The sequence below is a fragment of the Pyrus communis genome, chromosome 2 (genome assembly GCF_963583255.1).
Source record: "Pyrus communis chromosome 2, drPyrComm1.1, whole genome shotgun sequence".
In the NCBI taxonomy this organism is placed as follows: domain Eukaryota; kingdom Viridiplantae; phylum Streptophyta; class Magnoliopsida; order Rosales; family Rosaceae; genus Pyrus; species Pyrus communis.
This window is the reverse complement of record NC_084804.1, coordinates 16,406,129-16,475,190: the sequence shown is the minus strand read 5'-3', so window position 1 is coordinate 16,475,190 and position 69,062 is coordinate 16,406,129. Positions and strand designations below refer to the sequence as shown.

The 69,062-nt window shown below is 37.5% G+C and overlaps 10 protein-coding genes across 11 annotated transcripts; 3 read left to right on the top strand and 7 right to left on the bottom strand.

Moving 5' to 3' along the window:
• Positions 1–16,270: 16,270 nt before the first annotated feature.
• Positions 16,271–17,877, bottom strand: LOC137725233 (acetylserotonin O-methyltransferase-like). Of its 2 annotated transcripts, none has more exons than XM_068463859.1 (2): positions 17,007–17,877; positions 16,271–16,795 (listed from the first exon to the last, which is right to left on the bottom strand). In XM_068463859.1, the coding sequence occupies exons 1-2, from the start codon at positions 17,772–17,774 to the stop codon at positions 16,688–16,690; spliced, it is 876 nt and encodes a 291-aa protein (XP_068319960.1). In that variant the 5' UTR covers positions 17,775–17,877; the 3' UTR covers positions 16,271–16,687. The 2 variants fall into 2 exon arrangements, with proteins under 2 accessions (XP_068319960.1, XP_068319959.1); XM_068463858.1 differs by having other exon boundaries at positions 16,271–16,775; positions 17,007–17,876.
• Positions 17,878–19,159: 1,282 nt separating this feature from the next.
• Positions 19,160–20,711, bottom strand: LOC137727081 (acetylserotonin O-methyltransferase-like). Its single transcript, XM_068466020.1, has 2 exons — positions 19,944–20,711; positions 19,160–19,664 (listed from the first exon to the last, which is right to left on the bottom strand). The coding sequence occupies exons 1-2, from the start codon at positions 20,709–20,711 to the stop codon at positions 19,359–19,361; spliced, it is 1,074 nt and encodes a 357-aa protein (XP_068322121.1). The 3' UTR covers positions 19,160–19,358.
• Positions 20,712–26,517: 5,806 nt separating this feature from the next.
• On the bottom strand, positions 26,518–33,686 carry LOC137725517 (transcriptional elongation regulator MINIYO-like). Its single transcript, XM_068464231.1, has 10 exons — positions 33,394–33,686; positions 32,353–33,217; positions 31,964–32,058; positions 31,565–31,749; positions 31,244–31,349; positions 30,811–31,071; positions 30,023–30,211; positions 27,587–29,884; positions 27,192–27,401; positions 26,518–26,880 (listed from the first exon to the last, which is right to left on the bottom strand). The coding sequence occupies exons 1-10, from the start codon at positions 33,616–33,618 to the stop codon at positions 26,689–26,691; spliced, it is 4,626 nt and encodes a 1,541-aa protein (XP_068320332.1). The 5' UTR covers positions 33,619–33,686; the 3' UTR covers positions 26,518–26,688.
• Positions 33,687–36,307: 2,621 nt separating this feature from the next.
• LOC137726046 (F-box protein SKIP23) lies at positions 36,308–39,049 on the top strand. Its single transcript, XM_068464905.1, has 2 exons — positions 36,308–37,631; positions 38,568–39,049. The coding sequence occupies exons 1-2, from the start codon at positions 36,429–36,431 to the stop codon at positions 38,598–38,600; spliced, it is 1,236 nt and encodes a 411-aa protein (XP_068321006.1). The 5' UTR covers positions 36,308–36,428; the 3' UTR covers positions 38,601–39,049.
• A 298-nt stretch (positions 39,050–39,347) lies between these two features.
• On the bottom strand, positions 39,348–42,925 carry LOC137725544 (rop guanine nucleotide exchange factor 1-like). The gene is made up of 5 exons (XM_068464270.1): positions 42,391–42,925; positions 41,583–41,699; positions 40,941–41,467; positions 40,388–40,738; positions 39,348–40,081 (listed from the first exon to the last, which is right to left on the bottom strand). The coding sequence occupies exons 1-5, from the start codon at positions 42,662–42,664 to the stop codon at positions 39,659–39,661; spliced, it is 1,692 nt and encodes a 563-aa protein (XP_068320371.1). The 5' UTR covers positions 42,665–42,925; the 3' UTR covers positions 39,348–39,658.
• A 5,641-nt stretch (positions 42,926–48,566) lies between these two features.
• Positions 48,567–51,313, top strand: LOC137725905 (uncharacterized). The gene is made up of 3 exons (XM_068464744.1): positions 48,567–49,250; positions 50,344–50,463; positions 51,015–51,313. Exons 1-3 carry the CDS (start codon positions 48,693–48,695, stop codon positions 51,024–51,026), a joined length of 690 nt encoding a protein of 229 aa, XP_068320845.1. The 5' UTR covers positions 48,567–48,692; the 3' UTR covers positions 51,027–51,313.
• Positions 51,314–52,404: 1,091 nt separating this feature from the next.
• On the top strand, positions 52,405–55,042 carry LOC137727120 (PTI1-like tyrosine-protein kinase 1). Its single transcript, XM_068466055.1, has 6 exons — positions 52,405–52,749; positions 52,820–52,929; positions 53,250–54,057; positions 54,193–54,426; positions 54,504–54,653; positions 54,900–55,042. Exons 1-6 carry the CDS (start codon positions 52,540–52,542, stop codon positions 54,999–55,001), a joined length of 1,614 nt encoding a protein of 537 aa, XP_068322156.1. The 5' UTR covers positions 52,405–52,539; the 3' UTR covers positions 55,002–55,042.
• Positions 55,043–55,416: 374 nt separating this feature from the next.
• On the bottom strand, positions 55,417–57,131 carry LOC137724410 (GDSL esterase/lipase At5g55050-like). The gene is made up of 5 exons (XM_068463153.1): positions 56,888–57,131; positions 56,582–56,721; positions 56,203–56,481; positions 55,871–56,120; positions 55,417–55,637 (listed from the first exon to the last, which is right to left on the bottom strand). Exons 1-5 carry the CDS (start codon positions 57,129–57,131, stop codon positions 55,417–55,419), a joined length of 1,134 nt encoding a protein of 377 aa, XP_068319254.1.
• A 1,720-nt stretch (positions 57,132–58,851) lies between these two features.
• On the bottom strand, positions 58,852–60,515 carry LOC137724426 (GDSL esterase/lipase At5g55050-like). The gene is made up of 5 exons (XM_068463168.1): positions 60,272–60,515; positions 59,992–60,128; positions 59,624–59,902; positions 59,287–59,536; positions 58,852–59,072 (listed from the first exon to the last, which is right to left on the bottom strand). Exons 1-5 carry the CDS (start codon positions 60,513–60,515, stop codon positions 58,852–58,854), a joined length of 1,131 nt encoding a protein of 376 aa, XP_068319269.1.
• A 687-nt stretch (positions 60,516–61,202) lies between these two features.
• On the bottom strand, positions 61,203–65,310 carry LOC137725679 (L-ascorbate oxidase homolog). Its single transcript, XM_068464449.1, has 8 exons — positions 65,078–65,310; positions 64,844–64,953; positions 63,453–63,723; positions 63,215–63,317; positions 62,751–63,093; positions 62,035–62,400; positions 61,813–61,891; positions 61,203–61,542 (listed from the first exon to the last, which is right to left on the bottom strand). The coding sequence occupies exons 1-8, from the start codon at positions 65,204–65,206 to the stop codon at positions 61,333–61,335; spliced, it is 1,611 nt and encodes a 536-aa protein (XP_068320550.1). The 5' UTR covers positions 65,207–65,310; the 3' UTR covers positions 61,203–61,332.
• Between the last annotated feature and the right edge of the window lie 3,752 nt (positions 65,311–69,062).

Below are 69,062 nucleotides of genomic sequence, written 5' to 3'. Positions count from 1 at the left end.
TTGAGAGATATATGCGGTTTGACATGTAGGTGTAGATTTTTTGTCCCCCAGTGTCTATCTTTGCTTTCTCTTTTTGAGAAGAACTTCACAAGAACCTCTCTTGATTGATTTTCTTCAAGTACTACTACCTCTATCTTTTTTGTTCCGTGTAATTTTCAAACCTAGACCTCATGCCATCACAATCACATGAATCATTCCACATGATTCATTTACTAGAACACTAGGATTTTCTTTGTGTATGAAACAAACAGAGAAAACATTGTAGGTTGAAAAAATATGAATGCAAAGACCTAGAATATTACTTTGTATTGATTGAATTGAATACCCATTACTTTGTATTTTTTTCTTTTGAAATGATTAGTTTCAAATGCAAGAAAGGGATTAGTTTTTAATGTTACATTTTTATGGTTCAAAAAGTGTATAGATGTCACAGTTGATCACTTGTCGTCGGAGTGTGACCAATGCGCCTCCTGCATTATCAGTATCTACTGCTCCAGCCGTGCGTGCTCCATTGATTTGGGAGCCTACACCCTTTACTGAGGCTGCCCCTATGACGTCCCAGGTACCCGTATCATTGACGTCATCAGTGTCGGTTCAACCACTCAGTGCACGGCAGCCTCACCGGCATCGCCACGAGCCGAAGCCTTATGATCACACTTCCTCAACATCCAGAGTCAAGGTTGGGGCCTCCCTGCTAGGTAATTTTTTTTTTCTAATTCTCACTACGTTATATTTTTATTTTTTTCATTTTAAAACTATTATTTTTATGATTGTGAAAATTTGCTAGATTATGAAAATGTGTTGCTGGTTGTGAATTACTGTTATTTTACTGTTTTAAGGTTTTGGGAAATGATATACGGGAAGTTTTGCCGAATTTTTTGTAGAAATTTAAGCTTAGGGTTTTCACCATTTAAGTTTTTATGGGCAGCTAAAAAAAACACCAGAGGGCCTAATCGAATGCTGAAGCTGGCATATAGCGTACTTATGTCCGCCTCCTTGATCAAGATTGCATATGACTCGCGACATCGTGGAACGGCTACCTCACAGCAGCATAGCAGCATTGCTACTAGCTATGGTTATGTTATTCGGCATTGTTGTCCTATGCAATTGTAGTTTTTTTCTTTTTTGCTCAAACATCTTGTACTTACATTTTCATATATTTTATAATGAAATACTTTTTCATGGTTTATTAATTATTGTTTAGAATTTAATTAAAATATTTATTAAAAATTAAATAAAAAATATTTTTGCCAAAAAAAAAAAAAAAAAAACAAGGGTTTGCGCGATGAAGAAGGAACATGCGTTGCGCAAAGTGTGTTTGCACGACGAGGTTCCTACGTTGTGCAAAACTACTTTGTGCGACACATATTCCTTCTTCATCGTGCAAAGTAGTTGTGCACGATGCAAGTCCGTACATCATGTGCGACATATGTTACTTCTTTGTTGCGCAAACCCTGTTTTCACTACCTTGGCACAACGGTTGGTGTGCGACGAAGGTTTCGTTGGGCTAATTTTTGCGTGACTTTTTTGACTTTGAGCGACGAAGGACCTGCACCGCGCAAACTGTTTTTTTTTTTTTTTACTAGTGTATGATCAAATTCAACTGTAAAAAAAAAAGATCTAACTGTCCAAATTTAAATCCAACAGCTAAAGTAATTAAAAAAATTCTTTTATGTGTTTCATAGTCCTTCATAGTGTTCCCAAGTTTCATAGTGTCAGTTTAGTGATTTTCAACATTTATCGGAATCTAAATATTTTTAGGTTAAAATGTTCGAAAAATTAAATTAGGCTAGTCTACGTAATTTTGATGGATTGGTGACTCAAGGTAAGGCTGGAGGGGGTTTTGTAGTGAGAAATGACCAAGGTTTGACGGTTGGTGCTGGGGCCGGCAATTTGGATGGGGCCACGATTTCGATTGCAGAGGCATTGACTCAAGGAGGGCTTTCTTTTAGCTAGAAAGAAGGATATCAAGAAGGTGGAGGTTGAAGGTGACTCCTTACTGATTATCAAACTAGTTACTAGGGTTTGGAAACCACCTTGGCATCTCTATTCTACTATCGGAGACATTAAATGGATGGCTGCTAGTTTCTAGTCTATTCGTTGGAGGCATGTTTTTAGGGAAGCTAATTTTGTGGCTGATAAGCTGGCTGATGTGGGGGCTTCGGTTTCAGATCCCCACTTTTGGGATCATTGTCTTCCCCCTTCAGCGTTACAAGCTTTTAACTTTGACTGTAATGGTTCTAGTTGTTCCAGAGGATTCTCTTTTTAATATATTCATTTTCTTATCAAAAAAATAGTCTACATAATTTTTTTAAGTAAATTTAAGAAAATAATATCCTTAATTCATTCTTTAATAATTTCGGGTTAAAATTTTAACTTAGAATGATTGGAGGAGAAAAACTATTTATGGGTTAAATATTTTAGGTTTTAAACTAGAAGTTGGGGATGGTCCCACGTGGTAACGTCAAAAGTCGAATAATTAGAAGGGCTAGTTTGTTGTCTAGGATCATCTCGAAACTAAGAAAACAATATATATATATATATATATATATATGTATGTATGTATGTATGTATATGTATGTATGTATGTATGTATGTATGTATATGTATGTATGTATATATATATGTATGTATGTACATGTATTGAGACAGATATTTTGGGAGTTTAATTCATAAAAAAAATAGTAAAAAATGGAAATAGCCTTGTCTATAATTAATATGTAAATAAGTGTCCATACTACAAGGAAGAAAAGTTATGAGTAAATAATGTATTTTATCCAGCTTGATGGTGAGGTACTCTGTGTATTTATTCTATCATTTACTCTCATTTCTCTTTCATATTTTTCTCTAAAATAAAATAGATTTTTAGTGACAAAATAATTATCTAGAAATAGTCACTAAAGATATGAACAATCTCTTCAGTGATGAAAAATTGTTTGAAGGTTGTCACCAAAAAGCTTTAGCAACCATTTTATATTTTCTCTGTTGTAAGTTTTATTTTCTAGATTTTAAGAAACACATGCATAGCATGTGTACAATTGATAATGTTTATCAAAGAAACAAGAAATTCAAGAAAAATAACCCAGCAGTGGGTAGTGATGGCCAACAAAACTGGAATTATAGTAAATATTTAAGAGCATAAGAGCAAGTTTAGCGGTATAGATAGCCCGGTGGACAGGGAACCAAAGCAACCCAATAGCCTCCCAAACTTGCTCTAACCCATGTGGGCAATTGGGCTAAGGGGGAGCCCGTGAGAGAGGGCAAGCGCGAGTCCAAGGCCCAAGTGCCTGAGGGTTCTGTGATACAAGATTGACGTCAGGATGGCGTTAGCCACGTTATTAAAAAATTTGCGTTAAGCGCTGATAGGAGCATATTTAGGCGACTTACTTTGCTTGTTTTCGTGCATCTATGTTGTTAATTCATAATTGTTTTAGTAGTTTAAGCCATTTTCGTGTGTTTTTAGGTTCATATGGCTAAGGAAGCAAAAAGATGCATTTTGGAGCATTTTGGAGCAAAATTGGGCTTGGAATGGATAGCATATGCTTGGAGCCAAAGTGTTGGACGAATTTGAAAGCCTTGTATGCACTTTGGACATAAAACAAAGGGCCTAGCCCAATCAAACAATCCTTTGAGCCATGCAAAACCTCTAGCCCAATCAACAACCCTTAGCCACATGCATTCACATGCATCACAACCCCAAAACCATCAAGAAACACCATTCACACACACATGCACTTACTCTTTCATCATTGCACCACCATTCACACACACATGCACTTACTCCTTCATCATTACACCACCTTCTCCATCTTTATTCCACATGCATTCATCATAATTCACCCTAGCTACCACCATTCACACACACATGCACTTATTCTTTCATCATTGCACCACCATTCACACACACATGCACTTACTCTTTCATCATTGCACCACCAATTCAACACATGCATTCACACACCAACAACCTAGCTCTTTTTCCATCATTATTTCATCCACATGCACTCTCAATCATAACAACCACATTCACTCTTAAACAATCACCCACATATTCTCCCATTCCCCCTATAAAAACCCATGCATTCATACACAAAAATCACATCTCATTTTCATACACAACACACCACAAACACATCCAATCTTCCCTTATAATCCAAACACCACTCCTCATCCATTTCCATAATTCCCCAATCCATTCAACACACCAACAACATCCCTTAGACCTTGTGCTACGACGAAGAGGAAGATAAGAGGGCCTAAACGTTCATACAATTCAAGTTTGAGTTGTTGGAATGTTTAGGTGTTTCTTTGATTCTCTTTGTTTTGTACCATGAGGAACTTCCTCTTTCGACATCAGTTTTGCTTCAAGGGTTCTTTCTTCTTAATCCTATGTTCACTCATGTTATATATTTTTATGTCAAACCTTTTGTAAACATGAAGTGTAACTAATCTCTCTCTAGGGATTCGATGTAGCCTTGCAAGAGTGCCATGTAGTTAATTCAGAATTCTCATTTAATCTATCTATTTCCTGTTTCATTCTCCGATTTAATTGTGACTTAGTGTGTTGATTTTAGTGCTTGATCATCATTTGAATTAACCACAGGTTGTTTAGCCAAGATTAAAGCACACATCATGCATAATCTTGGTGGATATGTGAATGAATGAAGGGAATGTTTTGCAAACATCCTGCCCAGTGTTCCCTTTGGTTTTGTGAAAGTTTCTTATGCACTACATATTCTTGATTAGGAACCAAAGTTGCACATCACAATTAGGTTCATGATTAGGAACATTTGATCAAGTCCACACATCATATGGCTGATCATATCTAAGTGAAACAAACCCAAGAAATAAGTAGAGGGATGAGTATAATCTGACTTAACAAGCATGGACTTGGCTTAGCAATGGTGAAATCGAATCTCTAGCTACATCTCTATTTGTGCTATCTCATTTCATTAGTTGTTGATTCATTTATTTGTGTCTACTTCATTTTCTTGTGCTTTCAAGTTACAACAACAAATCTGCCTAAATTGATTAGTTTTATTTCTCTTATAGAGTTTTTGCAAAACAAGTAGTTGTTTAGGTCCAATTAGTCCCTGTGGATTCGACACCCTTATTTGTGCCATTATACTAAAAATATTCTAGCATGAAGAAGGAAAACTTCAACACCATTTCATCAATTTCATATTTACATTCTGTCTTAGTGTTTTAACGTTTAGTTTCACATTCTTTGAGTCTAGTTTAGTGTTTTATATTGTTTTTACGTTTTTGAGTCAGTTTCCAAGTGATTAACAATCCCTCCTAATCCCCGGTCCAGAACGATCCCTACTTATACTTATACTACAATTGATAAAAAGAGGGTTTAATTTGTGTGCGTATAAATAACCGCATCAAGCGCGTGCATAGCACGCACACGTGGGGGCGCATCACCGACAAGATTTCAGTCAATGGGGCTTGCTGTTTGAACTCTGAAATGTTACCGTTACTGGTGCCATGCGGCACCCTTTCGGCTGTTGGATTTCAACGGCTATTTTTTCTAGACCGTTGGATTTCCAACGATAAAAAAAAAATTTCAAACCTCCCTCAACGGCTAAATGACGTGGCACAATCTCAGCCGCTCGATTCCAGATCAACGTCCACATTTTTTCGACTTTAAAAATTAAAAAAAAAAATCTAATATGTTACCGTTATGATACATGGCACAATCTGGAGGGTTGGATTTCAAATTTTCTTTAATCCAATGGCTAAATTAATTAAGTTAATAAAAAAATTAATAAATGTTAAAAATTAATAAAAAAAATCAAAAAGAAAATTGATTTTTTTTTTCTACAAATACCTTATCATTTTCTTCCACCTTATACCACAATTTCATATTTTCTCAAATACTTTCAACCACATTCCAATGTTTCTCAAAAAGTTTCTATATACTTTTGTTTCCAAAAAAATGGCTAATGATATAGGTATGAATTGGATGCTTACTGAAGATGTTACGTTATATTCTAACTGGGTTGAAGTTACTCATGATCCAATTAAGGGTAATGAGATGCAGTTGCGAGAAATGTAGAGCAATATTCATTCCCTTTTTCTTGAGAAAATTGGTGGCAGAAGAATGGAACAATCGCTCTCAAGTAGTTGGGGGATACTTAGTCAATCATTCACTCATTGGAGAAACATCTTGGCACAAGCTAGTACTAATATTCGAAGTGGGGAAAATTACGCGGACCAGGTAACAATATATTATTTGTTTGTTTGTACTATACCCAAATTTACATTAGCTACTTTGATTATAATTTTTTCTTCTCATGCATTTTGTAGACACTTCAAGCACAAGCTTGGTATAATGCCAAAAATAAAAACAAATCATTCAACCGGTGGGAATGTTGGAATATTGTCAAAGATTGTCCCAAAATCAGAGTTGTGCCTGTTGGTCCAGAAGTTGTCATGAACAGCACCCCTCTACACTCTACGCCAGATCACGACTCACATGTTCATGAAAGCGACACAGCACAAGTGCCAGAAGTGACCCCTGAACAAGTGGAGATGGTCGACCCGTTATCCACTTAGGCCTCAAGATAAGAAGGCTTCAAAAGAGAAAAGGGAGTGTTTCCAAGAATGATTATGCAAAATATATGGAAGAACTTGCTCGCTAAGGTGAATTGACTTTGGCGTTGGAAATGGCTAAATTTGAGGCTGATAAAGCTAGAGATAAGGCAAAACCTACAGCTGCTGAGAGATTATTTCAAGCTAATGAGAGAGAAAGAGAGCTACTTAGGCAAGAAAGTGAAGAGCTTAAAGAACAAAGAAGGGCTCAAAAACATCGTCACATTATGAAGGAGCCTGTAGATGCGATGGTCCTAGCACCACAAATTGGTTAGGTGATGATTTTCCATTCACGATGGACTAGAGAATTTGTTTTATAATTGGAACCCATAATTTTCCAATCACTTTGAGTTGTTATTTCCTATTTATTTAATTTGGTACTTTATGTAATTTCGTATTTATTGAATTGAGTATTTTATGTAATTTCGTATTTATTTAATTTAGTACTTTATTTAAACTAAGAGTATCTTTATTTAATTTGGTACTTTATTTAAACTAAGAGAATCTTTATTCAAAGAACATAAACACACCAAATTAAAAATAAAAAAAATAAAAAAATAAAAAAAATAAAAAATAAAAAAACACTAAATGAACTTGAAAAACACACCAAATAAAATTACATAAACACACTAAATGAACTTAAAAAACACACCAAACAAATTAAGAGCATTCTTCTTCCACCACAAACTTGTTTTTAAGTTTTTTGAGCTTGTTTCAATCCACACAAGTGCTCTATCAAGTAAATTTGCATGGATTTGTGATAGTATGAGGATTGGAGTAAAGTATATCGTTCAATGAGCCTTTCATTGTAACGTCCATCCCTTTCTAATGGCTCGTGTTGCACTGGTTCTTCAGTGACTTCATGAGACCATCTCCAATGGTTAGGCTAAAAGCCAAATATTTTAGCCCGAAAAATTTAGCTTTTAATATTTGGCTTTTAGCCCAGAAACAACTTTTCTACTCCAACCGTTCTGACCTAAAATTTTAGCCCGGGATTATTAAAGAATGAACTTAGGCTATTTTTTTCCTTAAATTAATTTTTTTTTAAATAAATATGTAGACTGTCGTAAATTAATTTTATGAACATTTGAATCTAAAAAAATTTTAATTCCGATAAATATTGAAAAATCACTAAATTTCCCACAAAGCAAGTCTTCAACTTTTACCAATCTTTCAACCCTGGGCTAACTTTCAATTCACCAACCTTTCAACACCAAATTTTCAATTCATCAACCGTTCAACACCAAACTTTCAACTTTCATCAACTGTTCAACACCAAACTTTCAACTTTCACTAACCATTCAACACCAAACTTTCAGAAATCATCCTTTATATAAACATATGTCCAATATTTGTTGATCACACAACCTTTCAACCTTCAATCATCCTCTATATTCACCAATATTTCAACTTTCAAAGAGTTTTTGTTTCCTAAAAATCCTCAATATCTCATCAATGGGTGATAGAAGAAGGAGTAGTATGGCAATGCAGATGGCACAATACCAAGCAAGGATGGAGATTGAGGATGCAGAATTGTTCAACGCCGAAGTTGAACTTATCAACTCGTTTATACAATCTGAGCACCATGGCAAATCTAGCCATCGTGGTTCTTTCACGGGGCGTTCATATGTGCAGCGTGATAGAGAAGAGTGTTATGAACACCACCACCATCCCGCCTGCTACCATTGTAGTTTTCTTGAAACTTTGCAATGATTTTATCCCACAAAACCTTCTTATTTTGATTAGTGCCAACTACACCATCTTTGCTAATAGAAACCCATGCCAAGCATAGAGCAACATCTTCCTCACAAGTCCAATTACGACCTCTAATATGCTATCTTGCCATGTTGAACAATTTGGAAATGGAAAGAAATGGCAGAAAGATAAATTGGAAGAATTGTAAGAGAAATTGAGTTTTGTGTGGATGTTTGAACAAATACATAGGTATTTATAGAGTTTTTGGGTGAATTTTGAGTTAAATTATTTTTTTAAATTATTTTAACCGTTAGATTTAAATTTGGGCCGTTAGATCTTTTTTTTTTTACCGTTAGATTTGATTATATTTGATCTCAGCCGTTGGATTCAATGTATTTTAAAATAACATATTTTAAAAAATCAAATTTGAATCTAGACCGTTGGATCAACCAACAGTCCTTGAAAAGCAGCCATTGGATTGAAAATGTAGCCGTTGGACATAATTGAACAATGGGGATTGGGCAAGGCCATTGAGATCATTTTGAGCTCCTGGAACACCAAAAAAAGCATGTCAAATCCATGTATCAAATGATACCACCGCCTACAAAATTATACTTTTTGCTCATTTTCTATCCCCATAAGCTCATTGCCGTGCACTTGGACAGTTTTTCTAGGTCCAGTGCATACTGTCAATGCTTCCAATCATGCTAGGAAAACCTCGCATCTCATCCTTCTTCAGAAGCCTTTGCAAGTCCATTGTCGTAGGTCTCATGAGGTATTCTTTGGTGTAGGTAGATTCGATTGCGGAGCAAAACCTCATCAGGGACTCAAGAATGGTTGATTTCCCCATCCTCGCTATCTCATCCACTTAGTCTGCAGATGCTCCATATGCATGCATCCACAAGGCATTAGTAAATTTTTGCTCATAAACCAATGACACCAAAAGCATCCTTCTTTTGCACAAAGTAAGAATCATGGTTGCAAACAGCAATCATGATTTTGTTGAACAAATGTCGTTACATTCTAAAACGACGTCTAAAGTACGTATCAGGGAATGCACTGTTACAAACAAAATAATCGTCCAAGAGATCTTACCTCATCGTTGCCTGCTTTTATCAATGTTTATGGAACAGCTGGGCCTGGAGATCTCAGCCATAGCTTGGATGACTCGATGGGAATGTCAGACACTTTGGCTTCTTGCTTCGTCATCTCTCATTCTACGCTCCTCATCATCTTCCTCTTCCATCTCATTTTCACCCTCCTGGAGATTGAAATTTTCTTCCCCTTACTTAAACAATTATTTCTCTTACTCATCGATTTCCCACAACATCCTTGAAGAAGACATTGTAAGAAGAAAGCAAAAAGTATGAATAAGGATAGAGATTTTGAGAGATTTTGATTTTGGTGTGTGATTTCTCAAGATGGATGATGGGTTATATGGAGAAAAAAGAAAGGATCAGGTTAGAGATAATGTCACATGGCACACCGTGATTTGTTAAAAATTCTTATTGAAATCTATCCTTAAAGATTCTAAATAGATTGTGACATGTGGTGCGATGAGATTGATTAAAAATCTTATCAGAAATCTATCCTCAATGATTCTAAAAAGGTAACAACACGTGGTGTGACAGAATTGAATAAAAATCTTATCGAAATCTATCACCAAAAATTGTACTTTCAAATAATGACAAGTGGCGTGACGAGACCGGTTAAAAATCCTATTCGAAATTACAAATAAAATTATTTTTTATTATTTTATAAAATAAAAATACTAATATTTAATTGCCTATTGTCATGGCTATTCAGTTTAGGAGTGGAAATAGAAAAGGCAATTACTATTCATTAAAGGCAGTTACTATTCAATGGAGGGTATTCAATTGCCAATTGCCCTGGGGGGCCTTCCCACACTGGAAGTGCTCTAATGGGCAAGAAAAATGGATATAGGGTTCCTCCATATATCCGGAATTGAAATATGACCTCTAATTATGACATCGAATTCCTTCAAAATGAGGAATTGGATTCCTTATTTTGTATAGGTCTCACCATTCATTTTACTCTCTAAGTTTAGTAAACGAAGGCATATCCTATCATCGGAATCCAATTTTGTATTTTAATTTCGATTACGGATTCGTAAACACACCATAAGAGTTGTTTTCCGAATCTGAAAAAGGATCCTTAATTTCAACTAAGAGGGTGCTTGATTTCAACAAAAATTTAAAAAGTGAATCATTGCCTTAATCTAACTAGAGAAACGACAGTTGATGGAGAAAAGCACACTTATACTTGTGAGATAAAGAGTTGATTTGCTTGACATCTACTAATAAAATTTAAGTCTCATCATGGTCCACCACAAACGTCATCAATGTTGTACAAACTTAATTAATCACCTATTATTAGATGTTGAATTTTATCACAAAAGATCTCAATGATATTAAGTTCATGGAACAGATATAATGTTGTTCTATTATCGCGCTCAAATACTGATTCATTTTCTTTTCTCTTTAGTTGTTCATCAGGGTCCCGATTCTTTCAATAGTCTCATAGTTGTATATGTGGTTTTGTAAAATTTCTTCTAAAACTTTTCCCTTTATTTGTCAGCATCATTGCCTGCAATTAAATTCCATATTAGCATGGCACTATTTTGCCCAAAAACATGCATGCCCATTGAGATAGAAAGGCTCATAACAGCCACAACAAGTTTCACAAATTTTTATTGCCAACCATCCGAAGACTACAAGGCAGACTACAGAAAGCAAGACAAAAGGACCACAAAGTAAATTTAAAATTACAATGAAACACTTATTTGAGACACTAATTCACATTATTAACTTTGTGCTTGTTAAATTCAATAAAGTAAATGCTGGAGGAACAACAATTTTTATAATCACGTTAGTTTTGTTGATTTCATATGTTGAACACTCGTGAAAAAAAAATCCATTACTTCCATTAGGACTGTAGCAAAGATTCAACTACCCAATTTTCAATATGTATTACGGGAGACTCTGTCTATTATTGATGTATCTTATTTACGGGAATCAACTAAGAGGGTGCTTGATTTGAACTAAAATTTAAAAAGTGAACCATACCTTAATCTAACAAGAGTTGACGAAGAAAAAGACACTTATAAAATTTAAGTATCAGCATGGTCCACCACCAACATCATCAATATTGTCTCAACTTAATTAACCACTTATTACTAGGTGTTGAGTTTTATTACAAAAGACCCCAGTGATATGAAGTCATGCAAAAGATATAATGTTAATTCTATTATCATGCTTAAATACTGATTGGTTTTCTTTTCTCTTTAGTTGTTCGCTAGGGTTCCGATTCTGTCAAGAAAACTAATCCTTCACAGATATTGCATATGCCACCTATTTTAACGTAAAACACTTTCTTGCTAATGACCAGTCTTCTGTGGCTGCTTTAAGCAGAAGAAAACCTTAAACTTTTCTTCTTTTAATGGTACTAACCCTCTTAAACGATGACAAAAGTTCAAAGTCACCTCTGAAAGTCCAAAGTCATGTTATGTTTGCAAAGAGATTGGTCAACTAAGGAAAGATTGCAATGGTTTTAAAAACTGGCTCGTTAAGAAAGGTGAAATCAATGTTTTTGTTTGTTTTGAGTCCAATTTCATTTGTGTTCCTCCTTTTAATTGGTGGTTTGATACTGGTTTCTCAATTCACATCACAAACACCTTGCAGAGATTCACAAAACTAAGGGAGAAAATAAAGATGTCTACAATGTTTTCATTGGGAATGGAAGCAAAGTGGTTGAGTCCATTGGCAGTGTGCAACTTAAGCTTTCATCTGGTTTTATTTTTTCATTAAGTCCAGTTCTTTATATCTCTTCCATGAGAAGTAATTTAATTTCAATTTAAAGTTAGTCCAGTCTGGTTATACCTTTGTTGGGAACAATGAAGGGGTACACTTTTTCATTCAAATAATTTACACATTGTACTTGGCATTGCTTTACTTCAATCTGATATGTGGCAATTACAATGTGATTATGTTCTCGATTGCTTCACCGTCTGTCATGTTGGTTCCAAAAGAATCTTTCATAATGACAAACTTTGGCATAAGAGACTAGGCCACATTTCAAAAGAAAGATTAATTACACTAACCAAGCAAAATCTCACCCCCAATCTTGATTTTAAAAGTCTTCCAGATTGCACCGATTGCTATAAAGGAAAACTAACTAATACAAGAATAATGCGATCAATAAGAAGTAAAATTCTTTTGGAGATCATACACATTGATGTGTGTAGTCCTTTTCCAAATAAAACCATCTGTGGCAACTCTATTTTGTAACATTCATTGATGATTTCTCACAGTATTGTTATGTGTTCTTGGTTTCAGAAAAATCATACGTGCTTGACTGTTTTAAAATATATAAAACTGAGGTGGAAAGAAAACTTGAAAAATATATTAAAATAGTGAGATTGGATAGGGGTGGTGAGTATTTTGGCAGGATCACAGAAACTAGTCAACATAAAGGTGCTTTTGCAACATATCTTGAAGCATATGGCATTGTAGCTCAATATACAACTCCGGGACTCAACACCAAAACAGAGTTGCAGAAAGAAAGAATAGGACCTTAAGGGACAATGATCCAATCCATATTTTCAAGGTCTCTATTACCACTTTTTAAAACAGCCAATTACACAGTGAATAGGGTTCCCAGCAACTCATTTCAAGTAATACCTTTTGAAGGTTGGACAAGTAGGAAGCCTGGCTTCAATCATATTCACATTTTGGGCTGCCAAGCAGAGGCTCGTTTTTATAACCCTCATGAGAAAAAGCTGGATCCAAGAACTATACAAGTTGTAGATTCATTGGATATTCTGAGAAATCAAAGGGTTTTAAGTTCTACTGCCTTAATTCCCATACCAAACTACAAGAGACCAACAATGTTGAATTCCTTGAGATTGGAAGAGGAATTGGTGCAGCATTGAAGTTCTGAGTTTGAAGAAGAAAGCAACAATAAAGTACAGCATCCAAGTATCGAGTTTGAAGAAATAAGATGTGGTGAGAATGATTTGATTGCAGCATAAGACTTTTCAATTACCCTCCCTCTCATATTGGCCCCTGATAATGCAACTCTACCAAATGTGGATATGACAACGAATTTGGAAGAACATATCCCTACAAACATTAATGATCACAACCTTGCAGCACAAGTCATTGAAGATCACACAACTATGCAACCTGTAGAACCAACATAAGTGACATTAAGGCATTCGACTAGGCAAAAGAAACATGTGTTATTACCTGATTTTGTGTATTTGCAAGAAGTGGAGTATAACATTGGAGATGAAGATGATCCATTGTCATTCAAACAAGCTTTCAACAGCTATCAAGCTAATCTTTGGCCTGCTGCCATGACAGAAGAACTTGAAGCAACAGAAAAAAAATCATGTTTGGACACTGATTCCTCTTCCACCAAATGCAAAACCCATAGGCTGCAAATGGGTGTTCAAAACCAAAAGAAATGCACTAGAAGATGTTGAAAGAGACAAAGTCAGGCTTGTGGCTAAAGGATTCATGCAACAAGAAGGCATTGATTACAATGAGACAATCTCTCCTGTCTCATCCAAGGCCTCCATGAGAGTAATAATGGCCTAGACAACTTAGAACTGCTTCAAATGGATGTTAAGTCAGTCTTTCTTATGGTGATTTACATGAAGATATAGTCATGAATCAACCACCTAGTTTTACTGCGGGAGGAAAATGATCCATGGTTTGCAGGCTCAACAGATTGACCTATGGTTTAAAACAATCCTATTGGCAGTGGTACATTAAATTTGATCAAGTTGTAACTACTTTTGGCTTTGAAGAAACAAGATAGATGACTGCATCTATCTTAAGGTCAATGTTTCAAGTTTATCTTTCTAGTACTATATGTGGATGAAATCTTACTTGCAAACTCAGATTTTTCATTACTGCACTCAACTAAGGGCATGCTTACTGAGAGTTTTGATATGAAGGATCTTGGTAAAGCTCATTTTGTACTAGGTATTGAGATTAAGAGGGACATATCAAAGAGAATGCTAGTGTTTTTCCAAAAGACCTATATTGATAGAGTAATGAAGAGGTTCAATATAGACAAGGGGTGCAGGTGGAGCGCTTCGCATTGCAAAAACAGACTAGCTTCCCATTGCAAAAACAGACAAGTTCAGCACTGACCAATGCCCAAAAAATTGATTTGGAGAGGACATGGATGAAAGACAAGCCTTATGCATCACTTGTTGGCAGTTTTATGTATGCTCAAGTCTGCACTAGGCCTGACCTAGCATTTGCTGTGAGTATGTTGGGTCATTTCTAATCCAGTGTTCTTCATTGGACTGCTGCAAAAAAGGTACTTTAAGTATCTTAAAAGGACTAAAGACCTTGTTCTAGTGTTATACACAAGTTCAAAATCTTGAGTTGGTTGCTTACTTTGACTCTGACTTGGTTGGCTGTGTGGATGATTGAAAATCAACTAGTGGATATGTTTTCTTGTTGGTTGATGGTGTTGTCTCATGGAAAAGCTCCAAAAAAAAAGGTAATAGCTTCCTCAACCATGGAGGCTAAATTTATTGGCTGCTATACTACTACTAAGCATGCAATCTGGTTAAGAAACTTTATCAAGGGACAACTGAAAGTTGTTGATTCAGTTGAGAGACCAATAACTATATATTGTGACAATAAAGCAGTTGTCTTCTTTTCAAGGAACGACAAGAGACCCATTGCTTGCAGGCTGATGAATATCAAGTATCTGCATTTTAGAGATAAAGTGAGAAAGGGTCTTCTGAATATTGAACATGTAGGCACTGATCTCATGACGGCTAATCCCATGACCAAGGGTTTGGCAGTTGCAGTGTTCAAGAAGCATAACTACAATATGAGTATGCGAGAGACTTTTGATCTGTTAATGAGTAGGAGTAAAACACTTACATGTTCCTCTTCTCTCTCTTATTGTTATGTTTCCTTAAACTGATATGTTGGATTTGTTATACTGATTGTTTTGTTCTCACATTTTTGTTTTATTTGACAAAATATGAGCCATGCTTGCATGAGGCTCAGTTCAAGAGTTGGTTTTCTGCTTATCAACCTGAATTAACGAATGATGTCAGCAACATAGTGCTCATAATTTGATATTTGTGGTAATAGAGGACACATGTGGAAGCAATTCCATGTTATTTTCTATAATCCAATATTTAAACTACTAGCGATAGGTTGTTAGAGGTATAGTTGCAAATTTTGAGGGACTCAATGATCACCTATCACTTAGCCAAGTAAGGATCATGTTTGGATACTCAAGTGAGAGAATGTAAGTTGTGAGTGTCAAAGAACATGTGCTCGATGTTTCTTGACATACAAGCAACTCTAACCAATCCGAGTTTATAGTTGAAGAAATCATGGAGCCTTATCTGGTTAGGTCTAGAAGTCCTTATTTAGTGCAATTAATCTTGAAAACCTTAATTAGTTGACAAAGAAATCATTACCATTTAGGACTATTATGATACCTTAATTGATATGGAATGTCTCATATAATCAGCTAATAGGTCGGATTATAGGGATAGTCATTAATATATGAAGAAGTCCCTGCACTCACAGTAATCATCTTTGTTTTGTGCTAAACCCTATTTCCCTAGCAAAAGGACTTACGAGTGCTTGGGTGGAGAAGACTCTCCATGGCAGGACCTTCCTCGGGTAAGTTCTCCATTCATTCTACGTTTCATGCATGCTCATGGTTGTCGTTCTTAATGTGTCGTGTTTTAATATACGCCTTACAATGATACCCTAAATTCTAAAGTAGATAAAAGCGAAAAGGCGAAGGTCTAATTTTTTATGTACATGTTGGAGTGTTTTTACTCCTCAAGCTTTTAGTCTCATAGTTGGATAAGTGGTTTTGTGAAATTTCTTTTAAAACTTTGCCCTTTATTTATCAGCATCATTGCCTGCAATTAAGTTCCATATTCGCATAGCACCATATTGCCCAAAAACATGCCCATTGAGATAGAAAGGCTTACAACAGCCACAACAAGTTTCACAAATTTTAATTGCCAACCATCCAAAGACTGCAAAGCACACTACACAAAGCAAGACAAAAGGACCACAAAGTAAACTTAGAATTACAATGAAACACTTATTTGAGAATACAAATTCACATCATTAACTTTGTGTTCGTTAAATTTAAGGAAAAGCTTGAATAACAGAATATTGGATAGCAGCAACAGGTGTGATAGTGTGTCCACTAAAGCCAGCCCCCCCAAGAATATATTCCCATTCCTTCAAGCTCCTTTCTTTGCCTTTGTTAGTATGGGCAATCATCACCATATCTAACATCAATTTCAGATTTGCTAGCTTCTTGTCTTCATTCTCATATTTTTCGTCGATAACGGCATCTATGATTATCACCTTCCCCGTGTCCTTAGGAATAGCTTCCCGGCACTTTTTAAGGATAAGAATGCAGTCATCGTCACCCCAGTTATGAAGAACCCCCTACAATCAACCAACTCGCACTATGTATCATAACATGAATTTGTTGAGCAAGAAAATTTATAGAGAGATAATAATAGAGTAAGGCTAGAAGAGCCACCCTTAACATTATTTTTTCTTCTCAAATTATTGCATTAGCAGACCACTCGATATGTGAAAGTTGAAGTATTAATTAACATATGACGAATTCTATTAGTATTACCATAAAAAAAAGTATAAATGCTTATTGCTTACCTTGATGATTACTGCATCAGCCTTTGGAACGTGATCAAACATGTCACCTCCAACATTCTCAACGCGATCACAATCCTGAGCAGCAGAGACAACATGCGGAAGATCAAAGTTAATGCCTCGAATCCAAGGGCAACCCTCGACCAACAAGCGCAACATAGTCCCATTTCCCCCGCCGACATCTACTATTGTCTCAAGGCCTTTGAACACCTCTATACAACTTTTAATCACTGCAGGCACAGCTGCCTTTACATCAGAAGTCATTGCTTCATTGAAAAGCTTGCTGTGATCAGGATTGGCCGCACCAAAGCTCCATATGTCCTCCCCATGTACTTCCTCAAACAATTGATTGCTAATATTTCCTCGAATTCGGGCACTTAAGCCATGCCATGGTGCCATCATTACCGGATTACTCTCCAGCAAGATCAGCGCCGCCATGCTATTTTCTCCAGATTTCAGTAGCCGGTGAGACAGAGGTGTTTGTGCATAACCTTTGGAGCCTAATTGGTTTGTGGTTATTTCTTTGAATATTTTGAGGTGGACTAGTATCCTCATGACGCGGTAAAGGTGAGAAGGATCACAACTTAGAGCAGATGAGAGTTCTAAGAGTGTCATGGGGCTTCCATGGCTTTCAATTGCTTCAGCTATTCCGAGTTCAATGGCACATTTTACCACCGCGATTTCAACAAACCCGAAAACATATTTCCACACATCCACCTTGGCATGTTCTTCCTCCTCTTCCCATGTTAACACTCTTTGAGTATCTTCCATCTCTCTATGTGTGTGTGTCTTGGGCTATAAGTTAGCACTGTATATATAATATTTTGGAGAAGAGATTGCAGTTTATGCTTTGGTTAATTACATGTGATTAGCATTGATGTAATCCATCAATTTGATTGGGTTTTACCAAAGATTCAATTAATATATGTTTAATATAAATTTCCTATCATAAATAGTGTATATCCCATGGAATCCTATGCGCGGTTGGTTCAAATACTTTTCCACAATTGCTCAATCTTTGATACAATTTTTGCCAAAGTACTAGGTACATATGGAAAATGTGCTTGCTGAAAAAGTATGTGGTCTAAGAAAGTTGGATTAGTGTCAATTAGTTAAGGCACTTTATATAAGCTGTAACATCAAGCTCCACGAGATACATGTGTTGAGGTAGATGTTTTGGGAGTTTAGTAAATTAAAACAACAAAAAGGAAGGATCTATGTAGATACGATACCGACTAGACATCACTAAATTGTAAATAAAGCTGATCAAAATAAAGCTGTTTCATGTTTAAAGCCTGAAAATTATAACCGGTCCCCTCCCAATAATTTGTATATGCTATTTTGAACGTGAAGCACTTTTTCGAAGATGCCTAGTGTCTGAAGAGAAGGGTTAAAATAAAATGCAATCAATGTAGATTTCGAAAGATATTACCACTGAAACTTTTAGTCCCAAGGAGAATGGTTAGGCATAAACCACAAGAGGAGTGAAATAATAACGAATGGATCAGTTCCTACAAATGAACCTAGTATTGGCGACAAGCAACCAGAACAAAAAATAAGCATAGATGCGCAGGGCTTTGTTACTTGACATCAGTTAATGGATCGAGCTACACGTGTTCGGATTAGGGTTTGGTAAACTGATTGCTTCCTTCATTCACCAGCAGCTAGATTGTGGGGGAAAAAGAAATCAAAACCAGCATCTACATCGTGCAACGGAGCAAGCTGAGCTTAATTAGCGACTAGAAAATAACTGTTGAAATCAACTTCACGCTCACAGCCTCATATCAACATAGAAAGCCTTCTGTTGAGTTTTTATCATGACAAAAGTATGAAATAAATTTCATCCAAAACGTCGATATTCTTGGGCAAAGGAAATCCAATTTTGCTAATAATAACTCCAAATTGTTAGATCATAACGGCTCATGACGCATTACTATGAAAGCTTCTAACTAGGTATATCAAATAGAACAATTACCGTAAGGCTAAGCCTTAAAAGACAAGGAAAAGTTAAGTCGCCAAGTAGATCACGTTTCATCCTTTGATTTTGTCTCAAAGGACATCAAAAGACCAAGCTAACGCAAAAAGACATTGGAGAGCTAAGAACTTGGTTTCCCAAAATATTCCTACTGAGATAGAAAGGTACATAGCAGCCACAGCTCATTTCATAAAATTTATTGCCAATCTTCGAAAAACTACAAACTGGTTACACAAAGCAAGAGTAAAGGTAATTAACTTAACAATTTTGACAATCTTACAAGTTTCAACAGGAAAAACACCAAAAAGTAACTAGAAAAATACAAGCAAACACTTATTTGAGAATACAAATCCACACCCTTAACATTGTATTCTTTAAATTTAAGGAAAAGCTTGAATAACAGATTGGATAGCATGAATAGGTGTGATTGTGTGTCGACTAAAGCCAGCCTCCCCAAGAACATATTCCCATTCCTCCATGGTCCTTTCTTTGCCTGTGCCTGTATGGGCGATCATCACCATGTCCAGCATCAGTCTCGCATTTGTTAGCTTTGAGTTTGCTTTCTCATCTTTTTCGTCAATAACAGCTTCTACGATGATCACCTTCCCTTTGTCTATAGGAATAGCTTCCCTGCACTTCTTCAGGATGCGGATGCAATCATCGTCTCCCCAGTCATGAAGAACCCACTGCAAATGAAGAAAACGTAAATTAACGTAACATGTCTTGTTGAGCAAAAAAAATTGTTGAGGAATCACCCTCTTTTTGAAGCTCATGATGGAACAGTTGATGTGTTAATAAATAATGTTTATATGATCTTAATAAGTAAGCATTTAAGGACACATCATGTGATCAACGAATACGTCAATTTAGGTCTAACATTTCTTTTCTCTGTCTTTCTTTGTCAGACCATTCTTTATTCCTTTATCATGATTTAAATATTTATTTCACAAACTATAAACACTAACCTTGATAATTACAGCATCAGCCTTCGGAACACAATCAAACATGTCGCCTCCCACATTCTCAATGCGGTCAGGCTTCTGAGCATCAGAGACAACATGAGGAAGATCAAAGTTGATGCCTTGAATCCAAGGACAAGCCTCAACCAACAAGCGCAAAGCAGTCCCATTACCCCCTCCCACATCTACTAGTGTGCCAACCCCTTTGAACACCTCTACACAACTTTTAACCAATGCAGGCACAGCCAACCTTGCATCACAAGCCATTGCTTCATTGAAGAGCTTGTTGTGATCAGGGTTGGCCACGCCAAAGCTCCATAGGTCCTTACCGTGTACTTCCTCAAACACTGGATTCCTAAGATTTCCTTGAACTCGGGAACTTAGGCTGTGCCATGGTGCCAGCATTGTCGGACTACTCTCCAGCAAGATCAGTGCCGCCATGCTATTTTCTCCGGATTTCAGTAATAGGCGGGACAAAGGTGATTGTGCATAACTTTTGGAGCCTAATTGGATTGTGGTTTGTTCTTTGAATATTTTGAGATGTACTAGAACCCTCATGATGCGGTAAAGGTGAGAAGGATCGCATCTTAAAGCAGAAGAGAGCTCTAAGAGGGTCATCGGGCTTCCACGGGTTTCAATTGCTTCAGCTATTCCGAGCTCAATAGCACATTTTACCACCGCGATTTCAACGAACCTGAACACATATTTCCACACATCCACCTTGGCATGTTCTTCTTCCTCTTCCCATGTTAGCACACTTTGATTATCTTCCATTTCTCTGTCTGTGTCTCTTTGGCTATGAGCTAGCACTGTATATATAATATTTAGGAGCAATGGCGGAGCCAGAATTTTGTAATAATGGGGTCATGAGAAATAAGCTTTTCACAAGTAAAAAAAAACTTAATGAATTAACCTACTTGTAAGTATAAATACATGTCTCACTTAATACTACTGTCTAATACTATTACTCTTCACTTGTAAGTGAGAGTTCTTAGGTTCGAGTCTCGTGAATGATGAGTTCACAACCAATTCATTCCCCCACCCGTGAGTATAAATATATCGTTGTATTAAAAAAGTTACCAAATATATGTGATCAGTTGCCATGAGTCTTACAAATGCTCAATTATTAGATCAATTCAATCCATTGAAAAGAAAACTAAAACTCCATCATTGATAGTAGGTATGATAATGTAAATTGTGATCAATTTCAAGACTTAATAAGAAGATAGTTGCTGAAACAATTAATGAGAGACGTAATTAAATGAATTCTTTAATATTCTAATTGGCAAGCGAAAGATGAATTAGGAAGTAAAATTCGTATCTCCAGTCCCATTGATGAAGCCAAATTCCAATTGGATGGTATGCAAAATACCTAGCACCACTCCACCTACACCCTCAAATTTGGTCTTCTTTGAACTAATTATGAGGTCAAGACGACAAAATACAAGGAGGAGCACTAGGTTATTGGGGTCATAAGCATACATTGCCCCCAGTGTAGCTCCGCTACTGTTTAGGAGAAGAGATTGCAGTTTTGATGTGACTCTAAGCTATTGGTCTTCCACTAGGACCAATTGGACATTGTAGAAGTCTAATAGAGTCGCGTCAATTAGTAGAAGCCAAATAGTTTAGAGTCGCATCAAGTTTATTCTTTGGTTAATTACATGTGATTAGTGTTGATGTAATCCATGAATTTCATTGGGTCTGTACCAAAGATTCAATTACTCAATATTTAATTTAATTTTTTTTTATTATAAATGTATCCTGTGGAATCCTATGCGCGATTGATTCAAATCCTTTTCTTCAATTACTCAATCTTTGAAGCAGTATCTTTACAAAAAGTACTAGATACATATGGAAAATGTGCTTACTTTAAGTATCTGACCTAACAATGTTGGATTACTAGAAATTAGTTAAGACACTTTATCTAAGCTGTAACATCGACCAAGCTCCACGAGATACATGTGTTGAGAAAGATGTTTTGGGAGTTTGGTAAAATAAAACAATAAAAAGGTGTTTGCATAACTTTTGGAGACTAATTGGGTTGTGGCTTTTTCTTTTAATATTGTGAGACGTACTAGAACCCTCATGATGCTAAAGGCGAGAAGAACCGCATCTTAGAGCAGACGGTACTAGAAAATAGTCCTTGCCTTTCGAAATGTGGCCCGGCGAACCACATTTCGTCGGGTTAAGCAATTCTACCGGACAAAACTTTCATTTGATCGAGCAAATCTGGTCAATATTTAGGGTTTTGCCAAAGTCGTTACATGATGAAAAGTTTTCGTGGGGCAAGGATCAAATAGTTAAGCAAATTTTTTGTCGGTGGATTTCATATAGGTCAGTGTGGCCCTTTGCCCAATGGTATAAACACTTTGCCCGACGACACGTTTCATCTGGTAAAAAACCTCAAGCCAAGAAACTTATATTTTGTCGAGCAAACCTTTACAATTACGCGCCATCTCTCTCTCTCTCTCTCTCTCTCTCTCTCTCTGTTCTCCAGCTCTCCCTCTCCCAATTGATTTAAGGTTAATTTCCTATTTGTTAATATTGTTTTGTTTAATGTGTGATTCATTAATTTTTATTTTGTAGGTTTGTGATTGAATTGGAAGAAAATTAAAGGAAATATTTGTCTTTGTCTCTTAGTTATGAATTAGTAAGTTTTAATTATATATGTGTGTGTGTAGGGTTAGAAAAAAATCTCGAAAATTCTGATCCGACCGAACCCGAACCGAAACCAACCCGGATTTTTCAGTTTTGAAACATCTTTGGTTCGGCTTTTATCCGGAACCAGCCAGTTCGATTTGAAACTTGGTTTAGAGCTTGTGAATTTTTGGTTCAACCGAACCAAACCGACATTTATATATTTTAATATTATTTAAAAATAACGTAAGTTAATTACCTTGAAAAATGAAGCTAGATGGACAAGAACCCATGACATCCGATCTTAGCCAATAGCCACTGAGCCAGCTGTCAACTTTTGCTGTTATAATATAACATATATATTTATAGGGATATGCTATTCACACATTTATTTTTACTTCTCACACACTCTTTGTTAATTTATATATTTTGATCTTATTCAATTCTTTGATCTGACAGCTGAAAATTAGAAGGGTGTGTGAGAAGTAAAAAGGGGTGTAGATATCACACCCCATATTTATATTGTTGGATAACTATTAGTTACGACATTTTTTTCAAACCTTAGCCGTCACTCTCTCGCGATTTCACTTAGCCATCAGCCCTCTTTTCCTTTTGAACAATACTTGGCTACTTAAAGATGAGTAGGAACTCCTACTCAAAACTCTTAGGTGCAGTTTGGGATTGAGGTGATTAAAAAAAAGCTAGGATGAAAAAAAGCTGGTAGGGGTTTTGGTGCTTGGTAAACATCCCAAAACAGCTTTATTTCAAAGTTTCACATGAAAAAAAAGCCAAAAAATGGAAGCTGCATTTTGCAGCTTCAAGAAGTCGTTTATTATTCAAAACACAGAGTTACAGTACCAAGTTAATGAATTTTTTCAATTTGCCAATATTGCCCCTCCTTTCTCCTTTCTCCTTCTCCTGATTCCTACACTCTGCACTCTCTCTTTCTCTCTCGCAAAACACTCTGCACGCCCCTCTTCCCTCCTACCGCTGCACCTCTTCCTCCTCCTCCTTTTCCTTTCTCTCCGTCGGTCTCAGCACCACACCACCATCACCTTCCAGGTACCAAGTACTCGACTTGCTTTCAATTTTTGCTGTAATTAATTAATGAAACTTTCACAATCTCATAAATACCCTCCTCCATTTCTCCTAGAGCTCTTCATGAGTCTGTCTCTCTCTCTTCTTTCTCTCTCTAGAACCAGAAGCTCCGAGTTTTTAAGGTTCATTTTGGCTTCGGATTGGGTCCTGCTTTTGTATAAATCAGAGCCGTTTGATCGGCGCTGGAAGGGATTCGGATAAAAAAAAATTAAAAAAAAAAAAAAAAGGTGATTTGAGCTTTTCAGAGAGAGAGGATTTGGATGGAGTGCTTGCAAATGTATCATTGAAGAAGAAGACAAGAGGATAATGGAATGGAATAAAAAATGGCAAGGTGGTTAAAATATCGTAAGATTAATGACTAGATAATGCTGGAATGAAAGAAATAAAAAAATGGCAATAGTGGATTAAAAATTGTAAAGAAAATTAACCTATATTTGTTAAGAAAATTAAATTAATAGCATATCTAGTGTTATATCCTTTTTGGTCATTTCACACAGTCACAGCTATTTTACATAAAAGTTCACCAAACACTATCATACTGCTTTTTTTTTTTTTTTTTTTTTTATTTCCAAAAACACTTTTACAAAAAAGTTTACCAAACACTCTGCTGCTTTATTTCACAGCTGCTTATTCTCACAACAGAAGCGGCTTTTTTTCACAGCAAAAACGGCTTTTTTTCAAAGTACGGCAATACCAAACCAGCCCTTAGTAAAACTCTTAGTATTTTAATCACTTAGCTTTATGTTTATGATCAGAACTGTTTAGACTATGAATCACACTGTAAATATCATCTCTGCAAAAAGTAAATTAAAACTAAGGTCGTTTAGTCAATCTATTGGAGCAAATACATAGACGGTTTCATTTGTTTTTAAACAATTTGATGACTAAACGACCTTAATTTTAATTAATTTTTTGCAAAGGTGATCTTTACAGGGTGATTTATAATATGAATGATTCTAATTATAAACACAAAGTTCTATAAATTGACAACGAACAATTTTGAGAAAATTTAAGTAGGAGTTCCTACTCATCTTTGAGTATCCAAGTATTGTTATGAACTTTTTATACTATTTTATCACTCTCTCACGATTTCACTTAGCCGTCAACCATCTTTTCCTTTTATACTCTCTCTCTCTCTCTCTCTCTCTCTCAAGATTTCACTTAGTTGCAACATGCATCTTCTTTCTCAAACTCGTTTTCTCCCTTTGTCATTCTGCCACGAACAACTCAACTTACCCTTCTCTCCGCTCTCCTTTCACTTACCTCTCCCTCATCTCCTTTCATTCGCCTCACAATCTATTCCCTTAAAGAATTGGAATTTGTGGTGCAACTACTGCAGATTGGGCATTTGGAGGAAGCTGAAGGACGGGTATCTTGTTTTTGAATTCGGATTCGATATAAGGATTTACAAATTCGGATTTGGGATAAATTTTTTATTTAGGGTTTTTATTTTGTTGATCACCAATTTGAGAGTCAGTTAGATGTGTTTGTAGACGCAGTTTGTGACTAGTTCGGTCAATTCAGAAGTGCACTAGTATGTATTTGTTGTTTGCGATGAACGTGGCTAAGTTTGGATTGTGCAAAATCTTGTTCTATCCCTTTATGCTCTCCAAGTGCATACTAGATATTCGTTTAAAATATCTAAGTCGTGCATCTAGGGAATCTAGGGATATCCTGCCAAATTTTTTACAATAAAAAATAATCGTGTGAATCGCAAACCGCAAAAAGTGCACTTTATGGGATAGGATCATCACCGGAGGCATAAAGGGGCTCTCAAGCGTGTGTCAAATTATTATGATAACTAAATTCTCCGAAAAAAGGCACAATGGACAGAGAGTGGAGCAAGTTGCAAGATAGAATTTGTGATCAATACTTGTATGGGATCGACAAATTTATTCAATTTACAAGCAACCCTGGCAATGCTTAGAATCGTATGAGGTGTCTGTGTGTGAAATGTAACAACTGTGTTTGGATGACACTGGACGAAAACCGAGATCATTTGTATATGAATGGGATGGTACACACTTACTCTAATTGGACTTATCATCGAGAATCACCCATTACATTGTCAACATCCTCTGGCAGTGGGCACTTAGGCATGAACCTTCTTCATTTGGCCTTGTTGATGACGACAAGTGATATTGAATGATGTTTACCCTAATGCTTTGCTCAATATGGACAAAAATTCGTCCACAGGTCCCGAGAAGTACAATAAATTGTTGAAAGAAACTCAGCAAGAATTGCATCCTAGTTGTTAAGATTTTCCATCCTAATAGTCGTCGTAGAGTTGATGCACATGAAAGCATAATGTACTACAACCAACCGGAACTACGATATGATGCTACAAATTGTTAAACGTATGCTTCTGAAACCAAATTCATTGCTTCTAAATCATTCTGGCTTGAAGAAGATGTTGAAGGATCTCGGGTTGGGATATGACAAGATCCATGCATGAAAAAAAAAGAAATATTGTGTATTGTTTTGCGGTTAATTCAAGAAGTTACACAATTGTCCCGGGTGCAATGAGCCGATATATGTCTAATTTTTCTTTAGAAAGGAAAAACGCCAAAGAAAATTAAAAAAGAACAGAAAAGAAGAAAGCCACCACGGGGACAAGCGGCTTGTGGCTGCGGGAAGGGAACTGCGGAGGAGGTGGGGAAGGGATGGCGGGCTGGGCACTGAATTGGCAAATCTAACTCGAAAGAAATTAATGATTTTCGTTTTCAAATTCAAGGCGAAAACTGTAGATACTTGAACTTCAACAACTCTCTGAAGGAGCCTCGTCTTATTTGGCCAAAATCCAATGCTATTTCATACTGGATTTACAGAAGCTGGATCGAGGGTGTCAAAAGAATTCCTGTTAACTTTATTATGTACAGACGTTACCGGAGTTTTAGTTCAGTCGTCTACAAGTTAGAAAATTGATCAATCTATGCAAACACATTTGATTGACCTAGCCGGCCTCTCTCACATACAAAAAAAAAAAAAAAAAAAAGCATACTAAGTGCAGAATTGCTCACGACAGATTGTTCTTTAAGGATGACTTTAGCTTCTCCACAGCAGCTAAAAGTGAGGAATTTAATTCACAAGTTTCGTTCAGTAACTCGAACCTCTTCTCAACGTCATTCCCCAGAGGCACTCCATCCTCATGCTTGGTCTCATGAGGTATAGATGGCTTGTTATATTGAATAAGGTTCAGCATCATAGCCTGCAATTACATTCCACATTGCATTAGATTCTCTCTCAAATGTTGATTCGTGGAGACAAGGAGAAAGCAGTGTTGATATGAATAGTTATTATGGAATTACGTATTTATAGTATCGTAATATGGCACAGTCCATAATCATTTTCAACACAGAGGGAGTTCTGAATGAACATTCATGCTATACATTCAGTGTAAGAAGGCATATTTTGTACATTTATGTTTCACCCACTTGGTAGACACAACCTACTCTCTAGGCAGACTTACTGCAAGATGAACACGAAGGGTTTTAACAATTGTAAGAAAAATATGCATACCTCATGTTGTTGCTTCAGAGAGAAGTCTCGCAAAAGAGACCTTGAAAGCTTATTCCTAAGCAATAGCTTGTCACCAGTGTATGAGTTGAAAATGAAAGCCGAAAGGTGGTGGATAACCATTTTATATGCAAGTGATCCTCGACTTGCAGTCCTATCGAGGGCACCAGAAGTCCATGACTTAACGTACGCCTCCAAAATACCTGGATTATCCTGCACAAGCACCAGATAAATTTTTATCACCTTTGTCGTAATAAGGCCACTAATTTTCATTCTCATTATTATAATTTTTATCTCGCACATAACATTCAAAACTCAAAACTGAATAACAAATCACTCAATTCTCATATCAAGTAAATACTGAATAGCACAAACAAGTCAATGACTAATCAACGTACCTCAGCAGGTTCAAGGTACCCCTCTGCATCAGTAAAGCATTTCTCAAGAGGTGGCAGAAGTTCAAGAACACGAGAGTTGCTTAGTGTATTCCAGGCAGCAAGGCGCACAGGAGCTTCCACACAACGATGCAGATAAACTGCAACTTGCCGGCCATATATCAAATCACCATAAGATACAGCAGAAAACTGATCCACAAGAGTTTCAATAAATACTGAATAACTCTCGTGAACCTCTGATTGGAATGCCAGAACCTCCAGGTTGTTTTCGTTTCTAGGTTCTGGCAATAAGGTAGAGGGCCTTGCCTGATGAACAAGATTCCCATAGAGATCTTGTAAAGCTCCAAAAACAACCCTACTCTTCTCCTCCTCAACCACACCCATTCCAACGAGTAAGATCACAGATAGAGAATGCAATTTCCAAACCAACGAAACACTATTAACTGGGGATGGGACGTCAACTGGTAAGAAACTGGACAGTGCTTCAATACCCAAAAGGAAGAAAAGCCCAGATTTGGCAACTCCAAGAAAATCACCTTGATCCTGCATGAGATCTTGTAAATTGGAGAACTTCTTAAGACCTGCATGCTTGCTATCACAAAGGGTCGAGATTGGACTGAGAAACCAGGAAATGGGTAGTGGCAGTCTCTGGTGAGCCCACTCTGCAACTAAAGATGTGCAATTTTGACTGATCATAGGTGGTGTGTCCGATTCCTCGTATATGGTATTGAGGGAAGCTTTACCCTTTTTCAGTGATTTACTATCAGAGGATTTCATGCCATCACTATCGTTGAGCTTTTTCTTTACAGATAACCATCTGTCGCTGAAATGAGAAGCTAATGTTTTACTAAAGAGTAGGTAATCCTCTTCTTTATAATCCCAATCAAACAGTTTCATTCCCCCATTTGAGGAAAGAAAACGTCGAATACAGCGATCAAGATACTTAAGAACAGATACATCAAGCAAAATATTTAACGCCTTTGTCACATAAGTCCTGTCTGTTGGTCCAGCACCTACACATACTCCTAAAGATGAATTAATTGCCAGCATAGTAAAAGTCATTTCTTCTTCTGTGGGGCTATCAAAATTGGACACAAGCTTCCAAGTTTCAAGTAAGTAAACGAGAAATCTTGCATCTGCCTGTGATAACAAAACAGTACCAGACCAATATCCTCCACCAGAGGCACCCCAGCCAACTCCCACCCCGGGAGCAGGTCCTCCCCTGCCGAACATCTCAATGGACTGCACACGGGGCCACTCAGAAGCAACTAACTTCATAAAAGTATTTTGCACACTTCTCAATTCAACCAAAGACCCCTTAAGTAAACCGTCCTTGAGTATTTTCTCTTCTCTAGATGAAGTGTAATTTTGGGGAGGTGTTTGGACCCCTGTCCTGGCTAACACTATCAATTTATCGATGCTAACGATAATCCCCACCAACCCCTGTAAGCAACATACAGAAGCTAATGATGTTTCACAGTTACCCAGATTTCTCAAATGGCACAGTTTCTCAATGAAAGAGCCATCTCCCTTGGGATCTATTCCGTATTTTGCATCAAGAGTATCTGAATGGCCCATAAACCCATTTTTAATCATTTCAAGTCCCATTTTAGGAACAAACTCTGGAAGCCATGGCACATGACCACCACTTTCAAACGAGTGGACAGAATCATCCGGTATCACTCTTTCAAGCACTCTGAAAAGCATGTGTACTACAGCTGAATACACCCATAACAAGGAAGTGACTGATAAATCCTGGGCAGTAAGACCACCACGACTTCCATTTTCTCTCTCAAAGAACTTGCATATGCTGGGATCATTCTTCAAAACTATCCACTTTAGAGCTATATCAACCATTGGACCAACCTGGCTCCAAGACCAGAATTCAGTTCCGTAACCAGAGTGCTCAGAGATTTCATTACTCAGACGCATCTGTGAGAACTGACTTGGGAGCCTTCTAGCCAAAGCCTCCAGAACAAGGTATCCCTCAGCAGAGATGGATGCAAATTCACAAAGTACATCATTCTCAATAAGTTTTTCAATTGTAGGTGGGTTCAGCCACAAGCACAAGTTACGGAAAATATCTGAGAAGTATGACACACAATAGCCATGCTGAATAAAAACCTTCCAAAAACGCAGTTGTTCAACCTTCAAAGCCGAAGAAAGTTTACAGTTTTCCTTTCCAGATTTTACCCAGTTGTCAAGGAAGGAAATAGATTGATACAAATGCCATGTCATAGTTTGGAAAGTCCCATTCTTTATAAAAGCAACACAGTTCTTCCGATCACATTGAGCCAACACCTTTTATATACACAAAAATAAGGATAAAAGTATTAGTTTTATCCAGAATTAAATGCAGGCATAATTCCCTTATAATAGTTCACCAGGAACAAAACATGTGAGACAATTGGACATAAAAGTTGTGCAGAAACTGCTTACCTTTAGAAGTCTAACAGACTTTATTTTAGAAGGCTGGATATCTAAAGTGTCTTTTGCAATAAATCTGCTGATAATTGCTTCAAGAAGCCTTTCACAATTCATGATTGCAACCGCACATTTTGGGGAATGCCTTGCAATTGCAATAAGTATAGAGATTGTGTATTCTTCCAAAGCCACCATAGGGTCTGACTGAAACCACATAAAACAATACACTTTAGGAGGTAATTGCAGGTCTTTCCTCAAGTTCACAAAAAGTCCTTAAGTATAAAACTTTTCTAGCAGCATCTTACTATATTTTTAACACTATTAATTGTTGAATCTGTGTTCTGTCATATACCACAAACCGACATTTACATCCATCCAACAATGGGAACTAAGAATGTAGTTCAGCCCTCGTTACCTTGATAGAAGAATCAGAAAAAAAATTGTGAAAAAAAAAAAAAAAAAAAATGTATGCGCACACACACGACACACCAATAGCCTTGTGTTAAGACTTTAGGAATCCTTCAAGCTTGGCACTTATGCACTTTCTGATGTGTTACACTCATGTTTAATGTTAAAGATGCTGTGCAGTTTAGTAACATTAAACAAACTCTCTACATCAACTAACAAAAGATTACAGACATGCAGTATGAATGTCAAAGTCCCACTACGAGGGAAGGAGGTGAGGGTCTGAATTTAGATTAGTATTTGGTTCTCTATTATAAATCTTGGGAAGCTTGAGTGATTATCAAATCCCTGCATAGCTCTTATAGTTGTCCTGAATAGAAAGAAAATAAAGGACTAACCTCCAAAACATAGCGAAGCCGTCGAAGGATTCCCATCCGCACCAAACCTGCCACAAAATCTTGTCCAGCAACTACACAATCATCCTGAATGGTACGTTTCCCTTCAGTCTCATCATCAATAATTTCCTCATCAAGAGAAAAAATATTAGAAGGCTTGGCATTGTACTTCCAAAATCCACCACGAAGGAAACCAACATCAATCTCTGGTTTGCTTCTGAATACAGGGGCGGTAAATATATCCATATGCAGGGTTGCTATTTTCTGAGAGCAGAATATATTAAGCTTGAAGTAATAAAAAACTGATAGATTATAACTTCATAAAAGTAGAAAAAGAACAAAGAAACGTATTACCAAATCATGCTCCTATTGCCACAGCTGTAGATATCGGTTGCACGATTAGAATAAGAATAAGAACAGAAAAGAAAAACCCTACCTCTGAGACGTCAAAGAAGCTCTCATTCACATCACAGCTTAATATGCGGTGAAGAACTTTGGCACAAGCCAGAACTACATTATTGTGGTTATCATCCAGACATATCCTACATTAAATTAGAGGTTAAATTGCAACAATATCCAGTAAAAAATACTCAGATAATCAGAAAGATGGCATAATCGTGTTTGAAATATCAACTAGTATGCAATAACACCACAAAACAATCGAACATAAGAGTAAGTTTACGAGATGAAGGCGGACACTTTAGGTATGGCTGGTTTCAACAAAATTTTGGAACATAAGGATCCAGATATTATTCACCTAAGAGATAAAATAAGCTCAGGCTCTGGGCCAAGTGCATAAGCCCAAACGGCTTCCCAGTCAGCAGATTTGTCGAGTTTACTAGCATCTTTTCCAATAAACTGATCTTGTGCTTGAATATTTTGTAATGCCTTATCAAGCACAGTTGAAAGGAAATGCAAAGCCAGTGTCCGCTGTCCAGGAATCTAAAACCACCAAGCAGCATATGGTAAAACAAGATAATTGAAATCAGGACACAAACTTTACCAGTAGCAACAAGATTTGACACATAATATAATAGACCCAGGGTCATGGACATAGTATATCATCAAATTTAGAGAAACTAAAAAAAAAAAAAAAAAAAATTACATTATCAAAACAGTTGGTGTACTATTGTAGCAATCAAGAATATAAACTTACCACACTCCTAGTAAGAGACACTGCTTCTTTAATTGTATAACCAGCAGCACTGGGATCCCCCTCAGTACGCAGGTAGTCACGCTCAGATAAATCACCTGTACAATGGGAGAAAATTTTACCTGATGCTCTATTGAGGTATATTCATCATTTTAAAAGTAATATCATTCAGTGCAGTTGTGCTTCCCATACAAATAAAAATTAAGATGCTACAAATTTCATATTAAGAGAAAATTCAACTACAAAACTAAGTCCCATGTTTGGAGAAAATAAAACAGTAAAAATAGAAAACAAAACAGGAGTGATGAGGAGACCATAATCTCTTCAAATATGGAACGAAAAAGAAAATTAGCTTCTGCCGAAAAATCATATAAACAAGCATTAAAACTTACTACTCTGAGATATCTGGTGGAAGCCATTTATAATAACAGTTCCATCCAAGGAAAACCTTAAGTCCCTAACAGCCTGGACTCTCTCACTCCAAGCATTCCACAAACTGCCACTGGCTTTGCCTGAATTCTGCTCCAATCTATCATTAACCGAAGTTTGTGTATCATTTGAAGTAATTTTTGTAGCCACATGAGACGGCCCACTATGAGAGCTAGAGGAAGCTTTTGGTTCATTGTTATCTGAGCTGGGGCTTCTTTGCTTCCTCAATTTCTCTTCACCCCTCCTTTTGAGTACTTGGAGCAATTCAGGGTCCAGTCTCCCCATGATCTCCTCCTGTGCTTCTTCAATCTCATCTGCAGACATCCCTTGCAACCGTGCACGGTTTTCTTCATCAATCTGAGCCTCAAGTGACACAGACGCCCCTTGTTCATTTCGAATATTATGAGGCATGGAATTTGCATTCACGTCCGCTTCAATTTCCATGTTGTTAAACACAGAATCTTGTTCACTCTTCGAGTTACCCAACACAGATTCTTGTTCGCTCTTCGAGTTACCCAACACAAATTCTTGTTCAATCTTCGAGTTACCCAATGCAAATACATGTTCATTCTTTTGCCGGGAATGCAATTTATTTGACTCAATTTTTCTAGCACTAAATTCCATTGTTTCCCTTAAAGTTCTTGAGCTATTATCATCAAGCTCCTTCTCTGCCCACTTACTGAAGTCCATATCCTTCTTCTTCTTCCTCTCAACCCGTATAGCGAAATCCCTGATGTGTTCGAAGTCCATAACATCTTCATCATTCTCATCATCCCCTTCACCACCATCCTCCTCACCACCCAATTTACCATTCACCGGACCCCAATGCTGTAAAATCAACCAAAACCAATCACAATTCATGTATATATTCACCGTTTTCCCTAAATTATCAAACTTTCTTATCAACCAAACAAAAAAATCAAAACTTTTCACCTATGTGACCAAATTATCAAATTTTAAACTTTTCACAGTGGCGATCAAAGTAACAAACTTGCAGGGATTACCGGGCCGGCGGAACGGTGGCGAGCGACGGGGAAAGGAAGAACCGTCGGCCTTGGCGGTGGAGTGGGGCCCGACAGCGGCATATCGGAAATACCTTTCTCGACTATGCCACCGATTAAGCTCGAAGCTCCATCGCCGTCGCTCGTCTGAAGTGCTTTGGTGCCAAATATGACCTTCGGCTTCCTCTTGGCTGGACCGCTTGCTTTGGTGCTTTCCTTCTCCGCCATGGCTATGAGCTTCACTCTCAACTCTCAGAAAGTAGGGCTGGAAATTTGGGCGGGCTCAATTTAATATATTAACCAGCAAGTCTTGGAGAATACACAAGTTAGCAATTTGATTTATTTTTATTCTTTGGAATTAAATAAAAAAGAATAGTTAACCGAATTTTTTCAATAAATTTGAATAGTATCTATTATAGTCTTAAATAAAAAAGGGTTTTAACGAAAAACTTCTGGTACTGTTAACTTTAACGAAAAATCATATTTTTACATTAAAAAGTCAATCCTCATATTATTCACTTTATCTTTTATTTTTATCTTTATCATTAAAACTTAAAGTTTTCAAATATTTTTTATTATTTTTCCTTAAATAAAATGATGATAAGAATATAAATGAAGGGGTTAAATAATTAACAATTTATCGGGAAAAAAAAATCCGAATGTTGCTCATAGTGTTTGACGATAATCTAACGAATTACTGTAATGGTGTGTTATTGTCAATAATTGAAGGCTTTTCAGTCAAAATAGTTTTTGAGATTTGTCTAACTCTTTACTTTGATCCTTAAGATTTTAAATCAATAGAAGTGGTCTCTAAGATTGTCCACTATCAATCATTTTGGTCATTCAGTGAAAAATTATGTTAAATAATGATCCAATGACAAAATTACCCTCAATATGCAAATGATTTGACAAAAATTAAGGATATTTTTATCATTTTATCCTTATTTTATTTAGATTTTCACGAAATGACTAAAATAATTTATTGTGGACAAATTCATTGACCAATTCTATTGATTTCAAATCTCAGAAATCAAAATAAAGAGTTATACAAATCTCAAATACCATTTTAGCTAAAAATGCCAAATTCGATGTCGAGGATTGACCTCGGCGTAGTAGCTCCAATTTTTTTTTCCTTTTCAATGTTTAAAGCCTTAGTGGAGATAGCAAGCAGATGCTAAACTCTTGACTCCCTACATTTCCAATTTAATTAAAAATTCGACAACTTTAGTGAAGCTACATACAACCCTAAGACTTCGTTTGGTACACATAACAGAATACTATTTAATACAAATACGGTGTTTGGCGCGTGATGTATCATTTTAGTACCCGGACTAAATCTTCGGGTCCACTACTTCAGTGCGCTCCAGGCCTGCTTAATTATCCCACCCAAAAACCCATGGATAATTAGTCGGGAGAACAACATTATGCTCCTTGAATTCCTTTCTCCTTCCATCGCATCGGCGTTCGCGAATTCTTCATCCGTTCCATCGTCTTGGCGTCTGAACTCCATAAATTGTTCTTCTTCTCTATGCTCTTTCTCGCACACAGTTTCTCTCTCTTTCATTCTTCCATCTCTCAAATTTTCATGCAACTTCATGGTTTTTCTTGCTTGATTTATGTAATAAATCAAACTAATAGTATTATTATCCCCATTTCAATTGATTTGTAATCTTGCTTTTTTTTTTAATTAAAATTAGGGTTTCTCATTTATTTCAAATCTGAAAATTTAAGACAAATTGAAAAATTCAACATTGAATTGTTAGGTTTTTCTTGTTGCTTGTTATATTTTTCAATTGATTATGTCTTCGTCCTCAATTTGCTTCAGATTTAGATTTTGTATTTGTTCGTGTGTGTGTGAAAGAAGGGGGACAGGTCCTGGGCATTTGTTTCCTGCGGTGAAGATAATTTGCCTTGTGAGGTTGTTGCCGGACCTCGTTAACATTTCAATTTTGATGTCTGGACTCTCAAGTTCATTATTCTTCTATTATACATTTGTGTGGTTTTCAATAGGTATAAATTTGAAAAAAAATTAGTTTTTTTTTTTTTTTTTCTTATCCAAGTACCAAACATAGTATATATAATACAATCATAATTAATTTGTACTATCCGATGATTATTTATCATATTCGATTGAAATAGTCATTACAGTTCGAGTTGCCAAATGAAACCTAAGTAGAGATGAGAATGGTGAATATCAAGGCAATTTGTGTGTCTAATCAAAGTAATTTGAAATGTTTGGGGTTCACTATTAATAAGAAGAGTCAAGATATTAAACTGAATAAAAAAATTGTGCCTTGAAAAGCTTCAATAAGAAGAATCCCAACAAGTTCCAGTATCTCTCCGCCATATTTGATAGCTCGGACTGTACTGATTATTTCTGTCGGATAGGATAAATAGTCACCAGATAGTACTGACTAAATTAGTCGGGTGTTTGGTGCAGTATCGGACTAGTGACCATATTATTTATATTGTGTTTGATATTATACTAGATAAGAGGAATTAAACTTAAAAAACAAATTTTAAAAAATAGTGAAATCATTTTTTTGTTCCCAGATCTCTCCGCACCCCCCAAACACCCTCCCTCTCTCTCCCTTCTTCTTCCCCGACTGCAGAAGAATCCCAAATAATTGTTCCTCAGCTCTCTCTGCCACACCCCCCAAACTCCCTCCCTTTCTCTCTCATATTCTTCTTCCCCAACTAAATAATCCGGACGTTTTGGTTGGTTTTATTAAGCGGATGTATACCGTGTTATTCTATCTAACCGGTTAAATTAATCCGGCGCTTATTTAGTACGAGTGAACGCCAAACGCCCGAATCCTTATAACTAATCCTATCCGATCCTTTATACGATCTGCCAAACAGGGCCCAAATAAAACTGAAATGAAATATAAACAGCAGCACATATTTCCTAGCGTGTAAACGACGATGACACCTGTCGTTTCGACCAGCATATGGTCCCTACAAGTTCCAGTATCTGTGTATCTTGAATTTTCTCGCCAATTTTCCCAAACTTCCCCGGGAAACTGAACTGAAAATCCATGGCCGACTGGTCTAAACTTCCCAAAGACCTCCTAGAAGAAATCGCTAGACGCCTAGAGAGCGCCTTCTACTTGCTCCGTTTCCGATCCGTCTGCTCCTCATGGCGGTCCTCCGTCACCTCCCGACCTCGCCGTCTACCTGGCCGATTTCCCTTCCTCACAAACCACGGTATCTGCGCCACCTCCCTAGGGTTCCACCTCTCCCAGCGCAGCATTTTCCTGATGGGTTTGCCCAATTCCCGCAACCAAAGAGACCCAGATCGCTGGCTGGTCAAGATCGAAGAGGACGTACCGGGTCGGATGCACTTGCTGAATCCTCTCTCGCGGTTTCAGCTGAAGCCGCTGCCTGAAGCATTTCCGAAGGTATTGGATTTATCGAAATTTAGTGTTTTTGAGTTGGGTGGAGAATTTGTTTTGCATTATGTCCATTTTAGGCCTTTTGGGAATGGCAAGTCTTTGGGCGATGATGGCAATTTGTATATGGAAAAGGTGGTTTTTATGTGTTCGGGTTCCGAAAGCAACGATTTTGTGCTTCTTACGATTCATGTGTCTGGGAAATTAGCAATGTTTAAGTCTGAGGATAAGAGGTGGACTATAATTCATGATATGCCATCGCCTTACGATGATGTTATAATGTTTAAAGGACAATTTTATGCTGTTGATGGCACTGGCCGGACTGTGACGGTGGGGTTGAATTCGAATTTGAGCTTGGTTGCGAATCCGGTGTTTGGTGGTGATAAGAAGTTTTTGGTTGAATCGAGTGGCGAATTGCTGGTGGTTGATATGTACTTGAGCATCGCTGCGCCGGGGGATTTGGATGATTTGGATGTCGATGATGAAGTTTTACAAATGCAATTCAGTGGTTGTTTGACTGAGAGAACTGTTAGGTTCGAGGTTTTTAAGTTGGATAGAGAGGGGAAGAAGTTGGTTGAAATGAAAAGCTTGGGGGATAGGGTGTTGTTTTTGGGGGATGACTGCACATTTTCTGCCTCGGCTTCCCAGTTATCGGGTTGTAAAGGGAATTGTATACTTTTCACGGATAATTTCTTCTATATGGGCAGTGAAGAAGAGTGTGTCTTCAAGGCCCGCGATATAGGTGTGTTTGACTTGGATGATGGTGGTATTGCACCGTTATCTGATTACCCAGAGTATTCAAAGTTGTTTTGGCCACCCCCTGACTGGGTTGCATCGACAACGTCAGAAGTAAGTGTAGTTTTGTTTGCATTTAGAATTTTGTGTCGTGTTTTATGTCATTCTATGTGGTGTTTTCGCTGCTTAATGACATCAATCTTGCCAAGTTGTGTTTGACATTTGACCATTGTTACAAATTCATTTCTTACCCTGCTAGGTGTAGTTCTAATTGAAAAACTAGAACTAATGCGACCTTGCAGTCATTTTCCGGTGCCAAGATGCTGGTAATGATTTGTTGTATGGTGCTGTAGGCAGTATATTATTCTGATAAATCCCCAATTTTCTAGACATCAGTTATGCCTAGGTTAGTGACAGATTTTTATTGCATATCCAATTATATGTGGTCAGATTTTTAAAATCTCTGGGCCCTGGCTCAAGGGCTTTGACAACATAATGTAGTAATATAGTTGTTTTAAATCCGTGATATGAAACAACTAGTATATTAGCAGCTAACCGATACTGAATACTTACAGAGAAACCATGATGGCCAGCTGCTATTGCTACTAGGTGTACTATGGTTCAACTCTGTTGAAATCTCTAAGTTGGGTGAGGAGACACACGTACATGTGTTGATTAGCCAAAATATGTTAGAAGCGTGTCCTGATAAACCAATCTTGCCTCTTGTCAGCCAGGAAGCTGCTTAAGGGTGGTTCTTTCTCAAGTTTTTATTTAGTCCATTGCTTCAAGGTTCCAATTGTTGCCGTTATATGGGCACCAGGCAACCAGTCTTTTGAGTAACTTTTTATTAGGTTTGAGAACTTTTACAGCTTAGAATCGAACATATTGAGCAGTCAAATAGTGCTGTTAGATAGGCTTGTAGATTACAATAAGTGCTACTTTAGCTTGCATATTCCTGCCTTATGCGTTCGTATTTTCATCATCAGTATTCCGATCCATTTTCAATTATCATATCAAGGCATGCAAATGCTGATTTAGTTGATGCAACAGGTGCAAACTCAGCTTGAAGAATTGGCTATATGAGGTGGAGATGTAATCGATGCACGACACTAATAAGTCGTGAATGCATCTGAAATCCAAGGAGTTTCAAGCTTAGCTGTTTTATTTAGTCTAGTGCAAGGCGAAAGCAGCTGCACCAGGCGGCTTTAAAGGACAGACTTTGCCTGCTCTTCAGGAATTTCTCCATGATTTCTTCGGCATCAACGAGTTCAGGTGACCTAGCCAGCCATTGCAAGCAAAACAAGTCAATCCAAGTTGCCGTAGACACGAGGAGCTTTATGAGTGAAGGATTTGTACTTTCTGCAAGCACCTAAACCTACAAGGGGGTTGTTAAGAGACCCAATTCCTTGTTTAACTGAAAAGTAAATAACGAACAAATAAACTAAGTCTTATTTTCTTAAATTATGAATCTTTTCTATGTATTTTACTAAACTTGTAAATTAATGAATGAATTATCAGTGTTCTTGGAGACATCTATCTTGTTTTCGTGGTTGACATTTAGATAACAATAAAGTTTTATCCCACTAGTGTTGGCTGTATGAATCCTAAAATGCTACCATGTTCGATTTTGCATTAAGTCTTCCGTTATTTAGCTCCAACTACTCCATATCTTTTCTTAAGTCTTTTTTCAAGTCTTCTTAAGTTTTCCTCTACTCTTTTTTCAAGTCTTCTTACGTCATTTCTTGAAGTAAAAGAGTGCATCGGATACGTTGTGCTTCACACTATCTCAGTGTTAAATCTGGTAGCAGAGATATAATCAAAACTTGTGAATCCAAGAATTTTAACTTTCGATACAACAGATATTAGGGGACTTCACATAAATCGATAGAAGCTTTTAACAACTTGAGCTACAAGTACCATACGGCATGCGACAATTTGAGAACCAGCATGAAACTAAATTGTCCTTTCTTCATCTACTACCAGGTCAAAACTATAGAGACCAACCTATTTCTACTGCTAATAAAGAATATACAATATTAGATCTCAACAGCACCACGGGGGTTAGGCTTTAGACCCATCTCTGCACCTTCCTTTTGTCACATTAACCTACTTAATCTTAAACCGACCTAACGTTATCTTAGTCAATCCCGTTCAGGAGCATCGCCGGTAGTTCTTCTTGAGCTTAGGCTTCCGGCATACGACCACACCCTCTCAAAATCAGCTGCGAGTAGTTTCTCTGACTTCTCGTCTACTATAACGCTGCGCTTTACACACAGAGGTGTCCTTCCTGGACTTCCAATAACTGGGGTGGAGGAGCAGAAAGTCGGTGTTGCAAGCGGAGACGCGTAAGGAGTGTGTTGAATGGAGAAGGGGCTTGGCGACATCCGCTTCTGGATAGGAAGGCCACTCAAACCTCCCCTGCTGAAGATAGACACTGATTCCGCTGCAGCACATCGCTTGGTAGCATCATCAACGAAGAGGACATCATCTATTCTTGCCATGATGTTAAAGGCCAGACTCTCCATAACTCTTGAGTAACTTTCCAGAATTGACTGCCCCACGTCCTGTAAAATCAACAACGAAAAATCCTTCAGAAACTTCATCCTCCGAGGATTTGTTCTTTTAAATATAGAAATCCAGAAGTTATTGCAGTGTGCAGGAAGTAACTAATAATGCGCAATAAGGAATTCGGACAGTCAAAATTTCCCAAACCAAGGAATTTAACATATTTGTCAAACCACTGTTTAAAAATTGATGGATGAAATACTTCACAACATCCCAAGTTAAGGTGACATGTATTGAGTAATGTAACGTAGATGGATTATGCATTTTAACGTAGATGGATAGGGAAAACATGCGATCAAATGTACCTTGTTATACTGTATTTTGTTCATATCTAGTGAAGTTTGTGGGAGGCCAGGGAAACGATGCCTTAGGCTGTGTAAGAGGGTCTCTGCTCGTTGGGCCAGAAAATTGTTCTTTTCAGTATCAGCAACAAGCCCCTTGACCTTGCCACCCCAAGATGCCCGTTTAGCTTTATGATTGTTGTGTTTCTTCTGGTCTTTCTGCTTCCAAACATGCACAGCTGCCTCGATTCTATTGGCTATCTCTAGAGTTTGATGTTCTGACGACAAGTCCAGGCAATCAAGAAGATGTTCGGGTGAGAACTGGTCTGCAGTTATGTAACGATAAATGATATCGCCCAAACAATCCTTGCCATTCTATCAAGAATTGAAAAACAGATGGTGTCAAAAGAAATTTAAGATCAACTAAGTGAAAGTTGTATGCAGAATATGCAGCATGAACTGAAAACTACAAGACAAGATACGTATAAATATACTGCGAAAGCTAATAAAGCATTACTAGTCACTAATATAGTTAGCATACAAGCAAAATAATGAAAAGAGATGTAGAAACCCATACCTTGGGCAACGTTTCCATGTATGCTCTCGGGATTTCCATCTCAACAAGCACACTACTATTAATCGCCATGGCCGCCTTCAATATCTGGTTGCAGCAGTCCCTACACTGCTGCAACTTCTTCCTTGTTTCACAGGACAACCCATTTGGTGGAACTTTAGGATAGGGCAACCACCACTTCTCTTCCTGCCTAATCGAAGGCCTTCCACCCATAAACCCCTCACCCTCTTTCGAATCACCCAAAATTATCCCCCGGTCAATATAGCAAAACTCTGTCTCACAAAACCCATCCAGCATACTAAGCAGCATTGCATCAAGCTTCTTTATGGCGGGTAGATTCACATACAAGTCAGAGCGCGGCCGCATCTCCATGACTTCATATGTACCCCCACCTGGAAACTGTTGTATTGAAGGCACAAGCTCAACAATTGAATCACTCACACACAAGAGCCACTCCATTTCCCGGCGCCACATTGCCTTTCTCTGCGCTTTCAGCGGCTCTAACCTCCATAATTCGCCAAACACGGTTGCTGCAATTCCAACATAGAAAATTGAGTTCCGAAAACAGAACCTCCACATAAAATCGAAAAAATCTCGGCCAACATTACATAAGAATATGCATATTTCAAGAGGGATGTGACTTACCAGAGAGATTGGTGATGGCATTTGAGATAGCAAGGGCAGTGCAGACTCCTTTCCCTCCTCCGGACATGTCTTCTCCGAGCAAAAGCTTCGAGAACCTCTCCTTCATCATTTCAACCTCTGCAATCATAGATAATTACAAAATAATTAAAATCTACAAAAACAAAGCAAATTATCTTAATTAGAACAGAATCAGATCTGAGCAAAATTTTCTCAGCTGCAGAGAAATTAGTACGTATTTTCACTCAGTTTTCAGGTTGTATGTATTAAAGGACAATAATTTTCAGTACATTTTTCAATATTTTCCCCTAAATTTTCTCGGAATCCAAACAGTGAGCTAGAATCTCCGTTAGGGATGTATTCAATTGGAATTTTGAGGGATTTTAATTCTTTTAAGATTTGAAGTAATTCTTTGAAATTCACAAGATGTATTTAATTAGAATTTTAAGATACTTTATTAAAATCCGAAATCTGGTGTATTTAATTAGGATTTGAAAGAAGTTTATAATATTTAAGGTATATTCAATTAAAAATTGATTTTAAAAAATTTAAGAAAGTTGAGGAATTAGAGGTAATTGGAGAGATTTTGTAGTGTATTTTAAACATTCACAAATCTCACATCTTTTCATAAGATTTTAAGATAATTGAATTAAAATTTCATATCAAATCTCTACAAATCAATTAAATAAAAATTCATGAATTTATAAATCTATTAAACTCTCTCAAATTCTCAATTGAATACCCTAAATCTAGAATAAAGTTTAAACAAAAAAAAGGAAACAAATAAATAAAACAAAACAAAATGAAATACCAGATAAATCAGCATCTCGCTTCTCCGGCTTCTCATCCCAAGCCACCACATCCTTCCCTCCGATCACCGGAAGCATCACCGGCGGCTGAAAACAGAAATTTCCGGCAACCGGGTGCGGAGAGGACGTCATGGAGCTCGAAGCCCCTTCCGCGTCGAACCTCCTGCACGAGAAGCTGCTGCAACTCTCAGACTCGCTCACGTCCGCGCTCAGGCTGTAGCTCCCGCACCGCTCGCTCTCCTGGTCCAAGCCGTCCTCCGACGACACACTCCCCATTGTCGTCCAGGAGATCCAAAACGAGCGTCGTCCGTACAAGCTCAGATCTCAGCCTCACATTCGCTGCCGTGAAGCCTTCCCCAGAGGATAAGAAGCGCAGAAGCAGCAGCAGTCGCGTGGTCGGAAGATTGCTGCAGAGGCAAAACTGATAAGTGATGGATAAAAAAGTGCTTTCAGGTTTACTCACACCACACTCTTCCACTCTCTCTCTCTCTCTTCAACTTTCTCTCTCTAGAATTGCTAGTGTGACTGTCCACGGTGGGGTTGATGATGGAGGAGATGATGATGAGAAAGGCCCCAAAAAGCAAAAGTAACGCCGTTTGGTCTGCAGAGCCAGAGCACCCGACACGGTCCTTTTTCCACGGGACCCACCTTATGCGTTATGAGGATTACTGTGCTTGAGTGACGTGGCGATTTCTGCTGACGTGCAGAGAAATTTTTCCATGTGCCGGGAACACCATGACACATGGTGTTCCCTCACACATTAGGATTTAATTTTATATATTTATTGAAATATAAAATTGAAGGATATCCAAGATGTCAAATCCTAATGTGTGAAGAAACACCATGTGTCATGGTGTTCCCGGCACATGGAAAAATTTCTCGTGCAGGGGGCATGGGGTGGGACTCGGAGGGACTTCAGAAATTTCGCTTGGTAAAGATACCAAACGGCGGTTAGAGCTGTTTTGTTTTCTTGTCACGGGAGAGAAAGTAACGGTGTGGACGTCCCCGGTTTGCTTTCAGTGCGCTCGCATTCAAAATATGACTATTATTCTCGATATACGACATCGTTTTCTGTGTACGACTCTTTAATTGCAGTCATTAGTAATTCGATCTGGGTAATTACGTTATTAAACAATTATTTTCGCGCAGTTTATTAATCTTAATCCTACTTTACTGATATTTAAGAGGACCTAAATTAACGACTCCCGTATTTTAATTACGTGGTACGACCTGGACCGTTGATCTGTTTTTGTAAGAGGAGTGGGGCCCCGCATGACCAACGCCTTGGCGGAGGGAATCTTCTTGAGCAGCGGACATGTCTCAGCCGTCTGACATTGTGTGAACGACAAGGTATCCGGTCGGGGTCGTATACGTAACTGTATACTACGTTGTACAAAGTCTATAACGATACACTCACCCGAGGGACAGAGCAACTGCGGACACTTGGCGATAACTATTTTCCACGAAGTATATATTTTGTGACTTCGTCGAAAGTGTCGAATCGGAGCGGGTCGCCACTGAACAGTCCATTTGCGTATTGTTTTGACCCGTGAGAATTTTAGGTGAGGTCCCCCGTAGAGTGTGTACTGCACGTGACCGACATGTAGCCCGCAAACACTAAGTCGGCGGGTCGTGTACGTTAATTTGGATTGACCCACTTTGCGTGCTGGACTGCGTATAATCTCGTGATTGCGAGCTCAATGCATGTTGTAATTTTCGGATTTGGATTCTATTCACGTTTAAATTATGGTAATTCTAAGGATTATCACATTTTAACTGTTTATTATGAGGTCAGAAATTATTTTAAAATTTTTATTTAAAATTAAACATAAACAATACCTAATGAAAATTGACCGCATAATACACGATAAACAGTTAGAATGTGAGAATCTAGATTCTCACAAAGAGGATCCTCATCCGTAATTTCCGATAGTATGGTTTTGTGTTCGTCGTGAATGACTTTTTGCACTTTTTTAGTGGATAATTAATTTGGTTTTCTATTTGTATTTTTTAGGGAGTTTTAACGAAAAGTCTGCGGTACTGTTCACTTTAACGAAAAACCACATTTTTACACTAAAAAATCAATCCTAGTACTATTCACTATATCCTTTATTTTGTTCTTATCGTTAAAACTCAAACATTTTAAACCTTTTTCATTAGTTTTCCTTATTTTTTTAAGGTGGTATTGGCAGGAATATTAATTGGTTTGAAATATTTTAGAGATTTGGAGTTAATGATGGGAAGATTAAAATATTAACGATCCCAATGACATATGCAAATTAATAATCTTGGGTTGTTGATTCACATGTAAGATGAACCTAACCCTTTGAATTCTCCCAGCATTTAAAATGCGCGTAGATTAGTGCTAAAAACTTCCCTGATTGTTTGTTTAGGTTTTTTAAAATTAAATGATAGTGGTTTTATTAGAATGTTATTAAATTTGAGGGCCTTTCAAACCAAAACGATTTAAAAATAAATAATAATGCTGCAAACTTGACCAATTTCCTGGCAACCATATTATTGAATATGTAGGGCGTGATAAGTACCACACACCTTGCCATAGTAGAGACTTTGCACACAAAATCACTTACAAAGTTTGGATAGACTGCACCAAACAAAGACACATGCCCACAAGGGCAAATCTAACACGGACAACACTAGTACCTAGTGTTGGAGAACAATTCAGAAATAAACAAAAATAACATAACTAAACAGAACTTGAAATTCTAATATTTTATTTACCAAATATACTTGATATGCAGAATGAAATTATACAATAGATACATAAACTAATATAAAAATACAATGATACTAACTTGATCACAGAAGGTAGAGGCTAGCGTAAAAGCTATGTCATTCGAACAGTATTTTCGTCCCACTCTTGTGCTTGTGGTTCTACAACGTCTGCTTGACCAGGATACAACTACCAAATTCTACAACCCGCACTGGATTATAGAACTCTAGCGAATTGCTTTGTGTGTTTACTCTCTGGAAATTTTGTACGGAAGAAAAGGAGGAAGAAAAGATGATTCTCACTTGGATACTGTGATTGCAAATATATAGGCTGTTTCACACCCTTTCAAATACTTGTTCAGTGTATTTGAAAGCACACAACTCTTTCTAATAGCTGTGTCTTTTAATAAAAAAGTACAACTCTTTCTAATAGTTGTGTCTTTTAATCAAAACGTTTTTTAATTAATAAATTAATTAAAAAACTTAATCCGAAAATTAAAATTAATGAATCTGATTAATTTTAATTGTATTTAGGCTATATTATATTCAAGCCTAATCCACACAACCATAAGGCCCAAGCCTTCAATCCATTTCCAAATGGTCCAAGTTCCAATTACTAAGAAAAGGGAATAAGCCTATATAAAGGCTTGTGGAAAAATACTATTGACCAATGTGGGACAAGAGGGTCTCAAACTCCAACACCTAGAAGGCCCACATAAAAGATATGGTAAATTACATAAAACTACCTCAATTATTGGGTTAGTCACAGTTTCATACCCCATCTTTAAAAAATGTCAATGTCATACCTCATCTTACGAATTTGTTACAATTTCATATCTTCTATCAGTTTGTCTGTCAATGCTTCCTCACCTCTCTGCAACTTTCGCCCCCTCTTACACACCCATCACCCTCACAACTACCGACGGCTGAGATCAACGGCTGGAAGTACCGTGAGTGTCAGTACACCGTCGCAAAAGCCCCGCAGCCCAGAAGCCTCCCAACCTCGAACTTCCCAAATAGGTTGACCTCGCGGGCATTGGAGTCATCGCTGTTGTCGACGACGACCTCAATCTCCAACATGGCTCCTTAATTGTATGAGGGGGAGGGAGTTTTATTAAAAGTCACGAATCGTACGGATGACGACGACGGCGAAGGAGAAAGGGTGTACATGGAGAGGGTGATGGGTGTGTAGGAGGGGGAGGAGCGCCATGGGAGGGAGGTGGAGATGGAGGAAGAAAGGGTGATGGGTGTGTAGGAGGGGGTGGGAGTTGCAGAAAGGTGAGGGGGAAGCAAAAGGGATCTGGGTGTAGGTTGGGTTTTTTTTATATTTTTTTTAATATTTAATTAATTTTTTCTAGTTGGAATTGAAAGTGGATCTCGTCTCAAGCCACGTCATTATTTAACGAAAGAATTAATAGATAAATTGACGGAAAATATGAAATTGTAACAAATTCATAAGATGATGTATGACATTGGCATTTTTTAAAATGAGTTATAAAACTGTGACTGACCCAATAGTTGAGATAGTTTTATGTAATTTATCCTAAAAAATAATTAAGTCCAATCTTTTGCCAAGCCCATTCAACCGAAAACAAACTCAAAATCCTAAATCATGAGTTAAATCACCATTTGAACAATATTATTGCTAGCCCATTGTGAGACTAAGTCCACCCCTCCCCTTTAGTGTAGATAATATCGTTTGTTAAAAAAAAAATCACCATCTTCATAACAAGCGTCGTCATCAAACTACCCAGCATACAGTCAAGATACAATTGTAGAACATGGGGTTGGATCTTTAGGGGGGTTGGTCTCCAATTATCCAATGGATAGTGCTATTTTTTTGTACACATATTTTTATCTCTCACAAACCTTTGTTAATTTTTCGTCATTTATCTTCTTCAATTCATTCGATTAAATGCCTGGAAAATGAAAAGGATGTGTGGATAACATTGCCCTTATCCAATATCATAAGCAAGGTGACATTAAATTTAGAAAATAGGATAAAATTTAAGAAAAACTAATGAAAATGATTTAAAATTTAGGGGTGGTAATTTTGGGAGAATAAACTGGATTGAAAATGGGGTAAAAAAAGTAAGTGATATGGAACTTAGATCTAAGCATGACTTAACCAAATACTAAGGTCCATTTTGGTATTGTTTTTTTTTTTATCAAAAATTACTTCATTTTAAAGTTAAGTAATAAAAAAGTGTTCAGTAAAAATAAAATATACTGCTTATTTTAAAAGTAATGGCCTTCAAACAGCAGCATATAGGTTGCTTTTAAAATTTGCTTTAATAAAAAGCAGAGTTGAGCCTTTAGAATATTTTTAATTCCTGTAACAAGCTTATTAATTTTAAACAACGAAATTATTTATCTTTCTAGACATTGTTTTTCATACTTATAACACTTTTAAAAATATAGTTTATCAAATGCTCAATTGCTTTATTTTGCAGTTGATTATTCTTGAAGCATTAAATGCTCAATTACTTTATTTTGCAGTTAATTATTCTTAAAGCACAGTATAAGCAATTTATTAAAAAAGAACAACAATTCCAAACTAGCCCTAAGTCGCCAAAAGATAGAATAATATTCACCAATCACCATAATAGACTAGAAAAGAAGAAAAAAAAATGGAGGAGAGGGGAGGAGGGAAAACAGAGGTTGTTGTCCTACTTTCTTCCCTTATGACAACTTTCTCTTTTGATCATCTAGTCATTGCTTGGCATTGGTTTTTCGATTCTTATCCGTTGACTTATGTGTTAATTAAAGGCAAAATCCGAACATGTTAGAATCCTTATTAAAAGAGATTATGCGACCTGCACATGATATTAGTGATGAAAAAAAAATATTAAATACCCAAACTCAACCCGAAAAAAATCCAAAATATCAAATCTCAAAAAGTGCAGTAATCGACACAAGGGCATTTCAATCTCTCCATATCATTATTTATATAAAGAAAAAGGTTCCAACAAGATCACCATGATGGCAATTCAATATTATGCCAAAGATGTCACGGCTTAATTAGGCACTTGGAGAGTTGGAGAAAATTGTAGCATGGTTATGAAATAATCAATTCGTATGTGTAGAGACATAATAAGATCGAAATGCTCTTAAGTGATTTTGACGGATGTAACAGCAGGAACAACATTAATGTGTAAAGTACAACACGTGAGATGACATTTATCGATTTTCAACATAAAGGAACCAACATAGAAAAAGCTAGCAACTTTTTTACTCATCAACTCATTTTACGAACGTAAACGTTAAGAACCATTTGTCAACGGGCCGATGTAATTTGGGCAGGCCTTTTGTTTCTTGACCAGCAAGCGTCTGGATTTATTATTTTGGGCCATTTGATTTAACCCAGTAAAGGCCCACTTAGTTTGCTAGCTGCTACCCAAAAACCGTAACCGCTTTTGTTTTTGTTCTGTTTCTGTCTGTGAACGGAACACGTGCCCAGAGTCCCAGTAACTCTTCCCATCACATCGCTTTTGAGCGGAGTCGGAGAATATCACCACCGTCGTCGCAGACTCGAAGACGATCAAAACCCTAAAGCGTGTGCCCGAACAAGATGCCGAAAAAGATGGGTTTGAATAGCAAGGCGGAGGCCGCCAAGGCTCGGAAGAGCTCCACCGAAGCAGAGCGCAAGGAGCGCGAGGTTCGCGAGAAGGAGGAGCAGTACTGGCGCGAGGCCGAGGGCAGCAAGTCCCGCGCGGCAAAGAAGCGCGAGGAAGAAGCCGAGAAACGAGCGGAGGCCGCCGCGCGGAAAGCCGAGGCGCGCCGATTGGCGGAGCTGGAGGAGAAGGAACTCGAGAAGGCGGGGAAGAAGCCCGATAAGAAGGCCGGGCGAGTCACGATCCCGGTTCCAAAGGTGACCGAGGCCGAGCTGGCACGGCGGAAAGAGGAGGAGCAGGCGGCGTTGGAGAAGAAATCGGATGAGGTGAAGAAGAAGCAGAGCCGTACGGCAGAGGAGGAGGAGTATGAGAGGATGGTGGTTGTGGAGAATAGGAATCGGGATGATTCGATTATTGAGGCAAGGACGGTGGAGGAGGCGGTTGCGAAGATGTCGGTGGCGGAGAGCTTGCCGGTGGATCGCCACCCGGAAAGGAGGCTCAAGGCTTCGTTTAAGGTACCTTTTCTGTGTTATTGGGAGAATTTAGGGTTTGTTTGGTTAGGGGGATTGGATTGCATTGGTTTCGATTAGCTTTGAAATCTAAAATCTGATGCATTTACATAGAATTGTTGTCATTTGTATCGAATAACTGAGCTTTAGGAATTAGGACTATTACTGTACTGGCTTGAAGCTCTAGCTATTATTAGAGTAACAAATCGACTCGGCATTGAAAATATACAATACGAATGGACGCAAACGAAAGCCTTCTAGAAGACAGCTTAGTGTGTTATATGCCGCAATGATTTAACTTCGCTCAAATGGTCGTGATCAGCTACTCGAAAGTTTGGGTGTGCATTAGTGTGCTTGATTGCTTGTGTTGGCACTGAAATCTTTGCAATGTGTTAGTGGAGGACCTCTTTTAGACAGACGGGTTGCCTCTTGAGTTCTGAGCGTTTTTCATTTTCTCATGGATTACAAACGTAGATTAAAGCTATGAACTTGAACTTTTACATCATTTCTTTACACTCGTGATCTCAGTAATTTCTAGCTAGCATCCTATAAGAGGAATTCATGTTGCACAATTTATGATGTAGCAGTGCTCTGTTGGTTTTTTGTAGCGGTCTTATGAGAGAAATTCATGTGATCTTTTTGTAGACTGTCGTAGCTGTTGCGTCTCTCAAAACAATAGCTGAAGTTTTGTAGGTTTTGTTTTATTTGTTCATGCACGGATGTATCTCATATTTGATGCCTCTTGTGGAATGGCTGCTTAAATTTTTATGATTCTTGTAATTATCGTTGCTGCCCCACTTCGATAGTACAGTATTGTCAACTGCTGGTGAAATATAAAGTTAATTGTTGTCGTTTCCTGAATAATAGTAATTGTAGTGGCTATTGGTAGAAGCTAAGTCATATTCTTAGGAGCGCTAATTTCTTTAGTTAACAGCCACGGAACTTTTCCATCCATGTCTTTTTAAACTTTCATTGATAATTCAACCGTTGTTAATAACCAATTTTAACTTTTGGTGATTGCTTCTTTGATCTTATTAAATATTGACATTAGTCATTTCTTCTGTGTTTATAATGTGACAAGTTCGGGTAATAATTGTAGGCTTTTGAAGAAGCTGAGCTCCCCAGGCTGAAGGAAGAGAAACCAGGTCTTACTCACAATCAATACAAGGATATGATATGGAAGCTATGGAAGAAATCTCCGGATAATCCTCTAAATCAGGTTTAGTTTTGTCTCGGATATCACAGAGTCACAGTCATTGTTTGTGTGATAATTACTTGCATTAATCAACGTAAGTAAGTTACACACTTTATACAAAGAACCTTCAATCCAATCATAACATGGCAATGCCAACCTAATAATAATGTCTAACCCCCCCTGCCCCGTCACTAGATGCTAGGACTTACTTATGCCCTTTTCTCTGGTAAAGTAAAATTTATTGTTCCTTTACAGTGATTTGCGACTTAGGTCTTTGAATTGCAATCCTCATTCATATATTGGTTGCCCCAGTGTATAGTGTTTTGTTAAATACGTTGACGCATGGTGATGGCATTTGATATGAGTATTTAATGGGAATTTGTGTTTAGCGTATATCTGTGCTGTCAATCATCCAAGCTGGTAGATTCGTGTCACATGTTCGGATGTGTAGAGTGTTACTAATTAGTTAGTTAATCATTGGTTAGGAAATCTTTTATTTTTTGGTTGAGTGTTAGGACTTACGATATCTTTTTGTAACAATGGAGCCAGCCTAATTTCTATGTTCAAATTTGCAGCTTGCTGAGTGATCGCCTTGCATCCTCACCATGCACGGGGCATCTGAGCTTTTTCTCCTGGGCTGGTTTTCTTGATTTCATCATCCTGTCCACCGACGTACATGTGTAATTTGAAACGCATATATGGTTTCTGCTCTAATGTATGTGCTACATCCGCTTCTTGAAACATAATCTGAATAATATGCAATCTTCGCTCGATTAGCCTAATTAACTCCCTACATATTCACAGAACTTTTGTTCAGATAGAGTCTGCTGTAAAACTGGTAATTGTTATTTAACATTTTCATCTTCTTCTGTTCCGTTAAAAATCCAAAAGTAACAACCCGATTTTCGGGACATCACACCGTGGTCGAATTGTTGTGGATGATGTGTATGATCATATTTTTAGGTGGTAGTGTCTTGTATTGTAGACATGCTAGCGAAGCAGGCATATTATTGGACCCTTATCTGCTGGTTTATTGGGACCAAGCCTTTAAAGAAGCTCTCCATCTTGTCTTTTGATTTTTTTTTTTTTTTTTCACCATATCTTTCTGATTAATTCCTGTTTTGCAATTTATTTCTTGCTGCACCAACTCTTAAAACTGTTCAACTTTGCACACACAATCATACAGGAAAAAAGACAAAAAGAAAAAAGAAAACGAAAAAGAACGCTGGAAAAGGCGCAACCTTATAATACGGTTTGGTTTGGTTCGGTTTAGGTTTCCAATCCTACTCGAGTTGGTTCGATTTAGGCCGTAGACTTAGGTGGAATAAAATTGGAGAAAATTTCTTGCGGTTGAAGAGATGAAATTTTGAAAGAGTTGACGCCAAACTCAAGTGGTTTAAAATTTTCAGTATAAAACCCGAATCAAACGTAACGACCGTTATAAACAACGCTTTCCGCCTTGATTCATAATATTTGCACGTTGAAAGAGATTTCTGCATGTTCGTTTTCTCCTCTGCAGATTCCAGCTTTTTGAAGTATTGTGAAAGAGGATGCGGTCCATTCACCGCACTACAATAAAGGCTTTGCAATTATTCTGTGATTTTTAGTTGCCCACTTTTGGAGCTCTCATTTATGATTTTAAGCAAACACCTAATTACCGCGGCTATTCAATCTTAAAATTACAACAAAATCAAACAAATTCCAACCAATATTTAATTTGATGCCGTTACCGCCTAATAAATATTTGTGTTAAAAAAGTATTCATCTATTTATTTAGTAGATGATTGACACGCAGTAAATTAGTGACATGAGAGAATCTCTCGTCTGTTTAAGAATATAACGCGTGCTAATAATGCATTTTATCATCTCGTTTTTTATCCTCTGAGAGAGTACAACACCTGAACAGTTGCTAACTCCCTTTGGAAATGGTTGTATTCTGCCATTAATATCTAACCACTATTGGTAACCACTTAAACCCATCACCTACTTCAACATTATCTCAGAAAACTCAAGCCTCAAGGTGGAAGGTGCCATAACCAGAATTGAAAGCAAGCTACTCTTCGGTTGTGCAATGAAGTGGTGCTGATTTTTTGGCCCCAAATGTTGTCGTTCAGGTCCAAGAAATCGAAGAAGAGGACGATAATTGTCGGTCTGAAATCAGATAATTCAAGCAGAGAAATGCTTCTGAGATTGCTCATTGCTGTTGTAAAACACAGGGACAGTGTGATTGCTGTTCATGTTCAAGAGAACGATGATTCTTTTGATCCCAACACTTTCCACATCCATGAAGATTTCTGCAAATCCAAGCAGGTGAACTCCTTTTACTTGGGAGCTTATGGCATTGGCTTTTGGCTTTTGGCTTATGGCTTTTTCTTTGCAGGTGGATTTCCAACTAAAATTGTGCATTGCAGATTCTTACATTTCTGAATTAACCTACCAAGTCAGGATCGGCTTTGCATCAATCCTTGTACTTGGTTGCAGCCTCTCAGGGTAATGAAACTAATAGCTCCGATCTCTCTCTCTAGCAATATTGTAAACTAATCTAAATTACGAGGAGGGGGACTTGAATGAGGGTGTGGAGGGGAACTTGTCGTATCCCTGCGCCCACCCCCTCTCTCCCTGATGCAATATTCTAATCTAATCTAAATTATGAGAGATTAAAATGGTATTCTAAATTAATCTAAATTAATCTGAATTACAAGGAGGGGTTTGGAACTAAGTTGCAGGGGTAAACTGCTCTAGCCAACTTAGTTACGCATGAAAGTTCTCTCTCTCTCTCTCTCTCTCATGGATGTTAAATTGCAATGCAGGCCAAGTTTTTCAGCTATCCATACTTGCTTGAAAGGGTTACCTCCAACATGCACACTACTGGTGATGAATACCGTGGGAAGAATCCTAATGGAGGGGCAGGGGACTTGCCAACAAGGCTCTGTAAGGGCAGCAGCCCTACAATCTTCTCACTCATTTTCCTCAACCTACACTTGCCATGACCAATCAAATACCACCCGGCAGTTGCAAAAGTCCTTAACAACTCCGCCTTCCTCTACAGTGTCGTTGATGCGGCCAACGACTACTAGAAGAGCACTCTCTGCCGTAAATAAAATGGTGGAGGTCGCTGATTTGGCGTCCGAAAAACTGTTTCGAAGATTGGAAGTACTACAAGCAGAAAGTTCAAGCAGGCATTTCACGCCAAAAGAGCTTCGTGATGCAACTAACAATTTCAGCCCAGCCACAGTGATTGGAGAGGGTGGACATAGCAAGGTGTACTGCGCCAAACTTGGAAATGGTGAAGCTGCAGCTGTGAAAGTCCTCCAAACCACACGGTGCTCAACAGCGGATTTTTTTCGAGAAGTAGATTTGTTATCTGGTATGAAGCATGACAACATTGTGCAGATAATCGGGTTCTGTCGTAGTGGGGAGATGCAAGCAATTGTGTATAAACTTTTGATGGGAAGCTTGAGGCAGAATTTAAGAGAGCTAAATTGGAGTGAGAGGATGAAAGTTGCAATCGGCATGGCAAAGGCGTTGGACTACCTTCATGATTCTCACAGTCCTCCCATCATCCATAGGGATGTGAAGTCATCTAACATTCTCCTCTCCCACAATTGCGAACCGATAGTAAGTTCGATAACAATTTCTTATACTTGCAGAAAGCTAAAACTCAATTAGCTTCAATTGCTAGAACTTTCCGAGCAAGGGCTTTATCTCAATAGGTCTACATTTGTCTCTGATCACTTTGGCTTTTGATGCCAGTTATCAGATTTTGGAGCAGCAATGTTACTTCAAACTCATCAATCTCAAGCAAACACAAAGGCGCCGTTCCATGTTGTTGGGACGTTTGGATACTTAGCCCCGGAGTACATGATGTATGGAAAGGTTGATGAAAAGATAGATGTGTACTCATATGGAGTTGTGCTCCTAGAACTTATCACCGGGAAAGAAGCGATTCAAACTCACCAGGAGATTCGCGAAAGCTTAGTATTATGGGTAAGCGAAGAAATCAATAAGCTATAAAACTGATTCTGAAAAATTGTATTTTCCTTTGAATTTGTGTGCACTTGCAGGCAAGGTCCTTGCTGAGCTGTGGCATATGCGAACGTCTGATCGATCCTCACTTGATCGAACACTACAACAAGGAAGAGATGGAAATAATGATGATAGCGGCACGCCTCTGCCTTATGCACTCATCTTCTAGAAGGCCAACCATGAAAACGGTAATCCTTGTTTTCTTCTTTTTCATACAGAAAAAGAACACAAACCGAAATCTGCTACACAATAATTACCCCGAGAAGGTAACTTCTGTATCAAGTTATCAACACGGCGGATGACAAACTGCAAATGTTTTCTATTCCGCAGACCACTTTAATAAATTATGTTAAGACTCTGTTGCAAATGTATCTTGAAACGTTGTGTCAAACTGTTCGGGCTAACATGGCTCCAATTATTGTTTCCGTTTGCAGATACTGAAGTTACTTGAGAAGCCAGATAACTGGTTAAGGATGCAGAGAGAAAGAGACGAGTTTCTAAACGTAACTGAAAGAGGCAAAACAGCCCTATCTTGACAACCGATCACGATGATATAACCGTGCAGTCAGCAGCTCGAGGGGATCTGCTATTAAAAATCCGTGTACACGAAATATATATCAAAATTTTATTTTATTTTATTTTATGCAGGATGACCAACAAGAAAATTGATTCCAAATGGATTTTCCTGCTGGTCACCTAGTATCAGAAACAATAATTGGCTATTATTTGAAACAATAACTTGGATGTGCATCCAAGGATTTTCACAAGCTTCTGCAAAATAAAGCTTCTTAGATTTATATTATCACTTAAGCTTTTTGTAAATTGAGATCTGTTCACATAACTTATCAATCATTGCAATTGTTTTCGTCTAATGCGAAACAAAATTTGAAAAATTGGTGAAAATAATTTGCTTCTGGGGATACAATTGATCACTTCAAAATGGTTACTCCATTAAGCCATGGCCAACTGAGCGAAATTTATCGGGGTTACGAATTGTGGTCCACCATTGAAAAGGGTAACAGCTGCTAACTTAGAAGCAGCCTGTGTTGGATGAAATAGATCCCAGAACAAGTAGTTGTCACGATTCAAACAAAGAGTGGCATTTGGACTGCAGAAGGATTCACCGTTGAGCTTCCCAGCTCCGCAACACGCAGCTTCCACTTGTGTAAAATCTGAAAAATGAAAAGGAGATTTGTTGGTTATTAGATTGTTCCTTTTCCTTCACCATTCTAGCTGCTGAGAGCATATGAATATGTACCAAAATAAGAAGGGAAGTGATTTCCCTGCATAGCTTTGTTTATTTATAACCTTTGGATTTAATAAATCAACGGAGAATCAAGGGATATAAAGATACAAGGGTGTGCGGAAGTCTTTTTCCAATAACAACTGTCGAGTATTGACTTACTGAACGGAAGAGGGTTCCGAATGACATTTATTGTCATCTCAAATGCATTGCCAAGTGCATACTTGACGTCCTTGTATTCTGAGCTCAGCTTGGACATTAGGGCATCCAACCTTGAGTGGAAAGTTACAGCAAGATCATTTAAATCTTCCAAACACCCGCCAGAGGCGTTGTGAACCCTTTGAGATGGACAGCATCCGATTGGGGCAACGCTAATGATGCCAAACTTCCTCGCTCCAAGATCGATTAAGCCCTGCCATTTCAACACAGGGATCAGTTGAGCTACTAAAACTTGTGCATTTGATACAAGTGCTAAAGATAGAGAAACGTATTACCTTCAAGTGGTTTTCATAAGCAAGTAATAAAGAAGATAAGAATTCTTCCTTTGGTATGGAACTGTTTGAGTGGTAATATCCGAAAAGGTCATTGCTACCAACGCTGATGAAGAACAAGGACCTCTCAGTTACTCTCCTCCCCCCTTTTATGGCGGTAAGATTGCACTTGACAGTGGAAAATTGTTGTATCTGCTCTGCTAATGGGACAACATTTTTCTGACTGACGGATGAGGCATCAAACTGAGTTTTCTTTGGCATTCCATACTTCATAAGAGCCAGCTGAAACAAGAAAATTGAGAGATCTGTTACAAAAAAGTATCTTCCTCTCATATCAGGCTTATGATGATAACAACTTTTTGCAAGATAATAAGGAGCGTACCACTGATTTTTTTCCAGTTATGTCAAATAGGCCTGACCCTCCAGAAGCAAAGTTAACACCACCAAATGTCTTGTTGGAAAGATACGTAGCGTTGAGAGAGAAAAATGGCGGCGGACTTCTCTTGAGACCGAATGTCATAGCTATAGATGATCACCACAATAACAGAAATAGGTTAAGTTAATCTTTGTGATCGATACACTGCTTAGGGTTTAGGGTTTAGGATCTGTTTCGTTATTGACATGTCATCCATATATAATGATAAAGAAACGGACTTCCTGTCCAGAGAAAAACTTTATATATACTTACAAAGAAAATCAGCACTGTTGAGACCATTGCTGAACCTTCCAGTGGGTTCTGAGGAAGGAAAGTCAATGCCATTGTGGGGAAAGTCAGCCCTAGCCATGCTGGTGGGCAAGAAATTGTTTGTTCCAACATCAGCAGTTGAGTCACCAAATATGAAGATTAGTGGCGCACCTGGGTCTGCTGGACTAACAAAACCTATAGCCACACATAGAACTAGAGAAACAACAGCCCATGATATGTTTTCCATGGGAGATTAAGATCTAATGTGAAAAGGTTTAGTCGGAATCTGTGAATTTCCTTGACGACCCAGGGAAGCGCAGGCCACGTCAGTGCTAGAGCAACAAAGGAGAACAAATTTTATGTTGTTTTTTCAAGTAAGAGCTAGGTAATGGGGAATTTATATTGCATGGAATGGTTTAGAATTGTAGTCCCGGAGTGTGCACTTACAAATACAAGAGGTTAATTTAGGGGGGTTTTGCATAGTGATTACCTATTTATGGCCGGTTTGATCGTTGACGAACTTCTTCCTTTGTCAAGTATAATGATGATGATGAACTTACAAACACAAGAGGTTAACTGAAGGGGGATTTGGCACTTTCCTCACTAGCTAACTTTGCTTACGTAGCAATAGCTACTGATTCAATGCGTTCAAACACAAATACTCGCAGTGACATCTATAATAGAGGTGAGACTCATGTAGAACTGATTAAACTTGCTGCCGCCTTTCCAACTCTTTCGTACATTCGTTTCGAGTTTTATACAAAATTTGGTTGTTTATGGGAATATACTTTGTAAACACATTCTCTAACACAAACAAGGAGCTTAGTGGCCTGTTCATTTGTCCTCATTGGGCTAATTAAATACACCAATTTGCAATTAAACTTCTTCTTCCTTTTCTTTCTAAAATAAGATAGTTGTACAATATGTTTGTTCCCTTGGCTTCTCATACGCGAAGCACAAATCGATTATGAGCCAAAATAACTGACTGCATTTTGTTGCTAAACTGTATAAATGTCACAATAATAATGTGACAATCGAAAATTTTATGCTCAATAATTCCACTTTTGAATTTGATACGTATGAATCTACTTGCACACAAAAAAAAAAAAAAAAAAAAAATCGAAGTTTCCATTACCAGTGATTTACCTTAACTTTCAATCCAAGTTGTCTGATTTTGAAGCAGCAATGATGCTTCAGCAATCTCAGCAAACACAAAAGACACCATCCGATGTTGTTGGGACGTATAGATAATTAGCCTGGAGTACACGTGGTATGGCAACTGGCAAGGTTGATGGAAAGATGGATATCTACTCCTATGGAGTAGTGCTTCTATAACTTGTCACTGGGAAAGAGGCGATCCAATCTCACCAGGAGATCCGCAAAATATTGATGAAAACTGCACGCCTCTGCCTATGCATTCATCGTATAGCTAGAAGGCCAACTACGAAAACACTGACCCTTGTTTTCTACTCCTTCATGAAGGAAAAAAAAAAGAAGAAGAAAACACCTAATCTGGTATTCAATACTTTAATTCTGAGAAGATAACTTGTGTACCAAGTTATCAACACGATGCGTGAGAAACTCAAAACATTTACTTTGCAGGCAACTTTCAGATTTTAGGTTAAGAATTTGTTTCATTGATAGTTGTATACAAGTTTTCCAATGTTTCTTGAAACTTTTTTGTGCCCAATTAATTGTTCTAATTAACTGGCATGACTCACCGAATGAAGCCAAATATCAAATATTTTAATGTTTATTTTCACTTCTTGTATACAAGAAATTGTATTCTTAATTAGAAATTCATTGATCATGTCATATGATTCCTGCAAATAAAAACATGTTCATTACAGATTGGAGTTTGAAGAAGCAGAAAATTTAAAAATCTGCTTACGTAACTTGTCAATTTAATTCCAATTGTTTTCTTCTCATGGATACAGTTATCACTTCAAAATGGTTACTCTGTACCATTAAGCCATGGCCAACTGAGCAAAATTTATTGGGGTTACGAATTGTGGTCCACCATTGAAGAGGGTCACAGCTGCTAACTTAGAAGCAGCCTGTGTTGGATGATATAGATCCCAGAACAAGTAATTGTCGCGATTCAAACAAAGATTGGCATATGGACTGCAGAAGGATTCACCGTTGAGCTTCCCAGCTCCGCAACATGCAGCATCCACTTGTGTAAAATCTGAAAAATAAAGAGGAATTTGATGGTAATTAGATTGTGCGTTTTCCTTCAACTCCTAGCTGCAGGGTCTCGTTTGCTAACTGTTTGGAAGTTGGTTGGTAATAACTATTTTTAGAAGGTACAAAATGAAAACAGAAAACGAAATAGTTATTAAACGGGCCTTAAGAAAATGTACAAAATGAGAAATTACTGAACTGACAGAGTATTGACTTACTAAATGGAAGAGGATTCTGAATGACATTTATTGTCATCTCAAATGCATTCCCAAGTGCATACTTGATGTCCTTACATTCTGAGCTCAGCTTGAACATTAAGGCATCCAACCTTCCATGGAAAGCTACTGCAAGATCGTTCAAATCCTCCAAACATCCGCTGGCAGTGTTGTGAATCCTTTGAGACGGGCAGCATCCAATCGGGGCAACGCTAATGATGCCAAACTTCCTCGCTCCAAGATCAATTAAATTCTGCAATTTCAATACAGGGCTCAGCTAAACTATGAAACTTGTGCATAAGGGGCTTAGGGTAGTGCTAAACATAGAGAAAAGTATCACCTTCAAGTGGTTTTCATAAGCAAGTAATAAAGAAGTTAAGAATTCTTCCTTTGGAATGGAACTGTTTGAGTGGTAATATTCGAAAAGGTCATTGCTACCAATGCTGATGAAGAACAAAGACTTCTTAGTTACTTTCCTCCTCCCTTTTATGGCGGTAAGATTTCTCTTGACGGTAGCAAATTGTTGTATCTGCTCTGTTAATGACACAACATTTTTTTGATTGATGGATGGGGCAGCAAGCGGAGTTTTCTCTGGTGTTCCAAACTTCATTAGACTCAGCTGAAACAAGAAAATGAGAAAACTGTAAAAAAATGTTTCTTTTCCAACATCTCATGCTTACGAAGATAACAATTTTCTGAATAATGCACCGATGTTTTTCCAGTTATGTCAAGAAGGCCTGACCCTCCAGAAGCAAAGTTAACTCCACTAAACCTCTTCTTGCGAAGAGATTTAACTTTAAGAGAAAGAAAAGGTGGCGGACTTCTCCTGAGACCGAGTATCTGAGCTATGATCACCACAAGAAAAACAATGGGTTAAGTTAAGCTTAATAATCCATGCAGGGTTTAGGGTTCATTTTATTATTGACATATCATTCGATAAAGATACAGACATAGACGTTCTGTCTAGAGAATAACTGTATATACTAACCGAGAAAATCAGCACTATTGAGGCCATTGCTGAACCTTCCAGTGGGTTTTGAGGAAGGAAAGTCAATGCCATTGTGTGGAAAGTTAGCCCTAGCCGTGCTGGTGGGCAAGAAGTTATTGGTTCCAACGTCGGCCGTTGAGTCACCTAGTACGAAGATTAGTGGCGCACCTGGGTCTGATGAACTAACAACAGCTACAGCCACACAGAGGACCAGAGAAACAACAACCCATGATTTGTTTGCCATGAGAGATTTAGATATAACTAAAAGAAATAATTAAGTTAATCAAACAGTGTGTACCCAAAAAATTTAATGTTAGTGAAAGCTTCACTTTCCCTTTCCAATCAATTAAGATCGAAAGGGGAATTTATATGCATGAAAATGCTTTAGAATATGCATGCAAATGCTTTGGAGTTGTCATACTGTGTTTACCTATGGCCGGTTTGAGCATTGGCCAAATATTTAATTGCTTCGTTAAGTATTTAATAATCATGAACTTAATGTTAAATATGATGATAAGAACTATGGTGCACTACATTTCTCTCACGTGTTCGATTTTGTTTAAGTAGTAATAGTTACTAACTCAACGCTTTGAGACACAATCATATGCAACATATCTTTAATAAAAGCGAGACCCACATTATAAAATAGATTAGGGTTTTACAAGTTAATGTTTAATTACTAATCACTTTGTAAACGCATAGTACTAAACGAATTTGGTTGTTTTATTAGTGATTACTTTGTAAACACATGATACTTAAGTCCATAGTTGTCTGACACAATCAAGGAGGACAGTGGCCTGTTTATTTGTCCTCACCAATTTGCAATCAAATTTCTTTATTTTTCTTCTTTAATAATGATAAATAAACTACAATATGTTTGTTCCACTTGGCTTTTAATACATGAAGCACAGATTAATTACATGCCAAAGAATTAACTGAAAGCTTCATTTTTATTGCCAAAGTATAAATGTTACAATTTCTGTAGCAAAAGAATGTGATTAATTTATATAATTGTAATGGTTAATCAATTTTGTGTATAATCATCCTCAGCAGCTTGTTGATTAAGGTCTGGTTGTTCTGCCAGCAGCCCTACCACAAAGAAGGGCATTTCTGGGAATTGGGTACTCATCCCTAGTTGACTCCACAGGCGAGTAAACTCGTAGGTAAAATTGTTGTCCAAGGTATTGCCTCGCCCAAAACTCACTCCTCACATTCCACATACCAACATTGTCCAAAGCAATGTATATTGCAGTCCATGACTTTGGATACACCTGTCACATAATCAAAACCAAAACTTTAATCACGTGTAACACGAATTATTGTATGTGCCGGTTATATATAATATATGCTTCAAAATACAAATGAAGATTATATTGTTATATGATAGGGTTATGTTCATGCTCTACTTCCTACCTTGATTATACCACATTTAAATATTTGAAGAGTATAGCCGGAATTTAATACGATTCACTCTTATTGTTCACCCTTCTCACTTTTTGTATATCGTTGAACCAATTTTTAGCATCATTAGGGCAACTAACCTGTGTGGTACTTCTTGAAACTGCATCTCTAAGGTTGTATTCGTTCCGACTAGCTGGTGTCCATTTACCTCCATCCATTCTGAAATTCAAGTAAAAAAAATGTGAGAATTACTAATCAAATTTACCATCTTTAAACTCATTGAATTATGCAGATATATATATATATATATATATATATATATATATATATATATATTATTATTATTATTACTGTTTACTTACCCAACAACCCAGAAGGAGTAACCATCCAAGTGAAAACTTTGCACAATGTTTTCCTTGTTCTCAAACACAATCTCAACAAAAGCCCTAAAATCAGCACCCATGACTGAAGTGTCAAGGTACATGTTTTGGTGAGTGGGATAATCTGAGATGCTTCCAACCTTAAAAACTCCATCAATCTTGAAGTAATCCGCAAGCTTCAATGGTGTGTCAGCAGGGATGAAAGATACACTGTTCACTGCATATCTTTGCTTCCCACTTACTTGAGCTGCTGAGCTCTGTAGCATGATTGTTCTGCTCACATTCACAAGACCATAGTGGTAGGAGCCTTGTGGGTTTGGTCTTGGTCCACTTGCTGTCAAATTAGTCCTGAAAAATGTCCAAAATATAGATGTTAGATAGGGGCACAACAACTACAAATGAAGCATGGATCCGGACTCGGAATCCTTTTAATTAAATGACGCATTTCATTGATCCAATACTATAGATTGTCTGCTTAATGCACATCTCTAGTAGAACGGAAGATGGTAAATTGGATGTCTTGTCAAACCCAAGTGTATAAAGTGGATTAGATGCTACCTAATGGTGCGAGACTGGTGAGAGCTTTTCAATTGATACTATCGTATAGATTATTATACTACATGACTAATAGAGACGAGATTCACTTATATAAATGGATTCAACCTAGTAATGAGCTAGATATGGTAAAAGTCACATACCTAATGGAGCGGGCCTGGCTAAGAGACCAGCCAGTTTGGGTGGGGCCACCAGGAATTGGGCCGGAAACTTGACGGGCGGAGTTACCGTAGTGAAAAATTGCAGTGCTGGTGAGGACCTTGCTGGTGAAACGAGTTGACACAACAATGTAGTAGTCCTGAGGGGCCTGATCTGCTGTGACGAGCACAGAGTAGGACTGTCCCACGTGGATATCAAGTGACTCGTAAGTGGTCTGGAGAGTGTGCGTTCCTTCAACCTCAACCAGCTTCAATGTGTGTCCCTGGATTCTGAAGTTCAGAGAGTTCTGGAGCCCAACATTTGATATTCTAAGCCTGTAGGTTTTACCTGTAAGAAAATAGACAAAAAAAAAAAAAAAAGCTTAAAAAATGGAAAAATGTAAAGCAGTAAAACATTAAAAAAAAAAACAATGGACTGTAAGAGTTTAGAGGGTGTAGCAAAAATTTACCTTGTTCAAATGTGAAAGTTGTACCACTTGGTCCACGTCCATTGATTAGAACACCATCTGGGAAGGGAAGCCTGTGACCACGATCTAGAATGGCCTTTAATACCTGCAATATTAGGGTAAAAAATTTCAATAAACCACAGTTTCACCTAACCATATACGGAAATACCAACTTGCTCTTAGTTTAGTAGTATTTATATTCTCAGTATTGAAAGACGTTATAAATTTGAGTCTTCATTACCTTGTGATCAGTTTTGTACCAATCTCCAATCAGAATGGAGTAATCCCCAGCTGGTTCTGGGAATGGGACTGGGATTCTGGGCCTGCTGAGGATTTTAATGGCTCCAAAGCCACCGGCAGCTTTCTGGAAGGCAAGAGATGGGAAGTAGTAAAAGCTTCCAATTTGGTCCTTCACTTGTAGTGTGAAGGTGAAGTTCTTGCCTGGTGGGATTGGGCATGTGGTTCCATACACTCCATCTTGGTATGAGTTTCTCCTTTGTTGCACTCCATTCCTGTTTCAAATTCCCCATTTACCGATTAAGTTTCAAATCGAAATTGTTTTACTTCAAAAGTCTAGCAATTACTTAACTCATTTTACGACCAATCATGAATCTTGATCTGATCGTTAATGCATTGTAAACCCTATATGTATCTACAACTAAAATTCGTGTAAGCTTAGATCAATTTATATGCGCGCATGAACGACTAAACTTAATATTGCTACGTCAACAACTGAAATTCCATCTACAATCAATTAAAGAACTCCCAACATAGGCTAGACAAGAGGGAATTGAGTACCGTCTAATCACAAAGTGGAGAGAATTTGGAAATAGTCAATAAAAGTTTCCTTATGAGTTTGGTTTTCTTGACCAAAATTAAATAAATGCGTGTGGCTAACGGCTATAGATGTCAAATTGCAAATGCCAGCAACAAACCCCGTGTAATATTGATTATAAAATATGCATGTCATGTTGTGACTTGTCATTGTCCACCCACATGCAAGATTACGTGACAATTAATCTTACGTGACATATATAGTCGTATAAAACCCAAACCAATTAAAGAAAAATGTAGAAAAACCTATGGATAGATTTATGTATTTGAAAAAAAAAAAAAAAAAATATCTACCACACATTGTTTGGACTTTTGAATAAAAAGCTGGCGATTTGACAAAATAAATTCTGGGCATTAAAATGATCGCGACTTATGTTCATGTGCATGTTTATTGTTTAGACTCTTATCTCACTATCTTGTGATTATATTCTGAAAATTAAAATTAAAACAAAAACAAAAAATAGTAGTGTAATATTATATTTTGGGAAGAAAATTAGACTATATATCCTGTACTAATTAGAGAATAAATATTCTTGCGATTTCATAATTTAATATATCAAATTTATCAATTGCTCGAACTAGAAGATTTAGTTTCCATGAAAGTGATTGAAAATAGAGTACTCTTGAAAACATCCTTTAATCCCATTTTTAAAAAAATACTTTTCTAGCTACCAATGAATTTAAAGAAAAAAGATGACAAAATATCCGACCAAAAAAAATGATGGCAATGGTGGCCGGGAAAAAATGAAAAATAGAAAAGAAAATGTACGGTAAAGAGCTGGAAGAAAATAATCGGACCATGAAATAAGGAAAGGCTCCGGCAAGCTGTTGTGGACGTTGATAATGAGGTTGTCATTGGTTACAGAATAGATTTCCGGCCCCGGAAACTGACCATTAATAAGAATTCCCTGCAACAAAAATTTGAAGTTTATACAACAATTAGTCATATAAAAACATAAACATTTTATCAAGTTGAAAGACATGATCGAGGATCATGATCACAGCTGATCAGAGAATAAATGTTTTGAAAACCTGTTGACGAGCACCACCGAGGGGATATATGTCACCATATGTTACGTTCCAGTCGAAGTATCGGTAAGGGTCCTCGGCACTGACAAGACCCAGAACCAAAACAACAGCAGCTAGAAACTTGAGCAGCATTTGGGAGAAGGTGGTGGTGATCGAAAAGAGAAATCGAAGAAGAAACAACGGGGGGAGAAGATGAGTGCTCGAGAGCTCAGTGCAATTACAGAGAAGGTTACAGAAGAAAACACTTCAATATGGCAAGAGGTAACAGTCTACGACTTATTTAAAGAGCAAGCAAGCAAGCCAAGGTCCAAAACCTAAACGAGTGGCCATATAATTTGTCATTTTCAGTCTGCTACAGTAGAAAGCAATACAATACACACTCATAGCGGTGGAGGGCCCACATGGCAAATAACGATGTGGACCAATGGGGCTGCAACACGTATGAAAATTTGCATATTTGGGTTGGTGAATTGACTGTATTGCCCATGTCTAGTTGGGACTTGGGTGGCGCCGCGCCTTAACCGCGTAAAAGTTTTTCCTCTTGTGCAATCTGCACGGCTGGAATGAGCGGGAAAGCCCGTGAATTCTGACGCGACACACGGCATTTTCATGTGCTGAAAAATTTCTGGTCTACCAAAGAGAAAAAGGGTGTGTGTGTTGTTGGTGGGCGCAAGGAAAAGGAAATAAGTGGTGGGGAAATTAATTTATGGGAACAAGTTAATTAGGAGATTTTTTTGACTGGATTTTACGCGGAAACAAATAATTCCCTATGCTTACGGGACATTCTAATTAACTTTATTCTTATTCTTCCTAATGAGTGTTAATTTTTGGATTTTTCTTAAAAAGCATCTGACATACAACCACCGTGAAGCTTCCAATGGATGTCTTTCTAATTATTTTTTTCTTTTGGGTTTGGATGATAGCTGTTTTGAAATTGGAAGACAGATATGAAATTGAATGTTGCAATCCAATATATTAATGATTCTTTTTCTTTCCTTGCTTGATATACTGCATTCACTTTTTTACTTGGAAAAAGTAGGATTGTTTTTTTTTATTTTTTATTATTATTATTTTTTTTTATTATTATTTTTTTTTTTTTATAAGTTAAGGTTCCTTAATTAAGGAGTAGTCCAAGGTTCCATATTGCATTCACAGTTGATATACTGCATTCACATCTTTTATAATCACATATAAGTTTTTTTTTTGTTTTTTTTTTTTGAAGTGGTGTGCTGCGTTAAATCCAACACGTGGGGGTTAACATATTCTAATATTGGAGTACTGGGGGAGTAGTCTGACATGTGAACAATACATATTGAGTGACATTAGAGTGTGTGAGGCGTTAGGCTCAACATGTGGTGTTAACATGCTTTAATGTTATTAAACAATGAAAAGTTCTACCATAAAATTAAACACCCCTCTTTGTTTATGTCAATCGAATTGATAAATCAAACAAAAGCAACTATCAAAACTAAACATATGTGTAGTTCAACTTCAAAATTTAATCACATGCAAATTCCTTAATCATGGACACAAGAATCACATTTCATAGTCTTAACATTTTTACTTTTTATATGAAGAAAATTGTAATTTATGTAAACCAACCTACATCAATCTATAACCTCAAAGAGAAAGATGATCACAGAAAGAGAGAGAGATTCTTGAGATTTCTTAGAGAGGAAGAAATAAATATTTCATTCACACTAACTGACTTCCTTCTTACAAACTTAGTTTTTTATACAAGTGTAAATCTTAACAACTATAACAGCTTACAAGATAAGTTATCTTTGTAACTGCCTATGTAATCTATTGACAAGAGGCAATCTCTCAGACATTGATCCAATACTCCTAACATCCCCCTCAAGCTCAGTAGTTGAAAACTGAAGCTTGTGATTGAAACAATGCTTCTGGAACAATGATGCAAAAAGACCATTGGTCAAAATATCAACAAACTGGTCATTAGAAGTAATAACTTAAACTTGCAGAAGTTTCTTAGCTATCCTCTCATGAACAAAGTGAGCAACAATCTCTATATGCTTTGTTCTTTGATGCAGAATCAAATTACAAGTGAGAGCAATAGCTGACATATTATCACAGAAAAGTGTTGGTGGTTAAAAAACTGGATTTTGCTTAAATTTGAGAAGATGTTTAATCCAATCGAGCTCAACAATAGTAAAAGACAAAGCTTGATACTATGCCTCTGTAGAAGACCTAGAAACAGTTTGTTGTTTCTTGGAGGATCACGAAATCAGATTAGAGCCTAAAAACATCCCAATGTTGATCTTCGATCATTAGGGTCACCAGCCCAATCAACATCACTAAAGGCTCTGAGATCTAAATCCTCTTTAACATAATGAATACCACAACCCTGAGTCCTTTTGAGATACCTAAGAATGCGTTTCATTGCAATATAATGAGATTCCATGGGAGACTACATGAATTGATACACCTGATGAACTGCAAAAACGATATCAGGCCGGGTAAAGGTGAGATATTGCAGTGCCCCAACCAGACTTCGATATAGTGCTGGATTATTAAAAGGTACCCCATCATCCTTTAACAATCTATTATATGGTAAACAAGGTGTAGCACAAGGCTTAGTAGATAACATCTCAAACTTTGTAAGAAACTCAGTGACATATTTGTTCTGAGATAGAAAAATACCATTTGTTTTGTGAACAATCTGAATTCCCAAGAAATAGTGTAACAAGCATAAATCTTTGATGTCAAATTCCTATGTGAGAGCAGTGAAGACCTTAGAAATTGCAGCATCATTACTTCCAGTGATGATTATATCATCAACATACAAAAGAAGAATCACAATTGACTAGCTAATAGTTTTAACAAACAGTGAAGTATCAGAATATGTCGTTTGAAATCCCAATGAAAGAAAGAATATTGTGAACCTATCATTCCATGCCCGATGGGCTTGTTGACCATATAATGATTTTGGTAACCTACACACATAATCTGAATGCTTATTGTCAACAAAACCTGGAGGTTGTGCCATATAAACCTCTTCATGAAGAATGCCATGTAAGAAGACATTTTTTACATCTAGTTGCCTTAAAGACCGCCCATAATTTTCAGCTAAGGCTAGAACTAATCTCACTGTGGTTGGTTTAACAACTACGCTAAAAGTCTCACCATAGTCCACCCTTCTTCTTGATTGAACCCCTTGGCAACCAACCTTGCCTTATATCTCTCAATGGTGCCATCTACATTCTTCTTAATATTAAAAACCCATTTACACCCTACCAGATTCTTTTTATCAGGAAATGGAACCAATGACCAAGTGCCTTGAGAATAAAGTGCTGCCAATTATTCTTTCATAATTGCAGTCCAAACAGAAGACTTTAAAGCTAATTTGTAGGTTGCAGGTTCAACCTTAGTGAGATCAACACCACCATGTTCATGAATTGCAAATAACAATGCAATTTTCTTAGAAATACCACTTTTGGACCTGGTTTGCATTGGGTGCAAATTAAGTGGGGGAATGGATAACACCACTTGCAAACTCTTAGGATGGAAATCAGGAACCATAAGGACATGAGAGGATGAGGACCGTGTTGATGGAGTGATGGGGTGTTCTTCTGTTGCACTCTGAGAATCTGATGCAGATATAAGCACATGAATTGAACTTGGCATAAGAGCAGGATTTGGCACAGGTGCAGGACTAGGTATAGAGTGCACATTTTGGTGATGTTGGGGAATTACTATAACATTTTGATAATCGGGAACAACTACTATTGGTGAAGATACTGAGACTTTGGTAGGAGGGTTGGAATGAGACACTTAAAGAATTAAATCAAAATAAGGGAATTCTGACTCATCAAATAGGACATGCCTAGAATTATAAATCCTTCTATGTAAGACTTCATAACAAATATAACCTTTGAACTTAGATGCATAACCCAGAAAAACACATTTTGTAGTCCTAAGTGGCAATTTGCAACTGTTATATGGTCTAAGCAATGGGAAACAAGAAGAA

Coding starts and splice junctions, on each gene's coding strand:
- LOC137725233 (XM_068463858.1), bottom strand. CDS start 17,774: ATGGAAGATACTCAAAGAGTGTTAACATGGGAAGAGGAGGAAGAACAT. Junction 16,776..17,006: donor CTGATGCAGTAATCATCAAG/GTAAGCAATAAG, acceptor GGTTGATTGTAG/GGGGTTCTTCATAACTGGGG.
- LOC137727081 (XM_068466020.1), bottom strand. CDS start 20,711: ATGGAAGATAATCAAAGTGTGCTAACATGGGAAGAGGAAGAAGAACAT. Junction 19,665..19,943: donor CTGATGCTGTAATTATCAAG/GTTAGTGTTTAT, acceptor CTTCATTTGCAG/TGGGTTCTTCATGACTGGGG.
- LOC137725517 (XM_068464231.1), bottom strand. CDS start 33,618: ATGGCGGAGAAGGAAAGCACCAAAGCAAGCGGTCCAGCCAAGAGGAAG. Junction 32,059..32,352: donor CCACCAGATATCTCAGAGTA/GTAAGTTTTAAT, acceptor CCCATTGTACAG/GTGATTTATCTGAGCGTGAC. Junction 31,072..31,243: donor GCTTCTTTGACGTCTCAGAG/GTAGGGTTTTTC, acceptor TTCTGCTCTCAG/AAAATAGCAACCCTGCATAT.
- LOC137726046 (XM_068464905.1), top strand. CDS start 36,429: ATGGCCGACTGGTCTAAACTTCCCAAAGACCTCCTAGAAGAAATCGCT. Junction 37,632..38,567: donor TTGCATCGACAACGTCAGAA/GTAAGTGTAGTT, acceptor TTGATGCAACAG/GTGCAAACTCAGCTTGAAGA.
- LOC137725544 (XM_068464270.1), bottom strand. CDS start 42,664: ATGGGGAGTGTGTCGTCGGAGGACGGCTTGGACCAGGAGAGCGAGCGG. Junction 41,468..41,582: donor TGCCATCACCAATCTCTCTG/GTAAGTCACATC, acceptor TTGGAATTGCAG/CAACCGTGTTTGGCGAATTA. Junction 40,082..40,387: donor ACAAAATACAGTATAACAAG/GTACATTTGATC, acceptor TTGATTTTACAG/GACGTGGGGCAGTCAATTCT.
- LOC137725905 (XM_068464744.1), top strand. CDS start 48,693: ATGCCGAAAAAGATGGGTTTGAATAGCAAGGCGGAGGCCGCCAAGGCT. Junction 49,251..50,343: donor GGCTCAAGGCTTCGTTTAAG/GTACCTTTTCTG, acceptor TAATAATTGTAG/GCTTTTGAAGAAGCTGAGCT.
- LOC137727120 (XM_068466055.1), top strand. CDS start 52,540: ATGTTGTCGTTCAGGTCCAAGAAATCGAAGAAGAGGACGATAATTGTC. Junction 52,750..52,819: donor ATTTCTGCAAATCCAAGCAG/GTGAACTCCTTT, acceptor TTTTCTTTGCAG/GTGGATTTCCAACTAAAATT. Junction 54,058..54,192: donor CCCACAATTGCGAACCGATA/GTAAGTTCGATA, acceptor TTTTGATGCCAG/TTATCAGATTTTGGAGCAGC.
- LOC137724410 (XM_068463153.1), bottom strand. CDS start 57,131: ATGGAAAACATATCATGGGCTGTTGTTTCTCTAGTTCTATGTGTGGCT. Junction 56,722..56,887: donor CAACAGTGCTGATTTTCTTT/GTAAGTATATAT, acceptor GATCATCTATAG/CTATGACATTCGGTCTCAAG. Junction 56,482..56,581: donor TAACTGGAAAAAAATCAGTG/GTACGCTCCTTA, acceptor TTCTTGTTTCAG/CTGGCTCTTATGAAGTATGG.
- LOC137724426 (XM_068463168.1), bottom strand. CDS start 60,515: ATGGCAAACAAATCATGGGTTGTTGTTTCTCTGGTCCTCTGTGTGGCT. Junction 59,903..59,991: donor ACATAACTGGAAAAACATCG/GTGCATTATTCA, acceptor TTCTTGTTTCAG/CTGAGTCTAATGAAGTTTGG. Junction 59,537..59,623: donor CTTATGAAAACCACTTGAAG/GTGATACTTTTC, acceptor TTGAAATTGCAG/AATTTAATTGATCTTGGAGC.
- LOC137725679 (XM_068464449.1), bottom strand. CDS start 65,206: ATGCTGCTCAAGTTTCTAGCTGCTGTTGTTTTGGTTCTGGGTCTTGTC. Junction 61,892..62,034: donor TACTCCTTCTGGGTTGTTGG/GTAAGTAAACAG, acceptor CTTGAATTTCAG/AATGGATGGAGGTAAATGGA. Junction 61,543..61,812: donor TTTCAAGAAGTACCACACAG/GTTAGTTGCCCT, acceptor ATTATGTGACAG/GTGTATCCAAAGTCATGGAC.